Source organism: Kogia breviceps, chromosome 17 (genome assembly GCF_026419965.1).
Source record: "Kogia breviceps isolate mKogBre1 chromosome 17, mKogBre1 haplotype 1, whole genome shotgun sequence".
NCBI lineage: Eukaryota > Metazoa > Chordata > Mammalia > Artiodactyla > Physeteridae > Kogia > Kogia breviceps.
In genome coordinates this window covers 32964804-33036508 of record NC_081326.1, presented here as the reverse complement: position 1 = coordinate 33036508, position 71705 = coordinate 32964804, and positions in this window count along the sequence as shown.

Here is a 71705-nt window from a genome sequence, read left to right as displayed (position 1 = left end):
CTGACACAGAACAGCAATTTAGGGCTCACGGAGCTGTTGCACTCTTTCACTTAGGCAAGGCAAGTCAAGCTCTTCCTTCGAGGCTAGTGCTCACATTGATATTCACATTTGCTATAGAGCAGAGCAGGATGAGCTTGCAACTAGGAAGTGCAAGCCAATGTTTCTTTCCACAAAACTAACTCATGGTCTACGCTGAGTCATGCTGGCATATACTGAAAGAGCTGCCCTTACAATGCTTTTCAGGTTGCTTTTATGCCTTTTGAACGGAGCTTTCAAAATTGGCAAAAAAGCCTTTGGGATCACACTCCTGTTTCCCAGTTGACTTCCAACCTTAGTACAGGCTGAGTCTAGCATGTCAAAAGAGACAGAACCCACTGGGCCCTTCGCTGATTCACGTTTTTCTATTCCCCGCTATTCTGTGTATAGCGAACTGCCTAAAGGAAGGACGATGGAGGATGTCCAAGAGGCCTCTGCATCTTCCTTACGCCTGTCGTTTTCCACCACGAACTGTGCTTCTGTGGAATTTGGAATGCACGCTGAAAATCTCCTAGGGGAATTTATAACCTCACATAAGAGATGTTGGAAGGAAATAGAAACAGATTTCTTTGTTCTGTTGAGCGTACCTAGGGCAAGGGCGACCACATCCTTGGCGAGTTAGGGATTCTTGAAATGTGTTCCCGAAGCTGTTTAGAGGTCGGAAAATCAAACCATCCCAAGGAAAAGTGCCGTGTGCTGCACCTTACTCTGCAAACAAAGAGCGACTCTGAAAGGCCTGCGATGCTGGATTTTGCAAACAGGGCCCAGAGCACCGTGGGGGTACAGAGTGTTCTGAAACCGAAACGGTTGCTGACACGAGGTGGCAAGGAGAACGGTAAAGCCTCTTCCCCGTAAACTGACACAGAACAGCAATTTAGGGCTCACGGAGCTGTTGCACTCTTTCACTTAGGCAAGGCAAGTCAAGCTCTTCCTTCGAGGCTAGTGCTCACATTGAGCTTCACATTTGCTATAGAGCAGAGCAGGATGAGCTTGCAACTAGGAAGTGCAAGCACAATGCTTCTTTCCACAAAACTAACTCATGGTCTACGCTGAGTCATGCTGGCATATACTGCAAGAGCTGCCCTTACAATGCTTTTCAGGTTGCTTTCACGCCTTTTGAACGGAGCTTTCAAAATTGGCAAAAAAGCCTTTGGGAACACACTCCTGTTTCCCGGTTGACTTCCAGCCTTAGTACAGGCTGAGTCTAGCATGTCAAAAGAGACAAAACCCACTGGGCCCTTCGCTGATTCACGTTTTTCTATACGCGCTATTCTGGGTATAGCGAACTGCCTAAAGGAAGGACGCTGGAGGATGTCCAAGAGGCCTCTGCATCTTCCGTTCGCCTGTCGTTTTACACCACGAACTGTGCTTCTGTGGAATTTGGAACGCACGCTGATACTCTCCTAGGGGAATTTCCTACCTCACATGAGAGGTGTTGGAAGCAAATAGAAACAGAGTACTTTGTTCTGTTGAGCTTACCTAGGGCAAGGGCGACCACGTCCTTGGCGAGTTCGGGATTCTTGAACTGTGTTCCCGAAGCTGTTTAGAGGTCAGAAAATCAAACCGTCCCAAGGAAAAGTGCCGTGTGCTGCACCTTTCTCTGCAAACACAGAGCAACTCTGAAAGGCCTGCGATGCTGGATTTTGCATACAGGGCCCAGAGCACCGTGGGAGTACAGAGTGCTCTGAAACCGAAACGGTTGCTGACTCGAGGTGGCAAGGAGAACGGTAAAGCCTCTTCCCCGTCAACTGACACAGAACAGCAATTTAGGGCTCACGGAGCTGTTGCACTCTTTCACTTAGGCAAGGCAAGTCAAGCTCTTCCTTCGAGGCTAGTGCTCACATTGAGCTTCACATTTGCTATAGAGCAGAGCAGGATGAGCTTGCAACTAGGAAGTGCAAGCACAATGCTTCTTTCCACAAAACTATCTCATGGTCTACGCTGAGTCATGCTGGCATATACTGAAAGAGCTGCCCTTACAATGCTTTTCAGGTTGCTTTCACGCCTTTTGAACGGAGCTTTCAAAATTTGCAAAAAAGCTTTGGGGATCACACTCCTGTTTCCCGGTTGACTACCAGCCTTAGTACAGGCTGAGTCTAGCATGTCAAAAGAGACAAAACCCACTGGGCCCTTCGCTGATTCAGGTTTTTCTATTCCCCGCTCTTCTGGGTATAGCGAACTGCCTAAAGGAAGGACGCTGGAGGATGTCCAAGAGGCCTCTGCATCTTCCGTACGCCTGTCGTTTTACACCACAAACTGTGCTTCTGTGGAATTTGGAACGCACGCTGATACTCTCCTAGGGGAATTTCCTACCTCACATGAGAGGTGTTGGAAGCAAATAGAAACAGAGTGCTTTGTTCTGTTGAGCTTACCTCGGGCAAGGGCGACCACGTCCTTGGCGAGTTAGGGATTCTTGAACTGTGTTCCCGAAGCTGTTTAGAGGTCGGAAAATCAAACCGTCCCAAGGAAAAGTGCCGTGTGCTGCACCTTTCTCTGCAAACACAGAGCGACTCTGAAAGACCTGCGATGCTGGATTTTGCATACAGGGCCCAGAGCACCGTGGGGGTACAGAGTGTTCTGAAACCGAAACGGTTGCTGACACGAGGTGGCAAGGAGAACGGTAAAGCCTCTTCCCCGTAAACTGACACAGAACAGCAATTTAGGGCTCACGGAGCTGTTGCACTCTTTCACTTAGGCAAGGCAAGTCAAGCTCTTCCTTCGAGGCTAGTGCTCACATTGAGCATCACATTTGCTATAGAGCAGAGCAGGATGAGCTTGCAACTAGGAAGTGCAAGCACAATGCTTCTTTCCACAAAACTAACTCATGGTCTACGCTGAGTCATGCTGGCATATACTGAAAGAGCTGCCCTTACAATGCTTTTCAGGTTGCTTTCACGCCTTATGAATGGAGCTTTCAAAATTGGCAAAAAAGCCTTTGGGATCACACTGCCGTTTCGCTCTTGACTTCCAGCGTTAGTACAGGCTGAGTCTAGCAAGTCCAAAGAGACACAATTAACCCAGTGGGCCCTTCGCTGATTCACGTTTTTCTATACCCGCTATTCTGGGTATAGCGAACTGCCTAAAGGAAGGACGCTGGAGGATGTCCAAGAGGCCTCTGCATCTTCCTTACGCCTGTCGTTTTCCACCACGAACGGTGCTTCTGTGGAATTTGGAACGCACGCCAATAATCTGCTAGGGGAATTTCTTACCTCACATAAGAGGTGTTGGAAGGAAATAGAAACAGAGTTCTTTGTTCTGTTGAGCTTACCTAGGGCAAGGGCGACCACGTCCTTGGCGAGTTAGGGATTCTTGAACTGTGTTCCCGAAGCTGTTTAGAGGTCGGAAAATCAAACCGTCCCAAGGAAAAGTGCCGTGTGCTGAACCTTTCTCTGCAAACACAGAGCGACTCTGAAAGGCCTGTGATGCTGGATTTTGCATACAGGGCCCAGAGCACCGTGGGGGTACAGAGTGTTCTGAAACCGAAACGGTTGCTGACACGACGTGGCAAGGAGAACGGTAAAGCCTCTTCCCCGTCAACTGACACAGAACAGCAATTTAGGGCTCACGGAGCTGTTGCACTCTTTCACTTAGGCAAGGCAAGTCAAGCTCTTCCTTCGAGGCTAGTGCTCACATTGAGCTTCACATTTGCTATAGAGCAGAGCAGGATGAGCTTGCAACTAGGAAGTGCAAGCACAATGCTTCTTTCCACAAAACTAACTCATGGTCTACGCTGAGTCATGCTGGCATATACTGAAAGAGCTGCCCTTACAATGCTTTTCAGGTTGATTTCATGCCTTTTGAACGGAGCTTTTAAAATTGGCAAAAAAGCCTTTGGGATCACACTCCTGTTTCCCAGTTGACTTCCAGCCTTAGTACAGGCTGAGTCTAGCATGTCAAAAGAGACAGAACCCACTGGGCTCTTCGCTGATTCACGTTTTTCTATTCCCCGCTATTCTGGGTATGGCGAACTGGCTAAAGGAAAGACGCTGGAGGATGTCCAAGAGGCCTCTGCATCTTCCTTACGCCTGTCGTTTTCCACCACGAACTGTGCTTCTGTGGAATTTGGAAAGCACGCTGAAAATCTCCTAGGGGAATTTCTTACCTCACATAAGAGATGTTGGAAGGAAATAGAAACAGATTTCTTTGTTCTTTTGAGCGTACCTAGGGCAAGGGCGACCACATCCTTGGCGAGTTAGGGATTCTTGAACTGTGTTCCCGAAGCTGTTTAGAGGTCTGAAAATCAAACCATCCCAAGGAAAAGTGCCGTGTGCTGCACCTTTCTCTGCAAACACAGAGCGACTCTGAAAGGCCTGCGATGCTGGATTTTGCATACAGGGCCCAGAGCCCCGTGGGGGTACAGAGTGTTCTGAAACCGAAACGGTTGCTGACACGAGGTGGCAAGGAGAACGGTAAAGCCTCTTCCCCGTAAACTGACACAGAACAGCAATTTAGGGCTCACGGAGCTGTTGCACTCTTTCACTTACGCAAGGCAAGTCAAGCTCTTCCTTCGAGGCTTGTGCTCACATTGAGCTTCACATTTGCTATAGAGCAGAGCAGGATGAGCTTGAAACTAGGAAGTGCAAGCACAATGCTTCTTTCCACAAAACTAACTCATGGTCTACGCTGAGTCATGCTGGCATATACTGCAAGAACTGCCCTTACAATGCTTTTCAGGTTGCTTTCACGCCTTTTGAACGGAGTTTTCAAAATTGGCAAAAACGCCTTTGGGATCACACTCCTGTTTCCCGGTTGACTTCCAGCCTTAGTACAGGCTTAGTCTAGCATGTCAAAAGAGACAAAACCCACTGGGCCCTTCGCTGATTCACGTTTTTCTATTCCCCGCTCTTCTGGTTATAGCGAACTGCCTAAAGGAAGGACGCTGGAGGATTTCCAAGAGGCCTCTGCATCTTCCGTATGCCTGTCGTTTTACACCACGAACTGTGCTTCTGTGGAATTTGGAACACACGCTGATACTCTCCTAGGGGAATTTCCTACCTCACATGAGAGGTGTTGGAAGGAAATAGAAACAGAGTACTTTGTTCTGTTGAGCTTACCTAGGGCAAGGGCGACCACGTCCTTGGCTTGTTCGGGATTCTTGAACTGTGTTCCCGAAGCTGTTTAGAGGTCAGAAAATCAAACCGTCCCAAGGAAAAGTGCCGTGTGCTGCACCTTACTCTGCAAACACAGAGCGACTCTGAAAGGCCTGCGATGCTGCATTTTGCATACAGGGCCCAGAGCACCGTGGGGGTACAGAGTGTTCTGAAACCGAAACGGTTGCTGACACGAGGTGGCAAGGAGAACGGTAAAGCCTCTTCCCCGTAAACTGACACAGAACAGCAATTTAGGGCTCATGGAGCTGTTGCACTCTTTCACTTAGGCAAGGCAAGTCAAGCTCTTCCTTCGAGGCTAGTGCTCACATTGAGCTTCACATTTGCTATAGAGCAGAGCAGGATGAGCTTGCAACTAGGAAGTGCAAGCACAATGCTTCTTTCCACAAAACTAACTCATGGTCTACGCTGAGTCATGCTGGCATATACTGAAAGAGCTGCCCTTACAATGCTTTTCAGGTTGCTTTCACGCCTTTTGAACGGAGCTTTCAAAATTGGCAAAAAAGCCTTGGGGATCACACTCCTGTTTCCCGGTTGACTTCCAGCCTTAGTACAGGCTGAGTCTAGCATGTCAAAAGAGACAAAACCCACTGGGCCCTTCGCTGATTCACGTTTTTCTATTCCCCGCTCTTCTGGGTATAGCGAACTGCCTAAAGGAAGGACGCTGGAGGATGTCCAAGAGGCCTCTGCATCTTCCGTACGCCTGTCGTTTTACACCACGAACTGTGCTACTGTGGAATTTGGAACGCACCCTGATAATCTCCTAGGGGAATTTCTTACCTCACATAAGAGGTTTTGGAAGGAAATAGAAAGAGAGTACTTTGTTCTGTTGAGCTTACCTAGGGCAAGGGCGACCACGTCCTTGGCGAGTTAGGGATTCTTGAACTGTGTTCCCGAAGCTGTTTAGAGGTCGGAAAATCAAACCGTCCCAAGGAAAAGTGCCGTGTGCTGCAACTTTCTCTGCAAACACAGAGCGACTCTGAAAGGCCTGCGATGCTGGATTTTGCATACAGGGCCCAGAGCACCGTGGGAGTACAGAGTGTTTTGAAAGCGAAACGGTTGCTGACACGAGGTGGCAAGGAGAACGGTAAAGCCTCTTCCCCGTCAACTGACACAGAACAGCAATTTAGGGCTCACGGAGCTGTTGCACTCTTTCACTTAGGCAAGGCAAGTCAAGCTCTTCCTTCGAGGCTAGTGCTCACATTGAGCTTCACATTTGCTATAGAGCAGAGCAGGATGAGCTTGCAACTAGGAAGTGCAAGCACAATGCTTCTTTCCACAAAACTAACTCATGGTCTACGCTGAGTCATGCTGGCATATACTGCAAGAGCTGCCCTTACAATGCTTTTCAGGTTGCTTTCACGCCTTATGAACGGAGCTTTCAAAATTGGCAAAAAAGCCTTTGGGATCACACTCCCGTTGCGCTGTTGACTTCGAGCCTTAGTACAGGCTGAGTCTAGCAAGTCCAAAGAGGCACAATTAACCCACTGGGCCCTTCGCTGATTCACGTTTTTCTATACCCGCTCTTCTGGGTATAGCGAACTGCCTAAAGGAAAGACGCTGGAGGATGTCCAAGAGGCCTCTGCATCTTCCCTACGCCTGTCGTTTTCCACCACGAACTGAGCTTCTGTGGAATTTGGAATGCACGCTGAAAATCTCCTAAGGGAATTTCTTACCTCACATAAGATGTGTTTGAAGGAAATAGAAACAGAGTGCTTTGTTCTGTTGAGCTTACCTAGGGCAAGGGCGACCACGTCTTTGGCGAGTTAGGGATTCTTGAACAGTGTTCCCGAAGCTGTTTAGAGGTCGGAAAATCAAACCGTCCCAAGGAAAAGTGCCGTGTGCTGCACCTTTCTCTGCAAACACAGAGCGACTCTGAAAGGCCTGCGATGCTGGATTTTGCATACAGGGCCCAGAGCACCGTGGGAGTACAGAGTGCTCTGAAACCGAAACGGTTGCTGACACGAGGTGGCAAGGAGAACGGTAAAGCCTCTTCCCCGTCAACTGACACAGAACAGCAATTTAGGGCTCACGGAGCTGTTGCACTCTTTCACTTAGGCAAGGCAAGTCAAGCTCTTCCTTCGAGGCTAGTGCTCACATTGAGCTTCACATTTGCTATAGAGCAGAGCAGGATGAGCTTGCAACTAGGAAGTGCAAGCACAATGCTTCTTTCCACAAAACTAACTCATGGTCTACGCTGAGTCATGCTGGCATATACTGAAAGAGCTGCCCTTACAATGCTTTTCAGGTTGCTTTCACGCCTTTTGAACGGAGCTTTCAAAATTGGCAAAAAAGCCTTTGGGATCACACTCCTGTTTCCCGGTTGACTCCCAGCCTTAGTACAGGCTGAGTCTAGCATGTCAAAAGCGACAGAACCCACTGGGCCTTTCGCTGATTCACGTTTTTCTATTCCCCGCTATTCTTGGTATAGCGAACTGCCTAAATGAAGGACGCTGGAGGATGTCCAAGAGGCCTCTGCATCATCCGTACGCCTGTCGTTTTACACCACGAACTGTGCTTCTGTGGAATTTGGAACGCACGCTGATAATCTCCTAGGGGAAATTCTTACCTCACATAAGAGGTGTTGGAAGGAAATAGAAACAGAGTGCTTTGTTCTGTTGAGCTAACCTAGGGCAAGGGCGACCACGTCCTTGGCTTGTTCGGGATTCTTGAACTGTGTTCCCGAAGCTGTTTAGAGGTCAGAAAATCAAACCGTCCCAAGGAAAAGTGCCGTGTGCTGCACCTTACTCTGCAAACACAGAGCGACTCTGAAAGGCCTGCGATGCTGGATTTTGCATACAGGTCCCAGAGCACCGTGGGGGTACAGAGTGTTCTGAAACCGAAACGGTTGCTGACACGAGGTGGCAAGGAGAACGGTAAAGCCTCTTCCCCGTAAACTGACACAGAACAGCAATTTAGGGCTCATGGAGCTGTTGCACTCTTTCACTTAGGCAAGGCAAGTCAAGCTCTTCCTTCGAGGCTAGTGCTCACATTGAGCTTCACATTTGCTATAGAGCAGAGCAGGATGAGCTTGCAACTAGGAAGTGCAAGCACAATGCTTCTTTCCACAAAACTAACTCATGGTCTACGCTGAGTCATGCTGGCATATACTGAAAGAGCTGCCCTTACAATGCTTTTCAGGTTGCTTTCACGCCTTTTGAACGGAGCTTTCAAAATTTGCAAAAAAGCCTTGGGGATCACACTCCTGTTTCCCGGTTGACTTCCAGCCTTAGTACAGGCTGAGTCTAGCATGTCAAAAGAGACAGAACCCACTGGGTCCTTCGCTGATTCACGTTTTTCTATTCCCCGCTATTCTGGGTATAGCGAACTGCCTAAAGGAAGGACGCTGGAGGATGTCTAAGAGGCCTCTGCATCTTCCTTACGCCTGTCGTTTTCCACCACGAACTGTGCTTCTGTGGAATTTGGAACGCACGCTAATAATCTGCTAGGGGAATTTCTTACCTCACATAAGAGGTGTTGGAAGGAAATAGAAACAGAGTGCTTTGTTCTGTTGAGCTTACCTAGGGCAAGGGCGACCACGTCCTTGGCGAGTTAGGGATTCTTGAACTGTGTTCCCGAAGCTGTTTAGAGGTCGGAAAATCAAACCGTCCCAAGGAAAAGTGCAGTGTGCTGCACGTTACTCTGCAAACACAGAGCGACTCTGAAAGGCCTGCGATGCTCGATTTTGCATAGAGGGCCCAGAGCACCGTGGGGGTACAGAGTGTTCTGAAACCGAAACGGTTGCTGACACGAGGTGGCAAGGAGAACGGTGAAGGCTCTTCCCCGTAAACTGACACAGAACAGCAATTTAGGGCTCACGGAGCTGTTGCACTCTTTCACTTAGGCAAGGCAAGTCAAGCTCTTCCTTCGAGGCTAGTGCTCACATTGAGCTTCACATTTGCTATAGAGCAGAGCAGGATGAGCTTGCAACTAGGAAGTGCAAGCACAATGATTCTTTCCAAAAACTAACTCATGGTCTACGCTGAGTCATTCTGGCATGTACTGAAAGGCCTGCCGTTACAAATGCTTTTCAGGTGCTTTGACGACTTTTGAACGGAGCTTTCAAAATTGGCAAAAAAGCCTTTGGGATCACACTTCTGTTTCCCGGTTGACTTCCAGCCTTAGTACAGGCTGAGTCTAGCATGTCAAAAGAGACACAATTAACCCACTGGGCCCTTCGCTGATTCACGTTTTTCTATACCCTCTATTGTGGGTATAGCGAACTGCCTAAAGGAAGGACGCTGGAGGATGTCCAAGAGGCCTCTGCATCTTCCTTACGCCTGTCGTTTTACACCATGAACTGTGCTTCTGTGGAATTTGGAACGCGCGCTGATAATCTCCTAGGGGAATTTCTTACCTCAAATAAGAGGTGTTGGAAGGAAATAGAAACAGAGTGCTTTGTTCTGTTGAGCTTACCTAGGGCAAGGGCGACCACGTCCTTGGCGAGTTAGGGATTCTTGAACTGTGTTCCCGAAGCTGTTTAGAGGTCGGAAAATCAAACCGTCCCAAGGAAAAGTGCCGTGTGCTGCACCTTTCTCTGCAAACACAGAGCGACTCTGAAAGGCCTGCGATGCTCGATTTTGCATACAGGGCCCAGAGCACCGTGGGGGTACAGAGTGTTCTGAAACCGAAACGGTTGTTGACACGAGGTGGCAAGGAGAACGGTGAAGCCTCTTCCCCGTAAACTGACACAGAACAGCAATTTAGGGCTCACGGAGCTGTTGCACTCTTTCACTTAGGCAAGGCAAGTCAAGCTCTTCCTTCGAGGCTAGTGCTCACATTGAGCTTCACATTTGCTATAGAGCAGAGCAGGATGAGCTTGCAACTAGGAAGTGCAAGCACAATGCTTCTTTCCACAAAACTAACTCATGGTCTACGCTGAGTCATGCTGGCATATACTGAAAGAGCTGCCCTTACAATGCTTTTCAGGTTGCTTTCACGCCTTATGAACGGAGCTTTCAAAATTGGCAAAAAAGTCTTTGGGATCACACTCCCGTTTCGCTGTTGACTTACAGCCTTAGTTCAGGCTGAGTCTAACAAGTCCAAAGAGGCACAATTAACCACTGTGCCCTTCGCTGATTCACGTTTTTCTATACCCGCTATTCTGGGTATAGCGAACTGCCTAAAGGAAGGACGCTGGAGGATGTCCAAGAGTCCTCTGCATCTTCTTTACGCCTGTCGTTTTACACCATGAACTGTGCTTCTGTGGAATTTGGAACGCGCGCTGATAATCTCCTAGGGGAATTTCTTACCTCACATAAGAGGTGTTGGAAGGAAATAGAAACAGATTTCTTTGTTCTGTTGAGCTTACCTAGGGCAAGGGCGACCACGTCCTTGGCGAGTTAGGGATTTCTGAACTGTGTTCCCGAAGCTGCTTAGAGGTCGGAAAATCAAACCGTCCCAAGGAAAAGTGCCGTGTGCTGCACCTTTCTCTGCAAACACAGAGCGACTCTGAAAGGCCTGCGATGCTCGATTTTGCATACAGGGCCCAGAGCACCGTGGGGGTACAGAGTCTTCTGAAACCGAAACGGTTGCTGACACGAGGTGGCAAGGAGAACGGTAAAGCCTCTTCCCCGTAAACTGACACAGAACAGCAATTTAGGGCTCACGGAGCTGTTGCATTCTTTCACTTAGGCAAGGCAAGTCAAGCTCTTCCTTCGAGGCTAGTGCTCACATTGAGCTTCACATTTGCTATAGAGCAGAGCAGGATGAGCTTGCAACTAGGAAGTGCAAGCACAATGCTTCTGTCCACAAAACTAACTCATGGTCTACGCTGAGTCATGCTGGCATATACTGAAAAAGCTGCCCTTACAATGCTTTTCAGGTTGCTTTCACGCCTTATGAACGGAGCTTTCAAAATTGACAAAAAATCCTTTGGGATCACACTCCCGATTCGCTGTTGACTTCCAGCCTTAGTACAGGCTGAGTCTAGCAAGTCCAAAGAGGCACAATTAACCACTGGGCCCTTCGCTGATTCACGTTTTTCTATCCCCGCTATTCTGGGTATAGCGAACGGCCTAAAGGAAGGATGCTCGAGGATATCCAAGAGGCCTCTGCATCTTCCATATGCCTGTCGTTTTACACCACGAACTGTGCTTCTGTGGAATTTGGAACGCTCGCTGATAATGTCCTAGGGGAATTTCTTACCTCAGATAAGAGGTGTTGGAAGGAAATAGAAACAGAGTGCTTTGTTCTGTTGAGCTTACCTAGGGCAAGGGCGACCACGTTCTTGGCGAGTTAGGGATTCTTGAACTGTGTTCCCGAAGCTGTTTAGAGGTCGGAACATCAAACCGTCCCAAGGAAAAGTGCCGTGTGCTGCACCTTTCTCTGCAAACACAGAGCGACTCTGAAAGGCCTGCGATGCTCGATTTTGCATACAGGGCCCAGAGCACCGTGGGGGTACAGAGTGTTCTGAAACCGAAACGTTTGCTGACACGAGGTGGCAAGGAGAACGGTAAAGCCTCTTCCCCGTAAACTGATACAGAACAGCAATTTAGGGCTCACGGAGCTGTTGCACTCTTTCACTTAGGCAAGGCAAGTCAAGCTCTTCCTTCGAGGCTAGTGCTCACATTGAGCTTCACATTTGCTATAGAGCAGAGCAGGATGAGCTTGCAACTAGGAAGTGCAAGCACAATGCTTCTTTCCACAAAACTAACTCATGGTCTACGCTGAGTCATGCTGGCATATACTGAAAGAGCTGCCCTTACAATGCTCTTCAGGTTGCTTTCACGCCTTTTGAACGGAGCTTTCAAACTTGGCAAAAAAGCCTTGGGGATCACACTCCTGTTTCCCGGTTGACTTCCAGCCTTAGTACAGGCTGAGTCTAGCAAGTCCAAATAGACACAATTAACCCACTGGGCCCTTCGCTGATTCACGTTTTTCTATACCCGCTATTCTTGGTATAGCGAACTGCCTAAAGGAAGGACCCTGGAGGATATCCAAGAGGCCTCTGCATCTTCCTTACGCATATCGTTTTACACCACGAACTGTGCTTCTGTCGAATTTGGAACGCACGCTGATAATCTCCTAGGGGAATTTCTTACCTCACATAAGAGGTGTTGGAAGGAAATAGAAACAGAGTGCTTTGTTCTGTTGAGCTTACCTAGGGCAAGGACGACCACGTCCTTGGCGAGTTAGGGTTTCTTGAACTGTGTTCCCGAAGCTGTTTAGAGGTCGGAAATTCAAACCGTCCCAAGGAAAAGTGCAGTGTGCTGCACCTTACTCTGCAAACACAGAGCGACTCTGAAAGGCCTGCGATGCTCGATTTTGTATACAGGGCCCATAGCACCGTGGGGGTACAGAATGTTCTGAAACCGAAACGGTTGCTGACACGAGGTGGCAAGGAGAACGGTAAAGCCTCTTCCCCGTAAACTGACACAGAACAGCAATTTAGGGCTCACGGAGCTGTTGCACTCTTTCACTTAGGCAAGGCAAGTCAAGCTCTTCCTTCGAGGCTAGTGCTCACATTGAGCTTCACATTTGCTATAAGAGCAGAGCAGGATGAGCTTGCAACTAGGAAGTGCAAGCACAAAGCTACTTTCCACAAAACTAACTCATGGTCTACGCTGAGTCATGCTGGCATATACTGAAAGAGCTGCCCTTACAATGCTTTTCAGGTTGCTTTCACGCCTTATGAACGGAGCTTTCAAAATTGGCAAAAAAGCCTTTGGGATCACACTCCCGTTTCGCTGTTGACTTCATGCCTTAGTACAGGCTGAGTCTAGCAAGTCCAGAGAGACACAATTTACCCACTGGGCCCTTCGCTGATTCACGTTTTTCTATACGCGCTATTCTGGGTATAGCGAACTGCCTAAAGGAAGGACGCTGGAGGATGTCCAAGAGGCCTCTGCATCTTCCCTACGCCTGTCGTTTTACACCATGAATTGTACTTCTGTGGAATTTGGAACGCACGCTTATAATCTCCTAGGGGAATTTCTTACCTCACATAAGAGGTGTTGGAATGAAATAGAAACAGAGTGCTTTGTTCTGTTGAGCTTACCTAGGGCAAGGGCGACCACGTCCTTGGCGAGTTAGGGATTTTTGAACTGTGTTCCCGAAGCTGTTTAGAGGTCGGAAAATCAAACCGTCCCAAGGAAAAGTGCCGTGTGCTGCACCTTTCTCTGCAAACACAGAGCGACTCTGAAAGGCCTGCGATGCTCGATTTTGCACACAGGGCCCAGAGCACCGTGGGGGTACAGAGTGTTCTGAAACCGAAACGGTTGCTGACACGAGGTGGCAAGGAGAATGGTAAAGCCTCTTCCCCGTAAACTGACACAGAACAGCAATTTAGGGCTCACGGAGCTGTTGCATTCTTTCACTTAGGCAAGGCATGTCAAGCTCTTCCTTCGAGGCTAGTGCTCACATTGAGCTTCACATTTGCTATAGAGCAGAGCAGGATGAGCTTGCAACTAGGAATTGCAAGCACAATGCTTCTGTCCACAAAACTAACTCATGGTCTACGCTGAGTCATGCTGGCATATACTGAAAAAGCTGCCCTTACAATGCTTTTCAGGTTGCTTTCACGCCTTATGAACGGAGCTTTCAAAATTGACAAAAAAGTCTTTGGGATCACACTCCCGATTCGCTGTTGACTTCCAGCCTTAGTACAGGCTGAGTCTAGCAAGTCTAAATAGACACAATTAACCCACTGGGCCCTTCGCTGATTCACGTTTTTCTATACGCGCTATTCTGGGTATAGCGAACTGCCTAAAGGAAGGACGCTGGAGGATGTCCAAGAGGCCTCTGCATCTTCCTTACGCCTGTCGTTTTACACCATGAACTGTGCTACTGTGGAATTTGGAACGCATGCTGATAATCTCCTAGGGGAATTTCTGACCTCACATAAGAGGTGTTGGAAGGAAATAGAAACAGAGTGCTTTGTTCTGTTGAGCTTACCTAGGGCAAGGGCGACCACGTCCTTGGCGAGTTAGGGATTCTTGAACTATGTTCCCGAAGCTGTTTAGAGGTAGGAAAATCAAACCGTCCCAAGGAAAAGTGCCGTGTGCTGCACCTTACTCTGCAAACACAGAGCCACTCTGAAAGACCTGCGATGCTCGATTTTGCATACAGGGCCCAGAGCACCGTGGGGGTACCGAGTGTTCTGAAACCGAAACGGTTGCTGACACGAGGTGGCAAGGAGACCGGTAAAGCCTCTTCCCCGTAAACTGACACAGAACAGCAACTTAGGGCTCACGGAGCTGTTGCACTCTTTCACTTAGGCAAGGCAAGTCAAGCTCTTCCTTCGAGGCTAGTGCTCACATTGAGCTTCACATTTGCTATAGAGCAGAGCAGGATGAGCTTGCAACTAGGAAGTGCAAGCACAATGCTTCTTTCCACAAAACTAACTCATGGTCTATGCTGAGTCATGCTGGCATATACTGAAAGAGCTGCCCTTACAATGCTTTTCAGGTTGCTTTCACGCCTTATGAACGGAGCTTTCAAAATTGGCAAAAAAGCCTTTGGGATCACAGTCGTGTTTCTCGGTTGACTTCCAGTCTTAGTACAGGCTGAGTCTAGCATGTCAAAAGAGACACAATTAACCCACTGGGCCCTTCGCTGATTCACGTTTTTCTATTCCCTGCTATTCTGGGTATAGCGAACTGCCTAAAGGAAGGACGCTGGAGGATGTCCAAGAGGCCTCTGCATCTTCCGTACGCCTGTCGTTTTACACCACGAACTGTGCTTCTGTGGAATTTGGAACGCACGCTGATACTCTCCTAGGGGAATTTCTTACCTCACATAAGAGGTGTTGGAAGGAAATAGAAACAGAGTACTTTTTTCTGTTGAGCTTACCTAGGGCAAGGGCGACCAGGTCCTTGGCGAGTTAGGGATTCTTGAACTGTGTTCCCGAAGCTGTTTAGAGATCAGAAAATCAAACCGTCCCAAGGAAAAGTGCAGTGTGCTGCACGTTACTCTGCAAACACAGAGCGACTCTGAAAGGCCTGCGATGCTCGATTTTGCATAGAGGGCCCAGAGCACCGTGGGGGTACAGAGTGTTCTGAAACCAAAACGGTTGCTGACACGAGGTGGCAAGGAGAACGGTGAAGGCTCTTCCCCGTAAACTGACACAGAACAGCAATTTAGGGCTCACGGAGCTGTTGCACTCTTTCACTTAGGCAAGGCAAGTCAAGCTCTTCCTTCGAGGCTAGTGCTCACATTGAGCTTCACATTTGCTATAGAGCAGCGCAGGATGAGTTTGCAACTAGGAAGTGCAAGCACAATGATTCTTTCCAAAAACTAACTCATGGTCTACGCTGAGTCATTCTGGCATGTACTGAAAGGCCTGCCGTTACAAATGCTTTTCAGGTGCTTTGACGACTTTTCAACGGAGCTTTCAAAATTGGCAAAAAAGCCTTTGGGATCACACTCCTGTTTCCCGGTTGACTTCCAGCCTTAGTACAGGCTGAGTCTAGCATGTCAAAAGAGACACAATTAACCCACTGGGCCCTTCGCTGATTCACGTTTTTCTATACCCTCTTTTGTGGGTATAGCGAACTGCCTAAAGGAAGGACGCTGGAGGATGTCCAAGAGGCCTCTGCATCTTCCTTACGCCTGTCGTTTTACACCATGAACTGTGCTTCTGTGGAATTTGGAACGCGCGCTGATAATCTCCTAGGGGAATTTCTTACCTCAAATAAGAGGTGTTGGAAGGAAATAGAAACAGAGTGCTTTGTTCTGTTGAGCTTACCTAGGGCAAGGGCGACCACGTCCTTGGCGAGTTAGGGATTCTTGAACTGTGTTCCCGAAGCTGTTTAGAGGTCGGAAAATCAAACCGTCCCAAGGAAAAGTGCCGTGTGCTGCACCTTTCTCTGCAAACACAGAGCGACTCAGAAAGGCCTGCGATGCTCGATTTTGCATACAGGGCCCAGAGCACCGTGGGGGTACAGAGTGTTCTGAAACCGAAACGGTTGCTGACACGAGGTGGCAAGGAGAACGGTAAAGCCTTTTCCCCGTAAACTGACACAGAACAGCAATTTAGGGCTCACAGAGCCGTTGCACTCTTTCACTTAGGCAAGGCAAGTCAAGCTCTTCCTTCGAGGCTAGTGCTCACATTGAGCTTCACATTTGCTATAGAGCAGAGCAGGATGAGCTTGCAACTAGGAAGTGCAAGCACAATGTTTCTTTCCACAAAACTAACTCATGGTCTACGCTGAGTCATGCTGGCATATACTGAAAGAGCTGCCCTTACAATGCTTTTCAGGTTGCTTTCACGCCTTATGAACGGAGCTTTCAAAATTGGCAAAAAAGCCTTTGGGATCACACTCCCGTTTCGCTGTTGACTTCCAGCCTTAGTGCAGGCTGAGTCTAACAAGTCCAAAGAGGCACAATTAACCACTGTGCCCTTCGCTGATTCACCTTTTTCTATACCCGCTATTCTGGGTATAGCGAACGGCCTAAAGCAAAGACGCTGGAGGATGTCCAAGAGTCCTCTGCATCTTCTTTACGCCTGTCGTTTTACACCATGAACTGTGCTTCTGTGGAATTTGGAACGCGCGCTGATAATCTCCTAGGGGAATTTCTGACCTCACATAAGAGGTGTTGGAAGGAAATAGAAACAGAGTGCTTTGTTCTGTTGAGCTTACCTAGGGCAAGGGCGACCACGTCCTTGGCGAGTTAGGGATTCTTGAACTGTGTTCCCGAAGCTGTTTAGAGGTCGGAAAATCAAACCGTCTCAAGGAAAAGTGCCGTGTGCTGCACCTTTCTCTGCAAACACAGCGCGACTCTGAAAGGCCTGCGATGCTCGATTTTGCATACAGGGCCCAGAGCACCGTGGGTGTACAGAGTGTTCTGAAACCGAAACGGTTGCTGACACGAGGTGGAAAGGAAAATGGTAAAGCCTCTTCCCCGTAAACTGACACAGAACAGCAATTTAGGGCTCACGGAGCTGTTGCATTCTTTCACTTAGGCAAGGCAACTCAAGCTCTTCCTTCGAGGCTAGTGCTCACATTGAGCTTCACATTTGCTATAGAGCAGAGCAGGATGAGCTTGCAACTAGGAATTGCAAGCACAATGCTTCTGTCCACAAAACTAACTCATTGTCTACGCTGAGTCATGCTGGCATATACTGCAAGAGCTGCCCTTACAATGCTTTTCAGGTTCCTTTCACGCCTTATGAACGGAGCTTTCAAAATTGACAAAAAAGCCTTTGGGATCACACTCCCGATTCGCTGTTGACTTCCAGCCTTACTACAGGCTGAGTCTAGCAAGTCCAAATAGACACAATTTACCAATTGGGCCCTTCGCTGATTCACGTTTTTCTATACCCGCTATTCTTGGTATAGCGAACTGCCTAAAGGAAGGACGCTGGAGGATATCCAAGAGGCCTCTGCATCTTCCTTACGCCTATCGTTTTACACCACGAACTGTGCTTCTGTCGAATTTGGAACGCACGCTGATAATCTCCTAGGGGAATTTCTTACCTCACATAAGAGGTGTTGGAAGGAAATAGAAACAGAGTGCTTTGTTCTGTTGAGCTTACCTAGGGCAAGGGCGACCACGTCCTTGGCGAGTTAGGGATTCTTGAACTGTGTTCCCGAAGCTGTTTAGAGGTCGGAACATCAAACCGTCCCAAGGAAAAGTGCCGTGTGCTGCACCTTTCTCTGCAAACACAGAGCGACTCTGAAAGGCCTGCGATTGCTGGATTTTGCAAACAGGGCCCAGAGCACCGTGGGGATACAGAGTGTTCTGAAACCGAAACGGTTGCTGACACGAGGTGGCAAGGAGAACGGTAAAGCCTCTTCCCCGTAAACTGACACAGAACAGCAATTTAGGGCTCACGGAGCTGTTGCACTCTTTCACTTAGGCAAGGCAAGTCAAGCTCTTCCTTCGAGTATAGTGCTCACATTGAGCTTCACATTTGCTATAAGCGCAGAGCAGGATGAGCTTGCAACTAGGAAGTGCAAGCGCAATGATTCTTTCCACAAAACTAACTCATGGTCCACGCTGAGTCATGCTGGCATATACTGCAAGAGCTGCCCTTACAATGCTTTTCAGGGTGCTTTCACACCTTATGAACGGAGGTTTCAAAATTGGCAAAAAAGCCTTTGGGATCACACTCCCGTTTCGCTGTTGACTTCCAGCCTTAGTACAGGCTGAGTCTAGCAAGTCGAAAGAGACACAATTAACCCACTGGGCCCTTGGCTGATTCACGTTTTTCTATTCGCGCTATTCTGGGTATAGCGAACTGCCTAAAGGAAGGACGCTGGAGGATGTCCAAGAGGCCTCTGCATCTTCCTTACGCCTGTCGTTTTACACCATGAACTGTGCTTCTGTGGAATTTGGAACGCACGCTGATAATCTCCTACGGGAATTTCTTACCTCACATAAGAGGTGTTGGAAGGAAATAGAAACAGAGTGCTTTGATCTGTTGAGCTTACCTAGGGCAAGGGCGACCACGTCCTTGGCGAGTTAGGGATTCTTGAACTGGGTTCCCGAAGCTGTTTAGAGGTCGGAAAATCAAACCGTCCCAAGGAAAAGTGCCGTGTGCTGCACCTTACTCTGCAAACACAGAGGGACACTGAAAGGCCTGCGATGCTCGATTTTGCATACAGGGCCCAGAGCACCGTGGGGGTACCGAGTGTTCTGAAACCGAAACGGTTGCTGACACGAGGTGGCAAGGAGAACGGTAAAGCCTCTTCCCCGTAAACTGACACAGAACAGCAATTTAGGGCTCACGGAGCTGTTGCACTCTTTCACTTAGGCAAGGCAAGTCAAGCTCTTCCTTCGAGGCTAGTGCTCACATTGAGCTTCACATTTGCTATAGAGCAGAGCAGGATGAGCTTGCAACTAGGAAGTGCAAGCACAATGCTTCTTTCCACAAAACTAACTCATGGTCTATGCTGAGTCATGCTGGCATATACTGAAAGAGCTGCCCTTACAATGCTTTTCAGGTTGCTTTCACGCCTTATGAACGGAGCTTTCAAAATTGGCAAAAAAGCCTTTGGGATCACAGTCGTGTTTCTCGGTTGACTTCCAGCCTTAGTACAGGCTGAGTCTAGCATGTCAAAAGAGACAAAATTAACCCACTGGGCCCTTCGCTGATTCACGTTTTTCTATTCCCTGCTATTCTGGGTATAGCGAACTGCCTAAAGGAAGGACGCTGGAGGATGTCCAAGAGGCCTCTGCATCTTCCGTACGCCTGTCGTTTTACACCACGAACTGTGCTTCTGTGGAATTTGGAACGCACGCTTATACTCTCCTAGGGGAATTTCTTACCTCACATAAGAGGTGTTGGAAGGAAATAGAAACAGAGTACTTTTTTCTGTTGAGCTTACCTAGGGCAAGGGCGACCAGGTCCTTGGCGAGTTAGGGATTCTTGAACTGTGTTCCCGAAGCTGTTTAGAGGTCGGAAAATTAAACCGTCCCAAGGAAAAGTGCAGTGTGCTGCACGTTACTCTGCAAACACAGAGCGACTCTGAAAGGCCTGCGATGCTCGATTTTGCATACAGGGCCCAGAGCACCGTGGGGGTACCGAGTGTTCTGAAACCGAAACGGTTGCTGACACGAGGTGGCAAGGAGAACGGTAAAGCCTCTTCCCCATAAACTGACACAGAACAGCAATTTAGGGCTCACGGAGCTTTTGCACTCTTTCACTTAGGCAAGGCAAGTCAAGATCTTCCTTCGAGGCTAGTGCTCACATTGAGCTTCACATTTGCTATAGAGCAGAGCAGGATGAGCTTGCAACTAGGAAGTGCAAGCACAATGATTCTTTCCAAAAACTAACTCATGGTCTATGCTGAGTCATGCTGGCATGTACTGAAAGGCCTGCCGTTACAAATGCTTTTCAGGTGCTTTGACGACTTTTCAACGGAGCTTTCAAAATTGGGAAAAAAGCCTTTGGGATCACACTCCTGTTTCCCGGTTGACTTCCAGCCTTAGTACAGGCTGAGTCTAGCATGTCAAAAGAGACACAATTAACCCACTGGGCCCTTCGCTGATTCACGTTTTTCTATACCCTCTATTGTGGGTATAGCGAACTGCCTAAAGGAAGGACGCTGGAGGATGTCCAAGAGGCCTCTGCATCTTCCTTACGCCTGTCGTTTTACACCATGAACTGTGCTTCTGTGGAATTTGGAACGCGCGCTGATAATCTCCTAGGGGAATTTCTTACCTCTAATAAGAGGTGTTGGAAGGAAATAGAAACAGAGTGCTTTGTTCTGTTGAGCTTACCTAGGGCAAGGGCGACCACGTCCTTGGCGAGTTAGGGATTCTTGAACTGTGTTCCCGAAGCTGTTTAGAGGTCGGAAAATCAAACCGTCCCAAGGAAAAGTGCCGTGTGCTGCACCTTTCTCTGCAAACACAGAGCGACTCTGAAAGGCCTGCGATGCTCGATTTTGCATACAGGGCCCAGAGCACCGTGGGGGTACAGAGTGTTCTGAAACCGAAACGGTTGCTGACACGAGGTGGCAAGGAGAACGGTAAAGCCTTTTCCCCGTAAACTGACACAGAACAGCAATTTAGGACTCACGGAGCCGTTGCACTCTTTCACTTAGGCAAGGCAAGTCAAGCTCTTCCTTCGAGGCTAGTGCTCACATTGAGCTTCACATTTGCTATAGAGCAGAGCAGGATGAGCTTGCAACTAGGAAGTGCAAGCACAATGCTTCTTTCCACAAAACTAACTCATGGTCTACGCTGAATCATGCCGGCATATACTGAAAGAGCTGCCCTTACAATGCTTTTCAGGTTGCTTTCACGCCTTATGATTGGAGCTTTCAAAATTGGCAAAAAAGCCTTTGGGATCACACTCCCGTTTCCCGGTTGACTTCCAGCCTTAGTACAGGCTGAGTCTAACAAGTCCAAAGAGGCACAATTAACCACTGGGCCCTTCGCTGATTCACGTTTTTCTATACCCTCTATTCTGGGTATAGCGAACGGCCTAAAGCAAAGACGCTGGAGGATGTCCAAGAGTCCTCTGCATCCTCTTTACGCCTGTCGTTTTACACCATGAACTGTGCTTCTGTGGAATTTGGAACGCGCGCTGATAATCTCCTAGGGGAATTTCTGACCTCACATAAGAGGTGTTGGAAGAAAATAGAAACAGAGTGCTTTGTTCTGTTGAGCTTACCTAGGGCAAGGGCGACCACGTCCTTGGCGAGTTAGGGATTCTTGAACTGTGTTCCCGAAGCTGGTTAGAGGTCGGAACATCAAACCGTCCCAAGGAAAAGTGCCGTGTGCTGCACCTTTCTCTGCAAACACAGAGCGACTCTGAAAGGCCTGCGATGCTCGATTTTGCATACAGGGCCCAGAGCACCGTGGGGGTACCGAGTGTTCTGAAACCGAAACGGTTGCTGACACGAGGTGGCAAGGAGCACGGTAAAGCCTCTTCCCCGTAAACTGACACAGAACAGCAATTTAGGGCTCACGGAGCTGTTGCACTCTTTCACTTAGGCAAGGCAAGTCAAGCTCTTCCTTCGAGGCTAGTGCTCACATTGAGCTTCACATTTGCTATAGAGCAGAGCAGGATGAGCTTGCAACTAGGAAGTGCAAGCACAATGCTTCTTTCCACAAAACTAACTCATGGTCTATGCTGAGTCATGCTGGCATATACTGAAAGAGCTGCCCTTACAATGCTTTTCAGGTTGCTTTCACGCCTTATGAACGGAGCTTTCAAAATTGGCAAAAATGCCTTTGGGATCACAGTCGTGTTTCTCGGTTGACTTCCAGCCTTAGTACAGGCTGAGTCTAGCATGTCAAAAGAGACACAATTAACCCACTGGGCCCTTCGCTGATTCACGTTTTTCTATTCCCTGCTATTCTGGGTATAGCGAACTGCCTAAAGGAAGGACGCTGGAGGATGTCCAAGAGGCCTCTGCATCTTCCGTACGCCTGTCGTTTTACACCACGAACTGTGCTTCTGTGGAATTTGGAACGCACGCTGATACTCTCCTAGGGGAATTTCTTACCTCACATAAGAGGTGTTGGAAGGAAATAGAAACAGAGTACTTTTTTCTGTTGAGCTTACCTAGGGCAAGGGCGACCACGTCCTTGGCGAGTTAGGGATTCTTGAACTGTGTTCCCGAAGCTGTTTAGAGGTCGGAAAATCAAACCATCCCAAGGAAAAGTGCAGTGTGCTGCACGTTACTCTGCAAACACAGAGCGACTCTGAAAGGCCTGCGATGCACTATTTTGCATAGAGGGCCCAGAGCACCGTGGGGGTACAGAGTGTTCTGAAACCGAAACGGTTGCTGACACGAGGTGGCAAGGAGAACGGTAAAGCCTCTTCCCCGTAAACTGACACAGAACAGCAATTTAGGGCTCACGGAGCTGTTGCACTCTTTCACTTAGGCAAGGCAAGTCAAGCTCTTCCTTCGAGGCTAGTGCTCACATTGAGCTTCACATTTGCTATAGAGCAGAGCAGGATGAGCTTGCAACTAGGAAGTGCAAGCACAATGATTCTTTCCAAAAACTAACTCATGGTCTACGCTGAGTCATGCTGGCATGTACTGAAAGGCCTGCCGTTACAAATGCTTTTCAGGTGCTTTGACGACTTTTGAACGGAGCTTTCAAAATTGGCAAAAAAGCCTTTGGGATCACAGTCGTGTTTCTCGGTTGAATTCCAGCCTTAGTACAGGCTGAGTCTAGCATGTCAAAAGAGACACAATTAACCTACTGGGCCCTTCGCTGATTCACGTTTTTCTATACCCTCTATTGTGGGTATAGCGAACTGCCTAAAGGAAGGACGCTGGAGGATGTCCAAGAGGCCTCTGCATCTTCCTTACGCCTGTCGTTTTACACCATGAACTGTGCTTCTGTGGAATTTGGAACGCGCGCTGATAATCTCCTAGGGGAATTTCTTACCTCAAATAAGAGGTGTTGGAAGGAAATAGAAACAGAGTGCTTTGTTCTGTTGAGCTTTCCTAGGGCAAGGGCGACCACGTCCTTGGCGAGTTAGGGATTCTTGAACTGTGTTCCCGAAGCTGTTTAGAGGTCGGAAAATCAAACCGTCCCAAGGAAAAGTGCCGTGTGCTACACCTTTCTCTGCAAACACAGAGCGACTCTGAAAGGCCTGCGATGCTCGATTTTGCATACAGGGCCCAGAGCACCGTGGGGGTACAGAGTGTTCTGAAACCGAAACGGTTGCTGACACGAGGTGGCAAGGAGAACGGTAAAGCCTCTTCCCCGTAAACTGACACAGAACAGCAATTTAGGGCTCACGGAGCCGTTGCACTCTTTCACTAAGGCAAGGCAAGTCAAGCTCTTCCTTCGAGGCTAGTGCTCACATTGAGCTTCACATTTGCTATAGAGCAGAGCAGGATGAGCTTGCAACTAGGAAGTGCAAGCACAATGCTTCTTTCCACAAAACTAACTCATGGTCTACGCTGAGTCATGCTGGCATATACTGAAAGAGCTGCCCTTACAATGCTTTTCAGGTTGCTTTCACGCCTTATGAACGAAGCTTTCAAAATTGGCAAAAAAGCCTTTGGGATCACACTCCCGTCTCGCTGTTGACTTCTAGCCTTAGTACAGGCTGAGTCTAACAAGAACAAAGAGGCACAATTAACCACTGGGCCCTTCGCTGATTCACTTTTTTCTATACCCGCTATTCTGGGTATAGCGAACGGCCTAAAGGAAGGACGCTGGAGGATGTCCAAGAGGCCTCTGCATCGTCCTTATGCCTATCGTTTTACACCACGAAAGGTGCTTCTGTGGAATTTGGGACGCGCGCTGATAATCTTCTAGGGGAATTTCTGACCTCACATAAGAGGTGTTGGAAGGAAATAGAAACAGAGTGCTTTGTTCTGTTGAGCTTACCTAGGGCAAGGGCGACCACGTCCTTGGCGAGTTAGGGATTCTTGAACTGTGTTCCCGAAGCTGTTTAGAGTTCGGAACATCAAACCGTCCCAAGGAAAAGTGCAGTGTGCTGCAACTTACTCTGCAAACACAGAGCGACTCTGAAAGGCCTGCGATGCTGGATTTTGCATACAGGGCCCAGAGCACCGTGGGGGTACAGAGTGTGCTGAAACCGAAACGGTTGCTGACACGAGGTGGCAAGGAGAACGGTAAAGCCTCTTCCCCGTAAACTGACACAGAACAGCAATTTAGGGCTCACGGAGCTGTTGCACTCTTTCATTTAAGCAAGGCAAGTCAAGCTCTTCCTTCGAGGCTAGTGCTCACATTGAGCTTCACATTTGCTATAGAGCAGAGCAGGATGAGCTTGCAACTAGGAAGTGCAAGCACAATGCTTCTTTCCACAAAACTTACTCATGGTCTACGCTGAGTCATGCTGGCATATACTGCAAGAGCTGCCCTTACAATGCTTTTCAGGTTGCTTTCACGCCTTTTGAACAGAGCTTTCAAAATTGGCAAAAAAGCCTTTGGGATCACACTCCTGTTTCCCGGTTGACTTCCAGCCTTAGTACAGGCTGAGTCTAGCATGTCAAAAGAGACAGAACCCACTGGGCCCTTCGCTGATTCACGTTTTTCTATTACCCGCTATTCTGGGTATAGCGAACTGCCTAAAGGAAGGACGCTGGAGGATGTCCAAGAGGCCTCTGCATCTTCCTTACGCCTGTCGTTTTCCACCACGAACTGTGCTTCTGTGGAATTTGGAACGCACGCTAATAATCTGCTAGGGGAATTTCTTACCTCACATAAGAGGTGTTGGAAGGAAATAGAAACAGAGTGCTTTGTTCTGTTGAGCTTACCTAGGGCAAGGGCGACCACGTCCTTGGCGAGTTAGGGATTCTTGAACTGTGTTCCCGAAGCTGGTTAGAGGTCGGAACATCAAACCGTCCCAAGGAAAAGTGCCGTGTGCTGCACCTTTCTCTGCAAACACAGAGCGACTCTGAAAGGCCTGCGATGCTGGATTTTGCATACAGGGCCCAGAGCACCGTGGGGGTACAGAGTGTGCTGAAACCGAAACGGTTGCTGACACGAGGTGGCAAGGAGAACGGTAAAGCCTCTTCCCCGTAAACTGACACAGAACAGCAATTTAGGGCTCACGGAGCTGTTGCACTCTTTCATTTAAGCAAGGCAAGTCAAGCTCTTCCTTCGAGGCTAGTGCTCACATTGAGCTTCACATTTGCTATAGAGCAGAGCAGGATGAGCTTGCAACTAGGAAGTGCAAGCACAATGCTTCTTTCCACAAAACTTACTCATGGTCTACGCTGAGTCATGCTGGCATATACTGCAAGAGCTGCCCTTACAATGCTTTTCAGGTTGCTTTCACGCCTTTTGAACAGAGCTTTCAAAATTGGCAAAAAAGCCTTTGGGATCACACTCCTGTTTCCCGGTTGACTTCCAGCCTTAGTACAGGCTGAGTCTAGCATGTCAAAAGAGACAGAACCCACTGGGCCCTTCGCTGATTCACGTTTTTCTATTACCCGCTATTCTGGGTATAGCGAACTGCCTAAAGGAAGGACGCTGGAGGATGTCCAAGAGGCCTCTGCATCTTCCTTACGCCTGTCGTTTTCCACCACGAACTGTGCTTCTGTGGAATTTGGAACGCACGCTAATAATCTGCTAGGGGAATTTCTTACCTCACATAAGAGGTGTTGGAAGGAAATAGAAACAGAGTGCTTTGTTCTGTTGAGCTTACCTAGGGCAAGGGCGACCACGTCCTTGGCGAGTTAGGGATTCTTGAACTGTGTTCCCGAAGCTGGTTAGAGGTCGGAACATCAAACCGTCCCAAGGAAAAGTGCCGTGTGCTGCACCTTTCTCTGCAAACACAGAGCGACTCTGAAAGGCCTGCGATGCTGGATTTTGCATACAGGGCCCAGAGCACCGTGGGGGTACAGAGTGTTCTGAAACCGAAACGGTTGTTGACACGAGGTGGCAAGGAGAACGGTAAAGCCTCTTCCCCGTAAACTGACACAGAACAGCAATTTAGGGCTCACGGAGCTGTTGCACTCTTTCACTTAGGCAAGGCAAGTCAAGCTCTTCCTCCGAGGCTATTGCTCACATTGAGCTTCACATTTGCTATAGAGCAGAGCAGGATGACCTTGCAACTAGGAAGTGCAAGCACAATGCTTCTTTCCACAAAACTAACTCATGGTCTACGCTGAGTCATGCTGGCATATACTGAAAGAGCTGCCCTTACAATGCTTTTCAGGTTGCTTTCACGCCTTTTGAACGGAGCTTTCAAAATTGGCAAAAAAGCCTTGCGGATCACACTCCTGTTTCCCGGTTGACTTCCAGCCTTAGGACAGGCTGAGTCTAGCATATCAAAAGAGACAGAACCACTGGGCCCTTCGCTGATTCACGTTTTTTTATTCCCCGCTATTCTGGGTATAGCGAACTGCCTAAAGGAAGGACGCTGGAGGATGTCCAAGAGGCCTCTGCATCTTCCTTACGCCTGTCGTTTTCAACCACGAACTGTGCTTCTGTGGAATTTGGAACGCACGCTAATAATCTGCTACGGGAATTTCTTACCTCACATAAGAGGTGTTGGAAGGAAATAGAAACAGAATGCTTTGTTCTGTTGAGCTTACTTAGGGCAAGGGCTACCACGTCCTTGGCGAGTTAGGGATTCCTGAACTGTGTTCCCGAAGCTGTTTAGAGGTCGGAAAATCAAACCGTCCCAAGGAAAAGTGCCGTGTGCTGCACCTTTCTCTGCAAACACAGAGCAACTCTGAAAGACCTGCGATGCTGGATTTTGCATACAGGGCCCAGAGCACTGTGGGGGTACAGAGTGTTCTGAAACCGAAACGGTTCCTGACACGAGGTGGCAAGGAGAACGGTAAAGCCTCTTCCCCGTCAACTGACACAGAACAGCAATTTAGGGCTCACGGAGCTGTTGCACTCTTTCACTTAGGCAAGGCAAGTCAAGCTCTTCCTTCTAGGCTAGTGCTCACATTGAGCTTCACATTTCCTATAGAGCAGAGCAGGATGAGCTTGCAACTAGGAAGTGCATACACAATGCTTCTTTCCACAAAACTAACTCATGGTCTACGCTGAGTCATGCTGGCAATTACTGAAAGAGCTGCCCTTACAATGCTTTTCAGGTTGCTTTCACGCCTTATGAATGGAGCTTTCAAAATTGGCAAAAAAGCCTTTGGGATCACACTCCCGTTTCGCTGTTGACTTCCAGCCTTAGTACAGGCTGAATCTAGCAAGTTCAAAGAGACACAATTAACCCACTGGGCCCTTCGCTGATTCACGTTTTTCTATACCCGCTATTCTGGGTATCGCGAACTGCCTAAAGGAAGGACGCTGGAGAATGTCCAAGAGGCCTCTGCATCTTCCTTACGCCTGTCTTTTTACACCGCGAACTGTGCTTCTGTGGAATTTGGAACGCACGCTAATAATCTGCTACGGGAATTTCTTACCTCACATAAGAGGTGTTGGAAGGAAATAGAAACAGAGTTCTTTGTTCTGTTGAGCTTACCTAGGGCAAGGGCGACCACGTCCTTGGCGAGTTAGGGATTCTTGAACTGTGTTCCCGAAGCTGTTTAGAGGTCGGAAAATCAAACCGTCCCAAGGAAAAGTGCAGTGTGCTGCACCTTACTCTGCAAACACAGAGTGACTCTGAAAGGCCTGTGATGCTCGATTTTGCATACAGGGCCCAGAGCACCGTGGGGGTACAGATTGTTCTGAAACCGAAACGGTTGCTGACACGAGGTGGCAAGGAGAACGATAAAGCCTCTTCCCCGTAAACTGACACAGAACAGCAATTTAGGGCTCACGGAGCTGTTGCACTCTTTCACTTAGGCAAGGCAAGTCAAGCTCTTCCTTCGAGGCTAGTGCTCACATTGACCTTCACATTTGCTATAGAGCAGAGCAGGATGAGCTTGCAACTAGGAAGTGCAAGCACAATGCTTCTTTCCACAAAACTAACTAATGGTCTACGCTGAGTCATGCTGGCATATACTGAAAGAGCTGCCCTTACAATGCTTTTCAGGTTGCTTTCACGCCTTTTGAACGGAGCTTTCAAAATTGGCAAAAAAGCCTTTGGGATCACACTCCTGTTGACCGGTTGACTTCTAGCCTTAGTACAGGCTGAGTCTAGCATGTCAAAACAGACAGAACCCACTGGGCCCTTCGCTGATTCACGTTTTTCTATTCTCCGCTATTCTGGGTATAGCGAACTGCCTAAAGGAAGGACGCTGGAGGATGTCCAAGAGGCCTCTGCATCTTCCTTAAGCCTGTCGTTTTCCACCACGAACTGTGCTTCTGTGGAATTTGGAACGGACGCTGATAATCTGCTAGGGGAATTTCTTACCTCACATAAGAGGTGTTGGAAGGAAATAGAAACAGAGTTCTTTGTTCTGTTGAGCTTACCTAGGGCAAGGGCGACCACGTCCTTGGCGAGTTAGGGATTCTTGAACTGTGTTCCCGAAGCTGTTTAGAGGTTGGAAAATCAAACCGTCCCAAGGAAAAGTACCGTGTGCTGCACATTTCTCTGCAAACACAGAGCGACTCGTAACGGCCTGCGATGCTCGATTTTGCATACAGGGCCCAGAGCACCGTGGGGGTACAGAGTGTTCTGAAACCGAAACGGTTGCTGACACGAAGTGGCAAGGAGAACGGTAAAGCCTCTTCCCCGTCAACTGACACAGAACAGCAATTTAGGGCTCACGGAGCTGTTGCACTCTTTCACTTAGGCAAGGCAAGTCAAGCTTTTCCTTCGAGGCTAGTGCTCACATTGAGCTTCACATTTGCTATAGAGCAGAGCAGGATGAGCTTGCAACTAGGAAGTGCAAGCACAATGCTTCTTTCCACAAAACTAACTCATGGTCTACGCTGAGTCATGCTGGCATATACTGAAAGAGCTGCCCTTACAATGCTTTTCAGGTTGCTATCACGCCTTATGAACGGAGCTTTCAAAATTGGCAAAAAAGCCTTTGGGATCACACTCCCGTTTCGCTGTTGACTTCGAGCCTTAGTACAGGCTGAGTCTAGCAAGTCCAAAGAGGCACAATTAACCCACTGGGCCCTTCGCTGATTCACGTTTTTCTATACCCGCTATTCTGGGTAAAGCGAACTGCCTAAAGGAAAGACGCTGGAGGATGTCCAAGAGGCCTCTGCATCTTCCTTACGCCTGTCGTTTCACACCATGAACTGTGCTTCTGTGGAATTTGGAATGCACGCTGAAAATCTCCTAGGGGAATTTCTTACCTCACATAAGAGGTGTTGGAAGGAAATAGAAACAGAGTGGTTTGTTCTGTTGAGCTTACCTAGGGCAAGGGCGACCACGTCCTTGGCGAGTTAGGGATTTGTGAACTGTGTTCCCGAAGCTGTTTAGAGGTCGGAAAATCAAACCGTCCCAAGGAAAAGTGCCGTGTGCTGCACCTTTCTCTGCAAACACAGAGCGACTCTGAAAGGCCTGCGATGCTGGATTTTGCATACAGGGCCCAGAGCACCGTGGGGGTACAGAGTGTTCTGAAACCGAAACGGTTGCTGACACGAGGTGGCAAGGAGAACGGTAAAGCCTCTTCCCCGTAAACTGACACAGAACAGCAATTTAGGGCCCACGGAGCTGTTGCACTCTTTCACTGAGCCAAGGCAAGTCAAGCTCTTCCTTCGAGGCTAGTGCTCACATTGAGCTTCACATTTGCTATAGAGCAGAGCAGGATGACCTTGCAACTAGGAATTGCAAGCAAAATGCTTCTTTCCACAAAACTAACTCATGGTCTACGCTGAGTCATGCTGGCATATACTGAAAGAGATGCCCCTACAATGTTTTTCAGGTTGCTTTCACGCCTTTTGAACGGAGCTTTCAAAATTGGCAAAAAAGCCTTTGGAAACACACTCCTGTTTCCCGGTTGACTTCCAGCCTTAGTACAGGCTGAGTCTAGCATGTCAAAAGAGACAGAACCCACTGGGCCCTGCGCTGATTCACGTTTTTCTATTCCCCGCTATTCTGGGTATAGCGAACTGCCTAAAGGAAGGACGCTGGAGGATGTCCAAGAGGCCTCTGCATCTTCCTTACGCCTGTCGTTTTCCACCTCGAACTGTGCTTCTGTGGAATTTGGAACGCACGCTGATAATCTGCTAGGGGAATTTCTTACCTCACATAAGAGGTGTTGGAAGGAAATAGAAACAGAGTTCTTTGTTCTGTTGAGCTTACCTAGGGCAAGAGCGACCACGTCCTTGGCGAGTTAGGGATTCTTGAACTGTGTTCCCGAAGCTGTTTAGAGGTCGGAAAATCAAACCGTCCCAAGGAAAAGTGCCGTGTGCTGAACCTTTCTCTGCAAACACAGAGCGACTCTGAAAGGCCTGCGATGCTCGATTTTGCATACAGGGCCCAGAGCACCGTGGGGGTACAGAGTGTTCTGAAACCGAAACGGTTGCTGACACGACGTGGCAAGGAGAACGGTAAAGCCTCTTCCCCGTAAACTGACACAGAACAGCAATTTAGGGCTCACGGAGCTGTTGCACTCTTTCACTTAGGCAAGGCAAGTCAAGCTCTTCCTTCGAGGCTAGTGCTCACATTGAGCTTCACATTTGCTATAGAGCAGAGCAGGATGAGCTTGCAACTAGGAAGTGCAAGCACAATGCTTCTTTCCACAAAACTAACTCATGGTCTACGCTGAGTCATGCTGGCATATACTGAAAGAGCTGCCCTTACAATGCTTTTCAGGTTGCTTTCACGCCTTATGAACAGAGCTTTCAAAATTGGCAAAAAAGCCTTTGGGATCACACTCCCGTTTCGCTGTTGACTTCGAGCCTTAGTACAGGCTGAGTCTAGCAAGTCCAAAGAGGCACAATTAACCCACTGGGCCCTTCGCTGATTCACGTTTTTCTATACGCGCTATTCTGGGTATAGCGAACTGCCTAAAGCAAAGACGCTGGAGGATGTCCAAGAGGCCTCTGCATCTTCTTTACGCCTGTCGTTTTACACCAGGAACTGTGCTTCTGTGGAATTTGGAACGCACGCTGAAAATCTCCTAGGGGAATTTCTTACCTCACATAAGAGGTGTTGGAAGGAAATAGATACAGAGTTCTTTGTTCTGTTGAGCTTACCTAGGGCAAGGGCGACCACGTCCTTGGCGAGTTAGGGATTCTTGAACTGTGTTCCCGAAGCTGTTTAGAGGTCGGAAAATCAAACCGTCCCAAGGAAAAGTGCCGTGTGCTGCACCTTTCTCTGCAAACACAGAGCGACTCTGAAAGACCTGCGATGCTCGATTTTGCATACAGGGCCCAGAGCACCGTGGCGGTACAGAGTGTTCTGAAACCGAAACGGTTGCTGACATGAGGTGGCAAGGAGAACGGTAAAGCCTCTTCCCCGTAAACTGACACAGAACAGCAATTTAGGGCTCACGGAGCTGTTGAACTCTTTCACTTGGGCAAGGCAAGTCAATCTCTTCCTTCCAGGCTAGTGCTCACATTGAGCTTCACATTTGCTATAGAGCAGAGCAGGATGAGCTTGCAACTAGGAAGTGCAAGCACAATGCTTCTTTCCACAAAACTAACTCATGGTCTACTCTGAGTCATGCTGGGATATACTGAAAGAGCTGCCCTTACAATGCTTTTCAGGTTGCTTTCACGCCTTATGAACAGAGCTTTCAAAATTGGCAAAAAAGCCTTTGGGATCACACTCCCGTTACGCTGTTGACTTCGAGCCTTAGAACAGGCTGAGTCTAGCACGTCCAAAGAGGCACAATTAACCCACTGGGCCCTGCGCTGATTCACGTTTTTATATACGCGCTATTCTGGGTATAGCGAACTGCCTAAAGGAAGGACGCTGGAGGATGTCCAAGAGGCCTCTGCATCTTCCGTACGTCTGTCGTTTTACACCACGAACTGTGCTTCAGTGGAATTTGGAACGCACGCTGATACACTCCTAGGGGAATTTCTTACCTCACATAAGAGGTGTTGGAAGGAAATAGAAACAGAGTGCTTTGTTCTGTTGAGCTTACCTAGGGCAAGGGCGACCACGTCCTTGGCGAGTTAGGGATTCTTGAACTGTGTTCCCGAAGCTGTTTAGAGGTCGGAAAATCAAACCGTCCCAAGGAAAAGTGCCGTGTGCTGCACCTTTCTCTGCAAACACAGAGCGACTCTGAAAGGCCTGCGATGCTGGATTTTGCATACAGGGCCCAGAGCACCGTGGGGGTACAGAGTGTTCTGAAACCGAAACGGTTGCTGACACGAGGTGGCAAGGAGAACGGTAAAGCCTCTTCCCCGTAAACTGACACAGAACAGCAATTTAGGGCTCACGGAGCTGTTGCACTCTTTCACTGAGGCAAGGCAAGTCAAGCTCTTCCTTCGAGGCTTGTGCTCACATTGAGCTTCACATTTGCTATAGAGCAGAGCAGGATGACCTTGTAACTAGGAAGTGCAAGCACAATGCTTCTTTCCACAAAACTAACTCATGGTCTACGCTGAGTCATGCTGGCATATACTGAAAGAGATGCCCCTACAATGCTTTTCAGGTTGCTTTCACGCCTTTTGAACGGAGCTTTCAAAATTGGCAAAAAAGCCTTTGGGATCACACTCCTGTTTCCCGGTTGACTTCCAGCCTTAGTACAGGCTGAGTCTAGCATGTCAAAAGAGACAGAACTCACTGGGCCCTTCGCTGATTCACGTTTTTCTATTCCCCGCTATTCTGGGTAAAGCGAACTGCCTAAAGGAAGGACGCTGGAGGATGTCCAAGAGGCCTCTGCATCTTCCTTACGCCTGTCGTTTTACACCATGAACTGTGCTTCTGTGGAATTTGGAATGCACGCTGAAAATCTCCTAGGGGAATTTCTTACCTCACATAAGAGGTGTTGGAAGGAAATAGAAACAGAGTGCTTTGTTCTGTTGAGCTTACCTAGGGCAAGGGCGACCACGTCCTTGGCGAGTTAGGGATTCTTGAACTGTGTTCCCGAAGCTGTTTAGAGGTCGGAAAATCAAACCGTCCCAAGGAAAAGTGCCGTGTGCTGCACCTTTCTCTGCAAACACAGAGCGACTCTGAAAGACCTGCGATGCTGGATTTTGCATACAGGGCCCAGAGCACCGTGGGGGTACAGAGTGTTCTGAAACCGAAACGGTTGCTGACACGAGGTGGCAAGGAGAACGGTAAAGCCTCCTCCCCGTAAACTGACACAGAACAGCAATTTAGGGCTAACGGAGCTGTTGCACTCTTTCACTTAAGCAAGGCAAGTCAAGCTCTTCCTTCGAGGCTAGTGCTCACATTGAGCTTCACATTTGCTATAGAGCAGAGCAGGATGAGCTTGCAACTAGGAAGTGCAAGCACAATGCTTCTTTCCACAAAACTAACTCATGGTCTACGCTGAGTCATGCTGGCATATACTGAAAGAGCTGCCCTTAAAATGCTTTTCAGGTTCCTTTCACGCCTTATGAACGGAGCTTTCAAAATTGGCAAAAAAGCCTTTGGGATCACACTCCCGTTTCGCTGTTGACTTCGAGCCTTAGTACAGGCTGAGTCTAGCAAGTCCAAAGAGGCACAATTAACCCACTGGGCCCTTCTCTGATTCACGTTTTTCTATACGCGCTATTCTGGGTATAGCGAACTGCCTAAAGCAAAGACGCTGGAGGATGTCCAAGAGGCCTCTGCATCTTCTTTACGCCTTTCGTTTTACACCATGAACTGTGCTTCTGTGGAATTTGGAATGCTCGCTGAAAATCTCCTAGGGGAATTTCTTACCTCACATAAGAGGTGTTGGAAGGAAATAGAAACAGAGTACTTTGTTCTGTTGAGCTTACCTAGGGCAAGGGCGACAACGTCCTTGGCGAGTTAGGGATTCTTGAACTATGTTCCCGAATCTGTTTAGAGGTTCGAAAATCAAACCGTCCCAAGGAAAAGTGCCGTGTGCTGCACCTTTCCCTTCAAACACAGAGCGACTCTGAAAGGCCTGCGATGCTCGATTTTGCATACAGGGCCCAGAGCACCGTGGGGGTACAGAGTGTTCTGAAACCGAAACGGTTGCTGACACGAGGTGGCAAGGAGAACGGTAAAGCCTCTTCCCCGTAAACTGACACAGAACAGCAATTTAGGGCTCACGGAGCTGTTGCACTCTTTCCCTTAGGCAAGGCAAGTCAAGCTCTTCCTTCGAGGCTAGTGCTCACATTGAGCTTCACATTTGCTATAGAGCAGAGCAGGATGAGCTTGCAAGTAGGAAGTGAAGCACAATACTTCTTTCCACAAAACTAACTCATGGTCGACGCTGAGTCATGCTGGCATATACTGAAAGAGCTGCCCTTACAATGCTTTTCAGGTTGCTTTCACGCCTTTTGAACGGAGCTTTCAAAATTGGCAAAAAAGCCTTGGGGATCACACTCCTGTTTGCCGGTTGACTTCCAGCCTTAGTACAGGCTGAGTCTAGCATGTCAAAAGAGACAGAAACCACTGGGCCTTTCGCTGATTCACGTTTTTCTATTCCCCGCTATTCTGGGTATAGTGAATTGCCTAAAGGAAGGACGCTGGAGGATGTCCAAGAGGCCTCTGCATCTTCCTTACGCCTGTCATTTTCCGCCACGAACTGTGCTTCTGTGGAATTTGGAACGCACGCTGATACACTCCTAGGGGAATTTCTTACCTCACATAAGAGGCGTTGGAAGGAAATAGAAACAGAGTATTTTGTTCTGTTGAGCTTACCTAGGTCAAGGGCGACCACGTCCTTGGCGAGTTAGGGATTCTTGAACTGTGTTCCCGAAGCTTTTTAGAGGTCGAAAAATCAAACCGTCCCAAGGAAAAGTGCCGTGTGCTGCACCTTTCTCTGCCAACACAGAGCGACTCTGAAAGGCCTGCGATGCTGCATTTTGCATACAGGGCCCAGAGCACCGTGGGGGTACAGAGTGTTCTGAAACCGAAACGGTTGCTCACACGAGGTCGCAAGGAGAACGGTAAAGCCTCTTCCCCGTAAACTGACACAGAACAGCAATTTAGGGCTCACGGAGCTGTTGCACTCTTTCACTTAGGCAAGGCAAGTCAAGCTCTTCCTCCGAGGCTAGTGCTCATATTGAGCTTCACATTTGCTATAGAGCAGAGCAGGATGAGCTTGCAACTAGGAAGTGCAAGCACAATGCTTCTTTCCACAAAAGTAACTCATGGACTACGCTGAATCATGCTGGCATATACTGAAAGAGCTGCCCTTACAATGCTTTTCAGGTTGCTTTCACGCCTTATGAACGGAGCTTTCAAAATTGGCAAAAAAGCCTTTGGGATCACACTCCCGTTTCGCTGTTGACTTCGAGCCTTAGTACAGGCTGAGTCTAGCAAGTCCAAAGAGGCACAATTAACCCACTGGGCCCTTCGCTGATTCACGTTTTTCTATACCCGCTATTCTGGGTATAGCGAACTGCCTAAAGGAAGGACGCTGGAGGATGTCCAAGAGGCCTCTGCATCTTCCGTACGCCTGTCGTTTTTAACCATGAACTGTGCTTCTGTGGAATTTGGAATGCACGCTGAAAATCTCCTAGGGGAATTTCTTACCGCACATAAGAGGTGTTGGAAGGAAATAGAAACAGAGTGCTTTGTTCTGTTGAGCTAACCTACTGCAAGGGCGACCACGTCCTTGGCGAGTTAGGGATTCTTGAACTGTGTTCCCGAAGCTGTTTAGAGGTCGGAAAATCAAACCGTACCTAGGAAAAGTGCCGTGTGCTGCACCTTTCTCTGCAAACACAGAGCGACTCTTAACGGCCTGCGATGCTCGATTTTGCATACAGGGCCCAGAGCACGTGGGGGTACAGAGTGTTCTGAAACCGAAACGGTTGCTGACACGAGGTGGCAAAGAGAATGGTAAAGCCTCTTCCCCGTAAACTGACACAGAACAGCAATTTAGGGCTCACGGAGCTGTTGCACTCTTTCACTTAGGCAAGGCAAGTCAAGCTCTTCCTTCGAGGCTAGTGCTCACATTGAGCTTCACATTTGCTATAGAGCAGAGCAGGATGAGCTTGCAACTAGGAAGTGCAAGCACAATGCTTCTTTCCACAAAGCTAACTCATGGTCTACGCTGAGTCATGCTGGCATATACTGAAAGAGCTGCCCTTAAAATGCTTTTCAGGTTCCTTTCACGCCTTATGAACGGAGCTTTCAAAATTGGCAAAAAAGCCTTTGGGATCACACTCCCGTTTCGCTGTTGACTTCGAGCCTTAGTACAGGCTGAGTCTAGCAAGTCCAAAGAGGCACAATTAACCCACTGGGCCCTTCTCTGATTCACGTTTTTCTATACGCGCTATTCTGGGTATAGCGAACTGCCTAAAGAAAAGACGCTGGAGGATGTCCAAGAGGCCTCTGCATCTTCTTTACGCCTTTCGTTTTACACCATGAACTGTGCTTCTGTGGAATTTGGAATGCTCGCTGAAAATCTCCTAGGGGAATTTCTTACCTCACATAAGAGGTGTTGGAAGGAAATAGAAACAGAGTACTTTGTTCTGTTGAGCTTACCTAGGGCAAGGGCGACAACGTCCTTGGCGAGTTAGGGATTCTTGAACTATGTTCCCGAATCTGTTTAGAGGTTCGAAAATCAAACCGTCCCAAGGAAAAGTGCCGTGTGCTGCACCTTTCCCTTCAAACACAGAGCGACTCTGAAAGGCCTGCGATGCTCGATTTTGCATACAGGGCCCAGAGCACCGTGGGGGTACAGAGTGTTCTGAAACCGAAACGGTTGCTGACACGAGGTGGCAAGGAGAACGGTAAAGCCTCTTCCCCGTAAACTGACACAGAACAGCAATTTAGGGCTCACGGAGCTGTTGCACTCTTTCCCTTAGGCAAGGCAAGTCAAGCTCTTCCTTCGAGGCTAGTGCTCACATTGAGCTTCACATTTGCTATAGAGCAGAGCAGGATGAGCTTGCAAGTAGGAAGTGAAGCACAATACTTCTTTCCACAAAACTAACTCATGGTCGACGCTGAGTCATGCTGGCATATACTGAAAGAGCTGCCCTTACAATGCTTTTCAGGTTGCTTTCACGCCTTTTGAACGGAGCTTTCAAAATTTGCAAAAAAGCCTTGGGGATCACACTCCTGTTTCCCGGTTGACTTCCAGCCTTAGTACAGGCTGAGTCTAGCATGTCAAAAGAGACAGAAACCACTGGGCCTTTCGCTGATTCACGTTTTTCTATTCCCCGCTATTCTGGGTATAGTGAATTGCCTAAAGGAAGGACGCTGGAGGATGTCCAAGAGGCCTCTGCATCTTCCTTACGCCTGTCATTTTCCGCCACGAACTGTGCTTCTGTGGAATTTGGAACGCACGCTGATACACTCCTAGGGGAATTTCTTACCTCACATAAGAGGCGTTGGAAGGAAATAGAAACAGAGTATTTTGTTCTGTTGAGCTTACCTAGGTCAAGGGCGACCACGTCCTTGGCGAGTTAGGGATTCTTGAACTGTGTTCCCGAAGCTTTTTAGAGGTCGAAAAATCAAACCGTCCCAAGGAAAAGTGCCGTGTGCTGCACCTTTCTCTGCCAACACAGAGCGACTCTGAAAGGCCTGCGATGCTGCATTTTGCATACAGGGCCCAGAGCACCGTGGGGGTACAGAGTGTTCTGAAACCGAAACGGTTGCTCACACGAGGTCGCAAGGAGAACGGTAAAGCCTCTTCCCCGTAAACTGACACAGAACAGCAATTTAGGGCTCACGGAGCTGTTGCACTCTTTCACTTAGGCAAGGCAAGTCAAGCTCTTCCTCCGAGGCTAGTGCTCATATTGAGCTTCACATTTGCTATAGAGCAGAGCAGGATGAGCTTGCAACTAGGAAGTGCAAGCACAATGCTTCTTTCCACAAAAGTAACTCATGGACTACGCTGAATCATGCTGGCATATACTGAAAGAGCTGCCCTTACAATGCTTTTCAGGTTGCTTTCACGCCTTATGAACGGAGCTTTCAAAATTGGCAAAAAAGCCTTTGGGATCACACTCCCGTTTCGCTGTTGACTTCGAGCCTTAGTACAGGCTGAGTCTAGCAAGTCCAAAGAGGCACAATTAACCCACTGGGCCCTTCGCTGATTCACGTTTTTCTATACCCGCTATTCTGGGTATAGCGAACTGCCTAAAGGAAGGACGCTGGAGGATGTCCAAGAGGCCTCTGCATCTTCCGTACGCCTGTCGTTTTTAACCATGAACTGTGCTTCTGTGGAATTTGGAATGCACGCTGAAAATCTCCTAGGGGAATTTCTTACCGCACATAAGAGGTGTTGGAAGGAAATAGAAACAGAGTGCTTTGTTCTGTTGAGCTAACCTACTGCAAGGGCGACCACGTCCTTGGCGAGTTAGGGATTCTTGAACTGTGTTCCCGAAGCTGTTTAGAGGTCGGAAAATCAAACCGTACCTAGGAAAAGTGCCGTGTGCTGCACCTTTCTCTGCAAACACAGAGCGACTCTTAACGGCCTGCGATGCTCGATTTTGCATACAGGGCCCAGAGCACGTGGGGGTACAGAGTGTTCTGAAACCGAAACGGTTGCTGACACGAGGTGGCAAAGAGAATGGTAAAGCCTCTTCCCCGTAAACTGACACAGAACAGCAATTTAGGGCTCACGGAGCTGTTGCATTCTTTCACTTAGGCAAGGCAAGTCAAGCTCTTCCTTCGAGGCTAGTGCTCACATTGAGCTTCACATTTGCTATAGAGCAGAGCAGGATGAGCTTGCAACTAGGAAGTGCAAGCACAATGCTTCTTTCCACAAAGCTAACTCATGGTCTACGCTGAGTCATGCTGGCATATACTGAAAGAGCTGCCCTTACAATTCTTTTCAGGTTGCTTTCACGCCTTATGAACGGAGCTTTCAAAATTGGCAAAAAAGCCTTTGGGATCACACTCCCGTTTCGCTGTTGATTTCGAGCCTTAGTACAGGCTGAGTCTAGCAAGTCCAAAGAGGCACAATTAACCCACTGGGCCCTTCGCTGATTCACGTTTTTCAATACCCGCTATTCTGGGTATAGCGAACTGCCTAAAGGAAGGACGCTGGAGGATGTCCAAGAGGCCTCTGCATCTTCCTTACGCCTGTCGTTTTACACCATGAACTGTGCTTCTGTGGAATTTGGAATGCACGCTGAAAATCTCCTAGGGGAATTTCTTACCTCACATAAGAGGTGTTGGAAGGAAATAGAAACAGAGTGCTTTGTTCTGTTGAGCTTACCTAGGTCAAGGGCGACCACGTCCTTGGCGAGTTAGGGATTCTTGAACTGTGCTCCCGAAGCTGTTTAGAGGTCGGAAAATCAAACCGTCCCAAGGAAAATTGCCATGTGCTGAACCTTTCTCTGCAAACACAGAGCGACTCTGAAAGGCCTGCGATGCTGGATTTTGCATACAGGGCCCAGAGCACCGTGGGGGTACAGAGTGTTCTGAAACCGAAACGGTTGCTGACACGAGGTGGCAAGGAGAACGGTAAAGCCTCTTCCCCGTAAACTGACACAGAACAGCAATTTAGGGCTCACGGAGCTGTTGCACTCTTTCACTTAGGCAAGGCAAGTCAAGCTCTTCCTTCGAGGCTAGTGCTCACATTGAGCTTCACATTTGCTATAGAGCAGAGCAGGATGAGCTTGCAACTAGGAAGTGCAAGCACAATGCTTCTTTCCACAAAACTAACTCATGGTCTACGCTGAGTCATGCTGGCATATACTGAAAGAGCTGCCCTTACAATGCTTTTCAGGTTGCTTTCACGCCTTTTGAACGGAGCTTTCAAAATTGGCAAAAAAGCCTTTGGGATCACACTCCTGTTTCCCGGTTGACTTCCAGCCTTAGTACAGGCTGAGACTAGCATGTCAAAAGAGACACAACCCACTGGGCCCTTCGGTGATTCACGTTTTTCTATTCCCCGCTCTTCTAGGTATAGCGAACTGCCTAAAGGAAGGACGCTGGACGTTGTCCAAGAGGCCTCTGCATCTTCCTGAGGCCTGTCGTTTTCCACCACAAACTGTGCTTCTGTGGAATTTGGAACACACGCTGATAATCTGCTACGGGAATTTCTTACCTCACATAAGAGGTGTTGGAAGGAAATAGAAACAGAGTCCTTTGGTCTGTTGAGCTTACCTAGGGCAAGGGCGACCACGTCCTTGGCGAGTTAGGGATTCTTGAACTGTGTTCCCGAAGCTGTTTAGAGGTCGGAAAATCAAACCGTCCCAAGGAAAAGTGCCGTGTGCTGCACCTTTCTCTGCAAACACAGAGCGACTCTGAAAGGCCTGCGATGCTGGATTTTGCATACAGGGCCCAGAGCACCGTGGGGGTACAGAGTGTTCTGAAACCGAAACGGTTGCTGACACGAGGTGGCAAGGAGAACGGTAAAGCCTCTTCCCCATAAACTGACACACTACAGCAATTTAGGGCTCACGGAGCTGTTGCACTCTTTCACTTAAACAAGGAAAGTCAAGCTCTTCCTTCAAGGCTAGTGCTCACATTGAGCTTCACATTTGCTATAGAGCAGAGCAGGATGAGCTTGCAACTAGGAAGTGCAAGCACAATGCTTCTTTCCACAAAACTAACTCATGGTCTACGCTGAGTCATGCTGGCATATACTGAAAGAGCTGCCCTTACAATGCTTTTCAGGTTGCTTTCACGCCTTTTGAACGGAGCTTTCAAAATTGGCAAAAAAGCCTTTGGGAACACACTCCTGTTTCCCTGTTGACTTCCAGCCTTAGTACAGGCTGAGACTAGCATTTCAAAAGGGACACAACCCACTGGGCCCTTCGCTGATTCACGTTTTTCTATTCCCCGCTCTTCTGGGTATAGCGAACTGCCTAAAGGAAAGACGCTGGAGGATGTCCAAGAGGCCTCTGCATCTTCCGTACGCCTGTCGTTTTCCACCACGAACTGTGCTTCTGTGTAATTTGGAACACACGCTGATAATCTGCTAGGGGAATTTCTTACCTCACATAAGAGGTGTTGGAAGGAAATAGAAACAGAGTTCTTTGTTCTGTTGAGCTTAACTAGGGCAAGGGCGACGACGTCCTTGGCGAGTTAGGGATTCTTGAACTGTGTTCCCGAAGCTGTTTAGAGGTCGGAAAATCAAACTGTCCCAAGGAAAAGTGCCGTGTGCTGCACCTTTCTCTGCCAACACAGAGCGACTCTGAAAGGCCTGCGATGCTGCATTTTGCATACAGGGCCCAGAGCACCGTGGGGGTACAGAGTGTTCTGAAACCGAAACGGTTGCTGACACGAGGTGGCAAGGAGAACGGTAAAGCCTCTTCCACGTCAACTGACACAGAACAGCAATTTAGGGCTCACGGAGCTGTTGCACTCTTTCACTTAGGCAAGGCAAGTCAAGCTCTTCCTTCGAGGCTAGTGCTCACATTGAGCTTCACATTTGCTATAGAGCAGAGCAGGATGAGCTTGCAACTAGGAAGTGCAAGCACAATGCTTCTTTCCACAAAACTAACTCATGGTCTACGTTGAGTCATGCTGGCATATACTGAAAGAGCTGCCCTTACAATGCTTTTCAGGTTGCTTTCACGCCTTATGAACGGAGCTTTCAAAATTGACAAAAAAGCCTTGGGGATCACACTCCTGTTTCCCGGTTGACTTCCAGCCTTAGTACAGGCTGAGACTAGCATGTCAAAAGAGACACAACCCACTGGGCCCTTCGCTGATTCACGTTTTTCTATTCCCCGCTCTTCTGGGTATAGCGAACTACCTAAAGGAAGGACGATGGAGGATGTCCAAGAGGCCTCTGCATCTTCCTTACGCCTGTCGTTTTCCACCACGAACTGTGCTTCTGTGGAATTTGGAACGCATGATGATAATCTGCTAGGGGAATTTCTTACCTCACATAAGAGGTGTTGGAAGGAAATAGAAACAGAGTTCTTTGTTCTGTTGAGCTTACCTAGGGCAAGGGCGACCACGTCCTTGGCGAGTTAGGGATTCTTGAAGTGTTTTCCCGAACCTGTTTAGCGGTCAGAAAATCAAACCGTCCCAAGGAAAAGTGCCGTGTGCTGCACCTTTCTCTGCAAACACAGAGCGACTCTGAAAGGCCTGCGATGCTGGATTTTGCATACAGGGCCCAGAGCACCGTGGGGGTACAGAGTGTTCTGAAACCGAAACGGTTGCTGACACGAGGTCGCAAGGAGAACGGTAAAGCCTCTTCCCCGTAAACTGACACAGAACAGCAATTTAGGGCTCACGGAGCTGTTGCACTCTTTCACTTAGGCAAGGCAAGTCAAGCTCTTCCTTCGAGGCTAGTGCTCACATTGAGCTTCACATTTGCTATAGAGCAGAGCAGGATGAGCTTGCAACTAGGAAGTGCAAGCACAATGCTTCTTTCCACAAAACTAACTCATGGTCTACGCTGAGTCATGCTGGCATATACTGAAAGAGCTGCCCTTACAATGCTTTTCAGGTTGCTTTCACGCCTTATGAACGGAGATTTCAAAATTGGCAAAAAAGCCTTTGGGATCACACTCCCGTTTCGCTGTTGACTTCGAGCCTTAGTACAGGCTGAGTCTAGCAAGTCCAAAGAGGCACAATTAACCCACTGGGCCCTTCGCTGATTCACGTTTTTCTATACCCGCTATTCTGGGTATAGCGAACTGCCTAAAGGAAAGACGCTGGAGGATGTCCAGGAGGCCTCTGCATCTTCCTTACGCCTGTCGTTTTACACCATGAACTGTGCTTCTGTGGAATTTGGAATGCACGCTGAAAATCTCCTAGGGGAATTTCTTACCTCACATAAGAGGTGTTGGAAGGAAATCGAAACAGAGTGCTTTGTTCTGTTGAGCTTACCTAGGGCAAGGGCGACCACGTCCTTGGCGAGTTACGGATTCTTGAACTGTGTTCCCGAAGCTGTTTAGAGGTCGGAAAATCAAACCGTCCCTAGGAAAAGTGCCGTGTGCTGCACCTTTATCTGCAAACACAGAGCGACTCTGAAAGGCCTGCGATGCTGGATTTTGCATACAGAGCCCAGAGCACCGTGGGGGTACAGAGTGTTCTGAAACCGAAACGGTTGCTGACTCGAGGTGGCAAGGGGAACGGTAAAGCCTGTTCCCCGTCAATTGACACAGAACAGCAATTTAGGGCTCACGGAGCTGTTGCACTCTTTCCCTTAGGCAAGGCAAGTCAAGCTCTTCCTGCGAGGCTAGTGCTCACATTGAGCTTCACATTTGCTATAGAGCAGAGCAGGATGAGCTTGCAACTAGGAAGTGCAAGCACAATGCTTCTTTCCACAAAACTAACTCATGGTCTACGCTGAGTCATGCTGGCATATACTGAAAGAGCTGCCCTTACAATGCTTTTCAGGTTGCTTTCACGACTTTTGAACGGAGCTTTCAAAATTGGCAAAAAAGCCTTGGGGATCACACTCCTGTTTCCCGGTTGACTTCCAGCCTTTTACAGGCTGAGACTAGCATGTCAAAAGAGACACAACCCACTGGGCCCTTCGCTGATTCACGTTTTTCTATTCCCCGCTCTTCTGGGTATAGCGAACTGCCTAAAGGAAGGACGCTGGAGGATGTCCAAGAGGCCTCTGCATCTTCCTTACGCCTGCGTTTTCCACCACGAACTGTGCTTCTGTGGAATTTGGAACACACGCTGATAATCTGCTAGGGGAATTTCTTACCTAACATAAGAGGTGTTGGAAGGAAATAGAAACAGAGTTCTTTGTTCTGTTGAGCTTACCTAGGGCAAGGGCGACGACGTCCTTGGCGAGTTAGGGATTCTTGAACTGTGTTCCCGAAGCTGTTTAGAGGTCCGAAAATCAAACCGTCCCAAGGAAAAGTGCCGTGTGCTGCACCTTTCTCTGCCAACACAGAGCGACTCTGAAAGGCCTGCGATGCTGCATTTTGCATACAGGGCCCAGAGCACCGTGGGGGTACAGAGTGTTCTGAAACCGAAACGGTTGCTCACACGAGGTCGCAAGGAGAACGGTAAAGCCTCTTCCCCGTAAACTGACACAGAACAGCAATTTAGGGCTCACGGAGCTGTTGCACTCTTTCACTTAGGCAAGGCAAGTCAAGCTCTTCCTTCGAGGCTAGTGCTCACATTGAGCTTCACATTTGCTATAGAGCAGAGCAGGATGAGCTTGCAACTAGGAAGTGCAAGCACAATGCTTCTTTCCACAAAACTAACTCATGGTCTACGCTGAGTCATGCTGGCATATACTGAAAGAGCTGCCCTTACAATGCTTTTCAGGTTGCTTTCACGCCTTATGAACGGAGCTTTCAAAATTGGCAAAAAAGCCTTTGGGATCACACTCCCGTTTCGCTGTTGACTTCGAGCCTTAGTACAGGCTGAGTCTAGCAAGTCCAAAGAGGCACAATTAACCCACTGGGCCCTTCGCTGATTCACGTTTTTCTATACCCGCTATTCTGGGTATAGCGAACTGCCTAAAGGAAAGACGCTGGAGGATGTCCAAGAGGCCTCTGCATCTACCTTACGCCTGTCGTTTTACACCATGAACTGTGCTTCTGTGGAATTTGGAATGCACGCTGAAAATCTCCTAGGGGAATTTCTTACCTCACATAAGAGGTGTTGGAAGGAAATAGAAACAGAGTGCTTTGTTCTGTTGAGCTTACCTAGGGCAAGGGCGACCACGTCCTTGGCGAGTTAGGGATTCTTGAACTGTGTTCCCGAAGCTGTTTAGAGGTCGGAAAATCAAACCGTCCCTAGGAAAAGTGCCGTGTGCTGCACCTTTATCTGCAAACACAGAGCGACTCTGAAAGGCCTGCGATGCTGGATTTTGCATACAGGGCCCAGAGCACCGTGGGGGTACAGAGTGTTCTGAAACCGAAACGGTTGCTGACTCGAGGTGGCAAGGGGAACGGTAAAGCCTCTTCCCCGTCAACTGACACAGAACAGCAATTTAGGGCTCACGGAGCTGTTGCACTCTTTCACTTAGGCAAGGCAAGTCAAGCTCTTCCTTCGAGGCTAGTGCTCACATTGAGCTTCACATTTGCTATAGAGCAGAGCAGGATGAGCTTGCAACTAGGAATTGCAAGCACAATGCTTCTGTCCACAAAACTAACTCATGGTCTATGCTGAGTCATGCTGGCATATACTGAAAGAGCTGCCCTTACAATGCTTTTCAGGTTGCTTTCACGCCTTTTGAACGGAGCTTTCAAAATTGGCAAAAAAGCCTTGGGGATCACACTCCTGTTTCCCGGTTGACTTCCAGCCTTTTACAGGCTGAGACTAGCATGTCAAAAGAGACACAACCCACTGGGCCCTTCGCTGATTCACGTTTTTCTATTCCCCGCTCTTCTGGGTATAGCGAACTGCCTAAAGGAAGGACGCTGGAGGATGTCCAAGAGGCCTCTGCATCTTCCTTACGCCTGTCGTTTTCCACCACGAAGTGTGCTTCTGTGGAATTTGGAACACACGCTGATAATCTGCTAGGGGAATTTCTTACCTCACATAAGAGGTGTTGGAAGGAAATAGAAACAGAGTTCTTTGTTCTGTTGAGCTTACCTAGGGCAAGGGCGACGACGTCCTTGGCGAGTTAGGGATTCTTGAACTGTGTTCCCGAAGCTGTTTAGAGGACGGAAAATCAAACCGTCCCAAGGAAAAGTGCCGTGTGCTGCACCTTTCTCTGCCAACACAGAGCGACTCTGAAAGGCCTGCGATGCTGCATTTTGCATACAGGGCCCAGAGCACCGTGGGGGTACAGAGTGTTCTGAAACCGAAACGGTTGCTGACACGAGGTCGCAAGGAGAACGGTAAAGCCTCTTCCCCGTAAACTGACACAGAACAGCAATTTAGGGCTCACGGAGCTGTTGCACTCTTTCACTTAGGCAAGGCAAGTCAAGCTCTTCCTTCGAGGCTAGTGCTCACATTGAGCTTCACATTTGCTATAGAGCAGAGCAGGATGAGCTTGCAACTAGGAAGTGCAAGCACAATGCTTCTTTCCACAAAACTAACTCATGGTCTACGCTGAGTCATGCTGGCATATACTGAAAGAGCTGCCCTTACAATGCTTTTCAGGTTGCTTTCACGCCTTATGAACGGAGATTTCAAAATTGGCAAAAAAGCCTTTGGGATCACACTCCCGTTTCGCTGTTGACTTCGAGCCTTAGTACAGGCTGAGTCTAGCAAGTCCAAAGAGGCACAATTAACCCACTGGGCCCTTCGCTGATTCACGTTTTTCTATACCCGCTATTCTGGGTATAGCGAACTGCCTAAAGGAAAGACGCTCTAGGATGTCCAGGAGGCCTCTGCATCTTCCTTACGCCTGTCGTTTTACACCATGAACTGTGCTTCTGTGGAATTTGGAATGCACGCTGAAAATCTCCTAGGGGAATTTCTTACCTCACATAAGAGGTGTTGGAAGGAAATCGAAACAGAGTGCTTTGTTCTGTTGAGCTTACCTAGGGCAAGGGCGACCACGTCCTTGGCGAGTTACGGATTCTTGAACTGTGTTCCCGAAGCTGTTTAGAGGTCGGAAAATCAAACCGTCCCTAGGAAAAGTGCCGTGTGCTGCACCTTTATCTGCAAACACAGAGCGACTCTGAAAGGCCTGCGATGCTGGATTTTGCATACAGGGCCCAGAGCACCGTGGGGGTACAGAGTGTTCTGAAACCGAAACGGTTGCTGACTCGAGGTGGCAAGGGGAACGGTAAAGCCTCTTCCCCGTCAACTGACACAGAACAGCAATTTAGGGCTCACGGAGCTGTTGCACTCTTTCCCTTAGGCAAGGCAAGTCAAGCTCTTCCTGCGAGGCTAGTGCTCACATTGAGCTTCACATTTGCTATAGAGCAGAGCAGGATGAGCTTGCAACTAGGAAGTGCAAGCACAATGCTTCTTTCCACAAAACTAACTCATGGTCTACGCTGAGTCATGCTGGCATATACTGAAAGAGCTGCCCTTACAATGCTTTTCAGGTTGCTTTCACGCCTTTTGAACGGAGCTTTCAAAATTGGCAAAAAAGCCTTGGGGATCACACTCCTGTTTCCCGGTTGACTTCCAGCCTTTTACAGGCTGAGACTAGCATGTCAAAAGAGACACAACCCACTGGGCCCTTCGCTGATTCACGTTTTTCTATTCCCCGCTCTTCTGGGTATAGCGAACTGCCTAAAGGAAGGACGCTGGAGGATGTCCAAGAGGCCTCTGCATCTTCCTTACGCCTGTCGTTTTCCACCACGAACTGTGCTTCTGTGGAATTTGGAACACACGCTGATAATCTGCTAGGGGAATTTCTTACCTCACATAAGAGGTGTTGGAAGGAAATAGAAACAGAGTTCTTTGTTCTGTTGAGCTTACCTAGGGCAAGGGCGACGACGTCCTTGGCGAGTTAGGGATTCTTGAACTGTGTTCCCGAAGCTGTTTAGAGGTCGGAAAATCAAACCGTCCCAAGGAAAAGTGCCGTGTGCTGCACCTTTCTCTGCCAACACAGAGCGACTCTGAAAGGCCTACGATGCTGCATTTTGCATACAGGGCCCAGAGCACCGTGGGGGTACAGAGTGTTCTGAAACCGAAACGGTTGCTCACACGAGGTCGCAAGGAGAACGGTAAAGCCTCTTCCCCGTAAACTGACACAGAACAGCAATTTAGGGCTCACGGAGCTGTTGCACTCTTTCACTTAGGCAAGGCAAGTCAAGCTCTTCCTTCGAGGCTAGTGCTCACATTGAGCTTCACATTTGCTATAGAGCAGAGCAGGATGAGCTTGCAACTAGGAAGTGCAAGCACAATGCTTCTTTCCACAAAACTAACTCATGGTCTACGTTGAGTCATGCTGGCATATACTGAAAGAGCTGCCCTTACAATGCTTTTCAGGTTGCTTTCACGCCTTATGAACGGAGCTTTCAAAATTGACAAAAAAGCCTTGGGGATCACACTCCTGTTTCCCGGTTGACTTCCAGCCTTAGTACAGGCTGAGACTAGCATGTCAAAAGAGACACAACCCACTGGGCCCTTCGCTGATTCACGTTTTTCTATTCCCCGCTCTTCTGGGTATAGCGAACTACCTAAAGGAAGGACGATGGAGGATGTCCAAGAGGCCTCTGCATCTTCCTTACGCCTGTCGTTTTCCACCACGAACTGTGCTTCTGTGGAATTTGGAACGCATGATGATAATCTGCTAGGGGAATTTCTTACCTCACATAAGAGGTGTTGGAAGGAAATAGAAACAGAGTTCTTTGTTCTGTTGAGCTTACCTAGGGCAAGGGCGACCACGTCCTTGGCGAGTTAGGGATTCTTGAAGTGTTTTCCCGAACCTGTTTAGCGGTCAGAAAATCAAACCGTCCCAAGGAAAAGTGCCGTGTGCTGCACCTTTCTCTGCAAACACAGAGCGACTCTGAAAGGCCTGCGATGCTGGATTTTGCATACAGGGCCCAGAGCACCGTGGGGGTACAGAGTGTTCTGAAACCGAAACGGTTGCTGACACGAGGTCGCAAGGAGAACGGTAAAGCCTCTTCCCCGTAAACTGACACAGAACAGCAATTTAGGGCTCACGGAGCTGTTGCACTCTTTCACTTAGGCAAGGCAAGTCAAGCTCTTCCTTCGAGGCTAGTGCTCACATTGAGCTTCACATTTGCTATAGAGCAGAGCAGGATGAGCTTGCAACTAGGAAGTGCAAGCACAATGCTTCTTTCCACAAAACTAACTCATGGTCTACGCTGAGTCATGCTGGCATATACTGAAAGAGCTGCCCTTACAATGCTTTTCAGGTTGCTTTCACGCCTTATGAACGGAGATTTCAAAATTGGCAAAAAAGCCTTTGGGATCACACTCCCGTTTCGCTGTTGACTTCGAGCCTTAGTACAGGCTGAGTCTAGCAAGTCCAAAGAGGCACAATTAACCCACTGGGCCCTTCGCTGATTCACGTTTTTCTATACCCGCTATTCTGGGTATAGCGAACTGCCTAAAGGAAAGACGCTGGAGGATGTCCAGGAGGCCTCTGCATCTTCCTTACGCCTGTCGTTTTACACCATGAACTGTGCTTCTGTGGAATTTGGAATGCACGCTGAAAATCTCCTAGGGGAATTTCTTACCTCACATAAGAGGTGTTGGAAGGAAATCGAAACAGAGTGCTTTGTTCTGTTGAGCTTACCTAGGGCAAGGGCGACCACGTCCTTGGCGAGTTACGGATTCTTGAACTGTGTTCCCGAAGCTGTTTAGAGGTCGGAAAATCAAACCGTCCCTAGGAAAAGTGCCGTGTGCTGCACCTTTATCTGCAAACACAGAGCGACTCTGAAAGGCCTGCGATGCTGGATTTTGCATACAGAGCCCAGAGCACCGTGGGGGTACAGAGTGTTCTGAAACCGAAACGGTTGCTGACTCGAGGTGGCAAGGGGAACGGTAAAGCCTGTTCCCCGTCAATTGACACAGAACAGCAATTTAGGGCTCACGGAGCTGTTGCACTCTTTCCCTTAGGCAAGGCAAGTCAAGCTCTTCCTGCGAGGCTAGTGCTCACATTGAGCTTCACATTTGCTATAGAGCAGAGCAGGATGAGCTTGCAACTAGGAAGTGCAAGCACAATGCTTCTTTCCACAAAACTAACTCATGGTCTACGCTGAGTCATGCTGGCATATACTGAAAGAGCTGCCCTTACAATGCTTTTCAGGTTGCTTTCACGACTTTTGAACGGAGCTTTCAAAATTGGCAAAAAAGCCTTGGGGATCACACTCCTGTTTCCCGGTTTACTTCCAGCCTTTTACAGGCTGAGACTAGCATGTCAAAAGAGACACAACCCACTGGGCCCTTCGCTGATTCACGTTTTTCTATTCCCCGCTCTTCTGGGTATAGCGAACTGCCTAAAGGAAGGACGCTGGAGGATGTCCAAGAGGCCTCTGCATCTTAATTACGCCTGCGTTTTCCACCACGAACTGTGCTTCTGTGGAATTTGGAACACACGCTGATAATCTGCTAGGGGAATTTCTTACCTAACATAAGAGGTGTTGGAAGGAAATAGAAACAGAGTTCTTTGTTCTGTTGAGCTTACCTAGGGCAAGGGCGACGACGTCCTTGGCGAGTTAGGGATTCTTGAACTGTGTTCCCGAAGCTGTTTAGAGGTCCGAAAATCAAACCGTCCCAAGGAAAAGTGCCGTGTGCTGCACCTTTCTCTGCCAACACAGAGCGACTCTGAAAGGCCTGCGATGCTGCATTTTGCATACAGGGCCCAGAGCACCGTGGGGGTACAGAGTGTTCTGAAACCGAAACGGTTGCTCACACGAGGTCGCAAGGAGAACGGTAAAGCCTCTTCCCCGTAAACTGACACAGAACAGCAATTTAGGGCTCACGGAGCTGTTGCACTCTTTCACTTAGGCAAGGCAAGTCAAGCTCTTCCTTCGAGGCTAGTGCTCACATTGAGCTTCACATTTGCTATAGAGCAGAGCAGGATGAGCTTGCAACTAGGAAGTGCAAGCACAATGCTTCTTTCCACAAAACTAACTCATGGTCTACGCTGAGTCATGCTGGCATATACTGAAAGAGCTGCCCTTACAATGCTTTTCAGGTTGCTTTCACGCCTTATGAACGGAGCTTTCAAAATTGGCAAAAAAGCCTTTGGGATCACACTCCCGTTTCGCTGTTGACTTCGAGCCTTAGTACAGGCTGAGTCTAGCAAGTCCAAAGAGGCACAATTAACCCACTGGGCCCTTCGCTGATTCACGTTTTTCTATACCCGCTATTCTGGGTATAGCGAACTGCCTAAAGGAAAGACGCTGGAGGATGTCCAAGAGGCCTCTGCATCTACCTTACGCCTGTCGTTTTACACCATGAACTGTGCTTCTGTGGAATTTGGAACGCACGCTGAAAATCTCCTAGGGGAATTTCTTACCTCACATAAGAGGTGTTGGAAGGAAATAGAAACAGAGTGCTTTGTTCTGTTGAGCTTACCTAGGGCAAGGGCGACCACGTCCTTGGCGAGTTAGGGATTCTTGAACTGTGTTCCCGAAGCTGTTTAGAGGTCGGAAAATCAAACCGTCCCTAGGAAAAGTGCCGTGTGCTGCACCTTTATCTGCAAACACAGAGCGACTCTGAAAGGCCTGCGATGCTGGATTTTGCATACAGGGCCCAGAGCACCGTGGGGGTACAGAGTGTTCTGAAACCGAAACGGTTGCTGACTCGAGGTGGCAAGGGGAACGGTAAAGCCTCTTCCCCGTCAACTGACACAGAACAGCAATTTAGGGCTCACGGAGCTGTTGCACTCTTTCCCTTAGGCAAGGCAAGTCAAGCTCTTCCTGCGAGGCTAGTGCTCACATTGAGCTTCACATTTGCTATAGAGCAGAGCAGGATGAGCTTGCAACTAGGAAGTGCAAGCACAATGCTTCTTTCCACAAAACTAACTCATGGTCTACGCTGAGTCATGCTGGCATATACTGAAAGAGCTGCCCTTACAATGCTTTTCAGGTTGCTTTCACGACTTTTGAACGGAGCTTTCAAAATTGGCAAAAAAGCCTTGGGGATCACACTCCTGTTTCCCGGTTTACTTCCAGCCTTTTACAGGCTGAGACTAGCATGTCAAAAGAGACACAACCCACTGGGCCCTTCGCTGATTCACGTTTTTCTATTCCCCGCTCTTCTGGGTATAGCGAACTGCCTAAAGGAAGGACGCTGGAGGATGTCCAAGAGGCCTCTGCATCTTCCTTACGCCTGCGTTTTCCACCACGAACTGTGCTTCTGTGGAATTTGGAACACACGCTGATAATCTGCTAGGGGAATTTCTTACCTCACATAAGAGGTGTTGGAAGGAAATAGAAACAGAGTTCTTTGTTCTGTTGAGCTTACCTAGGGCAAGGGCGACGACGTCCTTGGCGAGTTAGGGATTCTTGAACTGTGTTCCCGAAGCTGTTTAGAGGTCCGAAAATCAAACCGTCCCAAGGAAAAGTGCCGTGTGCTGCACCTTTCTCTGCCAACACAGAGCGACTCTGAAAGGCCTGCGATGCTGCATTTTGCATACAGGGCCCAGAGCACCGTGGGGGTACAGAGTGTTCTGAAACCGAAACGGTTGCTCACACGAGGTCGCAAGGAGAACGGTAAAGCCTCTTCCCCGTAAACTGACACAGAACAGCAATTTAGGGCTCACGGAGCTGTTGCACTCTTTCACTTAGGCAAGGCAAGTCAAGCTCTTCCTTCGAGGCTAGTGCTCACATTGAGCTTCACATTTGCTATAGAGCAGAGCAGGATGAGCTTGCAACTAGGAAGTGCAAGCACAATGCTTCTTTCCACAAAACTAACTCATGGTCTACGCTGAGTCATGCTGGCATATACTGAAAGAGCTGCCCTTACAATGCTTTTCAGGTTGCTTTCACGCCTTATGAACGGAGATTTCAAAATTGGCAAAAAAGCCTTTGGGATCACACTCCCGTTTCGCTGTTGACTTCGAGCCTTAGTACAGGCTGAGTCTAGCAAGTCCAAAGAGGCACAATTAACCCACTGGGCCCTTCGCTGATTCACGTTTTTCTATACCCGCTATTCTGGGTATAGCGAACTGCCTAAAGGAAAGACGCTCTAGGATGTCCAGGAGGCCTCTGCATCTTCCTTACGCCTGTCGTTTTACACCATGAACTGTGCTTCTGTGGAATTTGGAATGCACGCTGAAAATCTCCTAGGGGAATTTCTTACCTCACATAAGAGGTGTTGGAAGGAAATCGAAACAGAGTGCTTTGTTCTGTTGAGCTTACCTAGGGCAAGGGCGACCACGTCCTTGGCGAGTTACGGATTCTTGAACTGTGTTCCCGAAGCTGTTTAGAGGTCGGAAAATCAAACCGTCCCTAGGAAAAGTGCCGTGTGCTGCACCTTTATCTGCAAACACAGAGCGACTCTGAAAGGCCTGCGATGCTGGATTTTGCATACAGGGCCCAGAGCACCGTGGGGGTACAGAGTGTTCTGAAACCGAAACGGTTGCTGACTCGAGGTGGCAAGGGGAACGGTAAAGCCTCTTCCCCGTCAACTGACACAGAACAGCAATTTAGGGCTCACGGAGCTGTTGCACTCTTTCCCTTAGGCAAGGCAAGTCAAGCTCTTCCTGCGAGGCTAGTGCTCACATTGAGCTTCACATTTGCTATAGAGCAGAGCAGGATGAGCTTGCAACTAGGAAGTGCAAGCACAATGCTTCTTTCCACAAAACTAACTCATGGTCTACGCTGAGTCATGCTGGCATATACTGAAAGAGCTGCCCTTACAATGCTTTTCAGGTTGCTTTCACGCCTTTTGAACGGAGCTTTCAAAATTGGCAAAAAAGCCTTGGGGATCACACTCCTGTTTCCCGGTTGACTTCCAGCCTTTTACAGGCTGAGACTAGCATGTCAAAAGAGACACAACCCACTGGGCCCTTCGCTGATTCACGTTTTTCTATTCCCCGCTCTTCTGGGTATAGCGAACTGCCTAAAGGAAGGACGCTGGAGGATGTCCAAGAGGCCTCTGCATCTTCCTTACGCCTGTCGTTTTCCACCACGAACTGTGCTTCTGTGGAATTTGGAACACACGCTGATAATCTGCTAGGGGAATTTCTTACCTCACATAAGAGGTGTTGGAAGGAAATAGAAACAGAGTTCTTTGTTCTGTTGAGCTTACCTAGGGCAAGGGCGACGACGTCCTTGGCGAGTTAGGGATTCTTGAACTGTGTTCCCGAAGCTGTTTAGAGGTCGGAAAATCAAACCGTCCCAAGGAAAAGTGCCGTGTGCTGCACCTTTCTCTGCCAACACAGAGCGACTCTGAAAGGCCTACGATGCTGCATTTTGCATACAGGGCCCAGAGCACCGTGGGGGTACAGAGTGTTCTGAAACCGAAACGGTTGCTCACACGAGGTCGCAAGGAGAACGGTAAAGCCTCTTCCCCGTAAACTGACACAGAACAGCAATTTAGGGCTCACGGAGCTGTTGCACTCTTTCACTTAGGCAAGGTAAGTCAAGCTCTTCCTTCGAGGCTAGTGCTCACATTGAGCTTCACATTTGCTATAGAGCAGAGCAGGATGAGCTTGCAACTAGGAAGTGCAAGCACAATGCTTCTTTCCACAAAACTAACTCATGGTCTACGCTGAGTCATGCTGGCATATACTGAAAGAGCTGCCCTTACAATGCTTTTCAGGTTGCTTTCACGCCTTATGAACGGAGATTTCAAAATTGGCAAAAAAGCCTTTGGGATCACACTCCCGTTTCGCTGTTGACTTCGAGCCTTAGTACAGGCTGAGTCTAGCAAGTCCAAAGAGGCACAATTCACCCACTGGGCCCTTCGCTGATTCACGTTTTTCTATACCCGCTATTCTGGGTATAGCGAACTGCCTAAAGGAAAGACGCTGGAGGATGTCCAGGAGGCCTCTGCATCTTCCTTACGCCTGTCGTTTTACACCATGAACTGTGCTTCTGTGGAATTTGGAATGCACGCTGAAAATCTCCTAGGGGAATTTCTTACCTCACATAAGAGGTGTTGGAAGGAAATCGAAACAGAGTGCTTTGTTCTGTTGAGCTTACCTAGGGCAAGGGCGACCACGTCCTTGGCGAGTTACGGATTCTTGAACTGTGTTCCCGAAGCTGTTTAGAGGTCGGAAAATCAAACCGTCCCTAGGAAAAGTGCCGTGTGCTGCACCTTTATCTGCAAACACAGAGCGACTCTGAAAGGCCTGCGATGCTGGATTTTGCATACAGGGCCCAGAGCACCGTGGGGGTACAGAGTGTTCTGAAACCGAAACGGTTGCTGACTCGAGGTGGCAAGGGGAACGGTAAAGCCTCTTCCCCGTCAACTGACACAGAACAGCAATTTAAGGCTCACGGAGCTGTTGCACTCTTTCACTTAGGCAAGGCAAGTCAAGCTCTTCCTTCGAGGCTAGTGCTCACATTGAGCTTCACATTTGCTATAGAGCAGAGCAGGATGAGCTTGCAACTGGGAAGTGCAAGCACAATGCTTCTTTCCACAAAACTAACTCATGGTCTATGCTGAGTCATGCTGGCATATACTGAAAGAGCTGCCCTTACAATGCTTTTCAGGTTGCTTTCACGCCTTTTGAACGGAGCTTTCAAAATTGGCAAAAAAGCCTTGGGGATCACACTCCTGTTTCCCGGTTGACTTCCAGCCTTTTACAGGCTGAGACTAGCATGTCAAAAGAGACACAACCCACTGGGCCCTTCGCTGATTCACGTTTTTCTATTCCCCGCTCTTCTGGGTATAGCGAACTGCCTAAAGGAAGGACGCTGGAGGATGTCCAAGAGGCCTCTGCATCTTCCTTACGCCTGTCGTTTTCCACCACGAACTGTGCTTCTGTGGAATTTGGAACACACGCTGATAATCTGCTAGGGGAATTTCTTACCTCACATAAGAGGTGTTGGAAGGAAATAGAAACAGAGTTCTTTGTTCTGTTGAGCTTACCTAGGGCAAGGGCGACGACGTCCTTGGCGAGTTAGGGATTCTTGAACTGTGTTCCCGAAGCTGTTTAGAGGTCGGAAAATCAAACCGTCCCAAGGAAAAGTGCCGTGTGCTGCACCTTTCTCTGCCAACACAGAGCGACTCTGAAAGGCCTGCGATGCTGCATTTTGCATACAGGGCCCAGAGCACCGTGGGGGTACAGAGTGTTCTGAAACCGAAACGGTTGCTCACACGAGGTCGCAAGGAGAACGGTAAAGCCTCTTCCCCGTAAACTGACACAGAACAGCAATTTAGGGCTCACGGAGCTGTTGCACTCTTTCACTTAGGCAAGGCAAGTCAATCTCTTCCTTCGAGGCTAGTGCTCACATTGAGCTTCACATTTGCTATAGAGCAGAGCAGGATGAGCTTGCAACTAGGAAGTGCAAGCACAATGCTTCTTTCCACAAAACTAACTCATGGTCTACGCTGAGTCATGCTGGCATATACTGAAAGAGCTGCCCTTACAATGCTTTTCAGGTTGCTTTCACGCCTTATGAACGGAGCTTTCAAAATTGGCAAAAAAGCCTTTGGGATCACACTCCCGTTTCGCTGTTGACTTCGAGCCTTAGTACAGGCTGAGTCTAGCAAGTCCAAAGAGGCACAATTAACCCACTGGGCCCTTCGCTGATTCACGTTTTTCTATACCCGCTATTCTGGGTATAGCGAACTGCCTAAAGGAAAGACGCTGGAGGATGTCCAGGAGGCCTCTGCATCTTCCTTACGCCTGTCGTTTTACACCATGAACTGTGCTTCTGTGGAATTTGGAATGCACGCTGAAAATCTCCTAGGGGAATTTCTTACCTCACATAAGAGGTGTTGGAAGGAAATCGAAACAGAGTGCTTTGTTCTGTTGAGCTTACCTAGGGCAAGGGCGACCACGTCCTTGGCGAGTTACGGATTCTTGAACTGTGTTCCCGAAGCTGTTTAGAGGTCGGAAAATCAAACCGTCCCTAGGAAAAGTGCCGTGTGCTGCACCTTTATCTGCAAACACAGAGCAACTCTGAAAGGCCTGCGATGCTGGATTTTGCATACAGGGCCCAGAGCACCGTGGGGGTACAGAGTGTTCTGAAACCGAAACGGTTGCTGACTCGAGGTGGCAAGGGGAACGGTAAAGCCTCTTCCCCGTCAACTGACACAGAACAGCAATTTAGGGCTCACGGAGCTGTTGCACTCTTTCCCTTAGGCAAGGCAAGTCAAGCTCTTCCTGCGAGGCTAGTGCTCACATTGAGCTTCACATTTGCTATAGAGCAGAGCAGGATGAGCTTGCAACTAGGAAGTGCAAGCACAATGCTTCTTTCCACAAAACTAACTCATGGTCTACGCTGAGTCATGCTGGCATATACTGAAAGAGCTGCCCTTACAATGCTTTTCAGGTTGCTTTCACGCCTTTTGAACGGAGCTTTCAAAATTGGCAAAAAAGCCTTGGGGATCACACTCCTGTTTCCCGGTTGACTTCCAGCCTTTTACAGGCTGAGACTAGCATGTCAAAAGAGACACAACCCACTGGGCCCTTCGCTGATTCACGTTTTTCTATTCCCCGCTCTTCTGGGTATAGCGAACTGCCTAAAGGAAGGACGCTGGAGGATGTCCAAGAGGCCTCTGCATCTTCCTTACGCCTGTCGTTTTCCACCACGAACTGTGCTTCTGTGGAATTTGGAACACACGCTGATAATCTGCTAGGGGAATTTCTTACCTCACATAAGAGGTGTTGGAAGGAAATAGAAACAGAGTTCTTTGTTCTGTTGAGCTTACCTAGGGCAAGGGCGACGACGTCCTTGGCGAGTTAGGGATTCTTGAACTGTGTTCCCGAAGCTGTTTAGAGGTCGGAAAATCAAACCGTCCCAAGGAAAAGTGCCGTGTGCTGCACCTTTCTCTGCCAACACAGAGCGACTCTGAAAGGCCTACGATGCTGCATTTTGCATACAGGGCCCAGAGCACCGTGGGGGTACAGAGTGTTCTGAAACCGAAACGGTTGCTCACACGAGGTCGCAAGGAGAACGGTAAAGCCTCTTCCCCGTAAACTGACACAGAACAGCAATTTAGGGCTCACGGAGCTGTTGCACTCTTTCACTTAGGCAAGGCAAGTCAAGCTCTTCCTTCGAGGCTAGTGCTCACATTGAGCTTCACATTTGCTATAGAGCAGAGCAGGATGAGCTTGCAACTAGGAAGTGCAAGCACAATGCTTCTTTCCACAAAACTAACTCATGGTCTACGCTGAGTCATGCTGGCATATACTGAAAGAGCTGCCCTTACAATGCTTTTCAGGTTGCTTTCACGCCTTATGAACGGAGATTTCAAAATTGGCAAAAAAGCCTTTGGGATCACACTCCCGTTTCGCTGTTGACTTCGAGCCTTAGTACAGGCTGAGTCTAGCAAGTCCAAAGAGGCACAATTAACCCACTGGGCCCTTCGCTGATTCACGTTTTTCTATACCCGCTATTCTGGGTATAGCGAACTGCCTAAAGGAAAGACGCTGGAGGATGTCCAGGAGGCCTCTGCATCTTCCTTACGCCTGTCGTTTTACACCATGAACTGTGCTTCTGTGGAATTTGGAATGCACGCTGAAAATCTCCTAGGGGAATTTCTTACCTCACATAAGAGGTGTTGGAAGGAAATCGAAACAGAGTGCTTTGTTCTGTTGAGCTTACCTAGGGCAAGGGCGACCACGTCCTTGGCGAGTTACGGATTCTTGAACTGTGTTCCCGAAGCTGTTTAGAGGTCGGAAAATCAAACCGTCCCTAGGAAAAGTGCCGTGTGCTGCACCTTTATCTGCAAACACAGAGCGACTCTGAAAGGCCTGCGATGCTGGATTTTGCATACAGGGCCCAGAGCACCGTGGGGGTACAGAGTGTTCTGAAACCGAAACGGTTGCTGACTCGAGGTGGCAAGGGGAACGGTAAAGCCTCTTCCCCGTCAACTGACACAGAACAGCAATTTAGGGCTCACGGAGCTGTTGCACTCTTTCCCTTAGGCAAGGCAAGTCAAGCTCTTCCTGCGAGGCTAGTGCTCACATTGAGCTTCACATTTGCTATAGAGCAGAGCAGGATGAGCTTGCAACTAGGAAGTGCAAGCACAATGCTTCTTTCCACAAAACTAACTCATGGTCTACGCTGAGTCATGCTGGCATATACTGAAAGAGCTGCCCTTACAATGCTTTTCAGGTTGCTTTCACGCCTTTTGAACGGAGCTTTCAAAATTGGCAAAAAAGCCTTGGGGATCACACTCCTGTTTCCCGGTTGACTTCCAGCCTTTTACAGGCTGAGACTAGCATGTCAAAAGAGACACAACCCACTGGGCCCTTCGCTGATTCACGTTTTTCTATTCCCCGCTCTTCTGGGTATAGCGAACTGCCTAAAGGAAGGACGCTGGAGGATGTCCAAGAGGCCTCTGCATCTTCCTTACGCCTGTCGTTTTCCACCACGAACTGTGCTTCTGTGGAATTTGGAACACACGCTGATAATCTGCTAGGGGAATTTCTTACCTCACATAAGAGGTGTTGGAAGGAAATAGAAACAGAGTTCTTTGTTCTGTTGAGCTTACCTAGGGCAAGGGCGACGACGTCCTTGGCGAGTTAGGGATTCTTGAACTGTGTTCCCGAAGCTGTTTAGAGGTCGGAAAATCAAACCGTCCCAAGGAAAAGTGCCGTGTGCTGCACCTTTCTCTGCCAACACAGAGCGACTCTGAAAGGCCTGCGATGCTGCATTTTGCATACAGGGCCCAGAGCACCGTGGGGGTACAGAGTGTTCTGAAACCGAAACGGTTGCTGACACGAGGTCGCAAGGAGAACGGTAAAGCCTCTTCCCCGTAAACTGACACAGAACAGCAATTTAGGGCTCACGGAGCTGTTGCACTCTTTCACTTAGGCAAGGCAAGTCAAGCTCTTCCTTCGAGGCTAGTGCTCACATTGAGCTTCACATTTGCTATAGAGCAGAGCAGGATGAGCTTGCAACTAGGAAGTGCAAGCACAATGCTTCTTTCCACAAAACTAACTCATGGTCTACGCTGAGTCATGCTGGCATATACTGAAAGAGCTGCCCTTACAATGCTTTTCAGGTTGCTTTCACGCCTTATGAACGGAGCTTTCAAAATTGGCAAAAAAGCCTTTGGGATCACACTCCCGTTTCGCTGTTGACTTCGAGCCTTAGTACAGGCTTAGTCTAGCAAGTCCAAAGAGGCACAATTAACCCACTGGGCCCTTCGCTGATTCACGTTTTTCTATACCCGCTATTCTGGGTATAGCGAACTGCCTAAAGGAAAGACGCTGGAGGATGTCCAAGAGGCCTCTGCATCTTCCTTACGCCTGTCGTTTTACACCATGAACTGTGCTTCTGTGGAATTTGGAATGCACGCTGAAAATCTCCTAGGGGAATTTCTTACCTCACATAAGAGGTGTTGGAAGGAAATAGAAACAGAGTGCTTTGTTCTGTTGAGCTTACCTAGGGCAAGGGCGACCACGTCCTTGGCGAGTTAGGGATTCTTGAACTGTGTTCCCGAAGCTGTTTAGAGGTCGGAAAATCAAACCGTCCCTAGGAAAAGTGCCGTGTGCTGCACCTTTATCTGCAAACACAGAGCGACTCTGAAAGGCCTGCGATGCTGGATTTTGCATACAGGGCCCAGAGCACCGTGGGGGTACAGAGTGTTCTGAAACCGAAACGGTTGCTGACACGAGGTGGCAAGGAGAACGGTAAAGCCTCTTCCCCATAAACTGACACACTACAGCAATTTAGGGCTCACGGAGCTGTTGCACTCTTTCACTTAAACAAGGAAAGTCAAGCTCTTCCTTCAAGGCTAGTGCTCACATTGAGCTTCACATTTGCTATAGAGCAGAGCAGGATGAGCTTGCAACTAGGAAGTGCAAGCACAATGCTTCTTTCCACAAAACTAACTCATGGTCTACGCTGAGTCATGCTGGCATATACTGAAAGAGCTGACCTTACAATGCTTTTCAGGTTCCTTTCACGCCTTTTGAACGGAGCTTTCAAAATTGGCATAAAAGCCTTTGGGATCACACTCCCGTTTCGCTGTTGACTTCGAGCCTTAGTACAGGCTGAGTCTAGCAAGTCCAAAGAGGCACAATTAACCCACTGGGCCCTTCGCTGATTCACGTTTTTCTATACGCGCTATTCTGGGTATAGCGAACTGCCTAAAGGAAAGACGCTGGAGGATGTCCAAGAGGCCTCTGCATCTTCTTTACGCCTTACGTTTTACACCATGAACTGTGCTTCTGTGGAATTTAGAATGCACGCTGAAAATCTCCTAGGGGAATTTCTTACCTCACATAAGAGGTGTTGGAAGGAAATAGAAACAGAGTGCTTTGTTCTGTTGAGCTTACCTAGGGCAAGGGCGACCATGTCCTTGGCGAGTTAGGGATTCTTGAACTATGTTCCCGAAGCTGTTTAGAGGTCGGAAAATCAAACCGTCCGAAGGAAAAGTTCCGTGTGCTGCACCTTTCTCTGCAAACACAGAGCGACTCTGAAAGGCCTGCGATGCTGGATTTTGCATACAGGGCCCAGAGCCCCGTGGGGGTACAGAGTGTTCTGAAACCGAAACGGTTGCTGACACGAGGTGGCAAGGAGAACGGTAAAGCCTCTTCCCCGTAAACTGACACAGAACAGCAATTTAGGGCTCACGGAGCTGTTGCACTCTTTCACTTAGGCAAGGCAAGTCAAGCTCTTCCTTCGAGGGTAGTGCTCACATTGAGCTTCACATTTGCTATAGAGCAGAGCAGGATGAGCTTGCAACTAGGAAGTGCAAGCACAATGCTTCTTTCCACAAAACTAACTCATGGTCTACGCTGAGTCATGCTGGCATATACTGAAAGAGCTGCCCTTACAATGCTTTTCAGGTTGCTTTCACGCCTTTTGAACGGAGCTTTCAAAATTGACAAAAAAGCCTTGGGGATCACACTCCTGTTTCCCGGTTGACTTCCAGCCTTAGTACAGGCTGAGACTAGCATGTCAAAAGAGACACAACCCACTGGGCCCTTCGCTGATTCACGTTTTTCTATTCCCCGCCCTTCTGGGTATAGCGAACTGCCTAAAGGAAGGACGCTGGAGGATGTCCAAGAGGCCTCTGCATCTTCCTTACGCCTGTCGTTTTCCACCACGAACTGTGCTTCTGTGGAATTTGGAACACACGCTGATAATCTGCTAGGGGAATTTCTTACCTCACATAAGAGGTGTTGGAAGGAAATAGAAACAGAGTTCTTTGTTCTGTTGAGCTTACCTAGGGCAAGGGCGACGACGTCCTTGGCGAGTTAGGGATTCTTGAACTGTGTTCCCGAAGCTGTTTAGAGGTCGGAAAATCAAACCGTCCCAAGGAAAAGTGCCGTGTGCTGCACCTTTCTCTGCCAACACAGAGCGACTCTGAAAGGCCTGCGATGCTGCATTTTGCATACAGGGCCCAGAGCACCGTGGGGGTACAGAGTGTTCTGAAACCGAAACGGTTGCTGACACGAGGTCGCAAGGAGAACGGTAAAGCCTCTTCCCCGTAAACTGACACAGAACAGCAATTTAGGGCTCACGGAGCTGTTGCACTCTTTCACTTAGGCAAGGCAAGTCAAGCTCTTCCTTCGAGGCTAGTGCTCACATTGAGCTTCACATTTGCTATAGAGCAGAGCAGGATGAGCTTGCAACTAGGAAGTGCAAGCACAATGCTTCTTTCCACAAAACTAACTCATGGTCTACGCTGAGTCATGCTGGCATATACTGAAAGAGCTGCCCTTACAATGCTTTTCAGGTTGCTTTCACGCCTTATGAACGGAGCTTTCAAAATTGGCAAAAAAGCCTTTGGGATCACACTCCCGTTTCGCTGTTGACTTCGAGCCTTAGTACAGGCTTAGTCTAGCAAGTCCAAAGAGGCACAATTAACCCACTGGGCCCTTCGCTGATTCACGTTTTTCTATACCCGCTATTCTGGGTATAGCGAACTGCCTAAAGGAAAGACGCTGGAGGATGTCCAAGAGGCCTCTGCATCTTCCTTACGCCTGTCGTTTTACACCATGAACTGTGCTTCTGTGGAATTTGGAATGCACGCTGAAAATCTCCTAGGGGAATTTCTTACCTCACATAAGAGGTGTTGGAAGGAAATAGAAACAGAGTGCTTTGTTCTGTTGAGCTTACCTAGGGCAAGGGCGACCACGTCCTTGGCGAGTTAGGGATTCTTGAACTGTGTTCCCGAAGCTGTTTAGAGGTCGGAAAATCAAACCGTCCCTAGGAAAAGTGCCGTGTGCTGCACCTTTATCTGCAAACACAGAGCGACTCTGAAAGGCCTGCGATGCTGGATTTTGCATACAGGGCCCAGAGCACCGTGGGGGTACAGAGTGTTCTGAAACCGAAACGGTTGCTGACACGAGGTCGCAAGGAGAACGGTAAAGCCTCTTCCCCATAAACTGACACACTACAGCAATTTAGGGCTCACGGAGCTGTTGCACTCTTTCACTTAAACAAGGAAAGTCAAGCTCTTCCTTCAAGGCTAGTGCTCACATTGAGCTTCACATTTGCTATAGAGCAGAGCAGGATGAGCTTGCAACTAGGAAGTGCAAGCACAATGCTTCTTTCCACAAAACTAACTCATGGTCTACGCTGAGTCATGCTGGCATATACTGAAAGAGCTGACCTTACAATGCTTTTCAGGTTCCTTTCACGCCTTTTGAACGGAGCTTTCAAAATTGGCATAAAAGCCTTTGGGATCACACTCCCGTTTCGCTGTTGACTTCGAGCCTTAGTACAGGCTGAGTCTAGCAAGTCCAAAGAGGCACAATTAACCCACTGGGCCCTTCGCTGATTCACGTTTTTCTATACGCGCTATTCTGGGTATAGCGAACTGCCTAAAGGAAAGACGCTGGAGGATGTCCAAGAGGCCTCTGCATCTTCTTTACGCCTTACGTTTTACACCATGAACTGTGCTTCTGTGGAATTTAGAATGCACGCTGAAAATCTCCTAGGGGAATTTCTTACCTCACATAAGAGGTGTTGGAAGGAAATAGAAACAGAGTGCTTTGTTCTGTTGAGCTTACCTAGGGCAAGGGCGACCATGTCCTTGGCGAGTTAGGGATTCTTGAACTATGTTCCTGAAGCTGTTTAGAGGTCGGAAAATCAAACCGTCCGAAGGAAAAGTTCCGTGTGCTGCACCTTTCTCTGCAAACACAGAGCGACTCTGAAAGGCCTGCGATGCTGGATTTTGCATACAGGGCCCAGAGCCCCGTGGGGGTACAGAGTGTTCTGAAACCTAAACGGTTGCTGACACGAGGTGGCAAGGAGAACGGTAAAGCCTCTTCCCCGTAAACTGACACAGAACAGCAATTTAGGGCTCACGGAGCTGTTGCACTCTTTCACTTAGGCAAGGCAAGTCAAGCTCTTCCTTCGAGGGTAGTGCTCACATTGAGCTTCACATTTGCTATAGAGCAGAGCAGGATGAGCTTGCAACTAGGAAGTGCAAGCACAATGCTTCTTTCCACAAAACTAACTCATGGTCTACGCTGAGTCATGCTGGCATATACTGAAAGAGCTGCCCTTACAATGCTTTTCAGGTTGCTTTCACGCCTTTTGAACGGAGCTTTCAAAATTGACAAAAAAGCCTTGGGGATCACACTCCTGTTTCCCGGTTGACTTCCAGCCTTAGTACAGGCTGAGACTAGCATGTCAAAAGAGACACAACCCACTGGGCCCTTCGCTGATTCACGTTTTTCTATTCCCCGCTCTTCTGGGTATAGCGAACTGCCTAAAGGAAGGACGCTGGAGGATGTCCAAGAGGCCTCTGCATCTTCCTTACGCCTGTCGTTTTCCACCACGAACTGTGCTTCTGTGGAATTTGGAACACACGCTGATAATCTGCTAGGGGAATTTCTTACCTCACATAAGAGGTGTTGGAAGGAAATAGAAACAGAGTTCTTTGTTCTGTTGAGCTTACCTAGGGCAAGGGCGACGACGTCCTTGGCGAGTTAGGGATTCTTGAACTGTGTTCCCGAAGCTGTTTAGAGGTCGGAAAATCAAACCGTCCCAAGGAAAAGTGCCGTGTGCTGCACCTTTCTCTGCCAACACAGAGCGACTCTGAAAGGCCTGCGATGCTGGATTTTGCATACAGGGCCCAGAGCACCGTGGGGGTACAGAGTGTTCTGAAACCGAAACGGTTGCTGACACGAGGTGGCAAGGAGAACGGTAAAGCCTCTTCCACGTCAACTGACACAGAACAGCAATTTAGGGCTCACGGAGCTGTTGCACTCTTTCACTTAGGCAAGGCAAGTCAAGCTCTTCCTTCGAGGCTAGTGCTCACATTGAGCTTCACATTTGCTATAGAGCAGAGCAGGATGAGCTTGCAACTAGGAAGTGCAAGCACAATGCTTCTTTCCACAAAACTAACTCATGGTCTACGCTGAGTCATGCTGGCATATACTGAAAGAGCTGCCCTTACAATGCTTTTCAGGTTGCTTTCACGCCTTATGAACGGAGCTTTCAAAATTGGCAAAAAAGCCTTGGGGATCACACTCCTGTTTCCCGGTTGACTTCCAGCCTTAGTACAGGCTGAGACTAGCATGTCAAAAGAGACACAACCCACTGGGCCCTTCGCTGATTCACGTTTTTCTCTTCCCCGCTCTTCTGGGTATAGCGAACCGCCTAATGGAAGGACGATGGAGGATGTCCAAGAGGCCTCTGCATCTTCCTTATGCCTGTCGTTTTCCACCACGAACTGTGCTTCTGTGGAATTTGGAACACACGCTGATAAAGAGCTGCCCTTACAATGCTTTTCAGGTTGCTTTCACGCCTTATGAACGGAGCTTTCAAAATTGGCAAAAAAGCCTTTGGGATCACACTCCCGTTTCGCTGTTGACTTCGAGCCTTAGTACAGGCTGAGTCTAGCAAGTCCAAAGAGGCACAATTAACCCACTGGGCCCTTCGCTGATTCACGTTTTTCTATACCCGCTATTCTGGGTATAGCGAACTGCCTAAAGGAAAGACGCTGGAGGATGTCCAAGAGGCCTCTGCATCTTCCTTACGCCTGTCGTTTTACACCATGAACTGTGCTTCTGTGGAATTTGGAATGCACGCTGAAAATCTCCTAGGGGAATTTCTTACCTCACATAAGAGGTGTTGGAAGGAAATAGAAACAGAGTGCTTTGTTCTGTTGAGCTTACCTAGGGCAAGGGCGACCACGTCCTTGGCGAGTTAGGGATTCTTGAACTGTGTTCCCGAAGCTGTTTAGAGGTCGGAAAATCAAACCATCCCTAGGAAAAGTGCCGTGTGCTGCACCTTTATCTGCAAACACAGAGCGACTCTGAAAGGCCTGCGATGCTGGATTTTGCATACAGGGCCCAGAGCACCGTGGGGGTACAGAGTGTTCTGAAACCGAAACGGTTGCTGACTCGAGGTGGCAAGGGGAACGGTAAAGCCTCTTCCCCGTCAACTGACACAGAACAGCAATTTAGGGCTCACGGAGCTGTTGCACTCTTTCCCTTAGGCAAGGCAAGTCAAGCTCTTCCTGCGAGGCTAGTGCTCACATTGAGCTTCACATTTGCTATAGAGCAGAGCAGGATGAGCTTGCAACTAGGAAGTGCAAGCACAATGCTTCTTTCCACAAAACTAACTCATGGTCTACGCTGAGTCATGCTGGCATATACTGAAAGAGCTGCCCTTACAATGCTTTTCAGGTTGCTTTCACGCCTTTTGAACGGAGCTTTCAAAATTGGCAAAAAAGCCTTGGGGATCACACTCCTGTTTCCCGGTTGACTTCCAGCCTTTTACAGGCTGAGACTAGCATGTCAAAAGAGACACAACCCACTGGGCCCTTCGCTGATTCACGTTTTTCTATTCCCCGCTCTTCTGGGTATAGCGAACTGCCTAAAGGAAGGACGCTGGAGGATGTCCAAGAGGCCTCTGCATCTTCCTTACGCCTGTCGTTTTCCACCACGAACTGTGCTTCTGTGGAATTTGGAATGCACGCTGAAAATCTCCTAGGGGAATTTCTTACCTCACATAGAGGTGTTGGAAGGAAATAGAAACAGAGTGCTTTGTTCTGTTGAGCTTACCTAGGGCAAGGGCGACCACGTCCTTGGCGAGTTAGGGATTCCTGAACTGTGTTCCCGAAGCTGTTTAGAGGTCGGAAAATCAAACCGTCCCTAAGAAAAGTGCCATGTGCTGCACCTTTCTCTGCAAACACAGAGCGACTCTGAAAGGCCTGCGAAGCTGGATTTTGCATACAGGGCCCAGGGCACCGTGGGGGTACAGAGTGTTCTGAAACCGAAACGGTTGCTGACACGTAGTGGCAAGCAGAACGGTAAAGCCTCTTCCCCGTCAACTGACACAGAACAGCAATTTAGGGCTCACGGAGCTTTTGCACTCTTTCACTTAGGCAAGGCAAGTCAAGCTCTTCCTTCGAGGCTAGTGCTCACATTGAGCTTCACATTTGCTATAGAGCAGAACAGGATGAGCTTGCAACTAGGAAGTGCAAGCACAATGCTTCTTTCCACAAAACTAACTCATGGTCTACGCTGAGTCATGCTGGCATATACTGAAAGAGCTGCCCTTACAATGCTTTTCAGGTTGCTTTCACGCCTTTTGAACGGAGCTTTCAAAATTGGCAAAAAAGCCTTTGGGAACACACTCCTGTTTCCCTGTTGACTTCCAGCCTTAGTACAGGCTGAGACTAGCATGTCAAAAGAGACAAAACCCACTGGGCCCTTCGCTGATTCACGTTTTTATATTCCCCGCTCTTCTGGGTATAGCGAACTGCCTAAAGGAAGGACGCTGGAGGATGTCCAAGAGGCCTCTGCATCTTCCGTACGCCTGTCGTTTTACACCACGAACTGTGCTTCTGTGGAATTTGGAACGCACGCTGATACTCTCCTAGGGGAATTTCCTACCTCACATAAGAGGTGTTGGAAGGAAATAGAAACAGAGTACTTTGTTCTGTTGAGCTTACCTAGGGAAAGGGCGACAACGTCCTTGGCGAGTTAGGGATTCTTGAACTGTGTTCCCGAAGCTGTTTAGAGGTCAGAAAATCAAACCGTCCCAAGGAAAAGTGCAGTGTGCTGCACCTTTCTCTTCAAACACAGAGCGACTCTGAAAGGCCTGCGATGCTCGATTTTGCATACAGGGCCCAGAGCACCGTGGGGGTACAGAGTGTGCTGAAACCGAAACGGTTGCTGACACGAGGTGGCAAGGAGAACGGTAAAGCCTCTTCCCCGTAATCTGACACAGAACAGCAATTTAGGGCTCACGGAGCTGTTGCACTCTTTCACTTAGGCAAGGCAAGTCAAGCTCTTCCTTCGAGGCTAGTGCTCACATTGAGCTTCACATTTGCTATAGAGCAGAGCAGGATGAGCTTGCAACTAGGAAGTGCAAGCACAATGCTTCTTTCCACAAAACTAACTCATGGTCTATGCTGAGTCATGCTGGCATATACTGAAAGAGCTGACCTTACAATGCTTTTCAGGTTCCTTTCACGCCTTATTAACGGAGCTTTCAAAATTGGCAAAAAAGCCTTTGGGATCACACTCCCGTTTCGCTGTTGACTTTGAGCCTTAGTACAGGCTGAGTCTAGCAAGTCCAAAGAGGCACAATTAACCCACTGGGCCCTTCGCTGTTTCACGTTTTTCTATACCCGCTATTCTTGGTATAGCGAACTGCCTAAAGGAAGGACGCTGGAGGATGTCCAAGAGGCCTCTGCATCTTCCTTAGGCCTGTCGTTTTACACCATGAACTGTGCTTCTGTGGAATTTGGAATGCACGCTGAAAATCTCCTAGGGGAATTTCTTAGCTCACATAGAGGTGTTGGAAGGAAATAGAAACAGAGTGCTTTGTTCTGTTGAGCTTACTTCGGGCAAGGGCGACCACGTCCTTGGCGAGTTAGGGATTCCTGAACTGTGTTCCCGAAGCTGTTTAGAGGTCGGAAAATCAAACCGTCCCTAGGAAAAGTGCCGTGTGTTGCACCTTTATCTGCAAACACAGAGCGACTCTGAAAGGGCTGCGATGCTGGATTTTGCATACAGGGCCCAGAGCACCGTGGGGGTACAGAGTGTTCTGAAACCGAAACGGTTGCTGACACGAGGTGGCAAGGGGAACGGTAAAGCCTCTTCCCTGTCAACTGACACAGAACAGCAATTTAGGGCTCACGGAGCTGTTGCACTCTTTCCCTTAGGCAAGGCAAGTCAAGCTCTTCCTGCGAGGCTAGTGCTCACATTGAGCTTCACATTTGCTATAGAGCAGAGCAGGATGAGCTTGCAACTAGGAAGTGCAAGCACAATGCTTCTTTCCACAAAAGTAACTCATGGTGTACGCTGAGTCATGCTGGCATATACTGAAAGAGCTGCCCTTACAATGCTTTTCAGGTTGCTTTCACGCCTTTTAAACGGAGCTTTCATAATTGGCAAAAAAGCTTTGGGAACACACTCCTGTTTCCCTGTTGACTTCCAGCCTTAGTACAGGCTGAGACTAGCATGTCAAAAGAGACACAACCCACTGGGCCCTTCGCTAATTCACGGTTTTCTATTCCCCGCTCTTCTGGGTATAGCGAACTGCCTAAGGGAAGGACGCTGGAGGATGTCCAAAAGGCCTCTGCATCTTCCGTACGCCTGTCGTTTTACACCACGAACTGTGCTTCTGTGGAATTTGGAACGCACGCTGATACTCTCCTAGGGGAATTTCCTACCTCACATAAGAGGTGTTGGAAGCAAATAGAAACAGAGTACTTTGTTCTGTTGAGCTTACCCAGGGAAAGGGCGACAACGTCCTTGGCGAGTTAGGGATTCTTGAACTGTGTTCCCGAAGCTGTTTAGAGGTCAGAAAATCAAACCCTCCCAAGGAAAAGTGCAGTGTGCTGCACGTTTCTCTTCAAACACAGAGCGACTCTGAAAGGCCTGCGATGCTCGATTTTGCATACAGGGCCCAGAGCACCGTGGGGGTACAGAGTGTTCTGAAACCGAAACGGTTGCTGACACGAGGTGGCAAGGAGAACGGTAAAGCCTCTTCCCCGTCAACTGACACAGAACAGCAATTTAGGGTTCACGGAGCTGTTGCACTCTTTCACTTAGGCAAGGCAAGTTAAGCTCTTCCTTCGAGGCTAGTGCTCACATTGAGCTTCACATTTGCTATAGAGCAGAGCAGGATGAGCTTGCAACTAGGAAGTGCAAGCACAATGCTTCTTTCCACAAAACTAACTCATGGTCTACGCTGAGTCATGCTGGCATATACTGCAAGAGCTGCCTTTACAATGCTTTTCAGGTTACTTTCACGCCTTTTGAACGGAGCTTTCAAAATTGGCAAAAAAGCCTTGGGGATCACACTCCTGTTTCCCGGTTGACTTACAGCCTTAGTACAGGCTGATTCCAGCATGTCAAAAGAGACAGAACCCACTTGGCCTTTCGATGATTCACGTTTCTCTATTCCCCGCTATTCTGGGTATAGCGAACTGCCTAAAGGAAGGACGCTGGAGGATGTCCAAGAGACCTCTGCATCTTCCTTACGCCTGTCATTTTCCACCACGAACTGTGCTTCTGTGGAATTTGGAACGCACGCTGATACACTCCTAGGGGAATTTCTTACCTCACATAAGAGGTGTTGGAAGGAAATAGAAACAGATTACTTCGTTCTGTTGAGCTTACCTAGGGAAAGGGTGACCACGTCCTTGGCGAGTTAGGGATTCTTGAACTGTGTTCCCGAAGCTGTTTAGAGGTCGGAAAATCAAACCGTCCCAAGGAAAAGTGCCGTGTGCTGCACCTTTCTCTTCAAACACAGAGCGACTCTGAAAGGCCTGCGATGCTGGATTTTGCATACAGGGCCCAGAGCACCGTGGGGGTACAGAGTGTGCTGAAACCGAAACGGTTGCTGACACGAGGTGGCAAGGAGAACGGTAAACCCTCTTCCCCGTAATCTGACACAGAACAGCAATTTAGGGCTCACGGAGCTGTTGCACTCTTTCACTTAGGCAAGGCAAGTCAAGCTCTTCCTTCGAGGCTAGTGCTCGCATTGAGCTTCACATTTGCTATAGAGCAGAGCAGGATGAGCTTGCAACTAGGAAGTGCAAGCACAATGCTTCTTTCCACAAAACTAACTCATGGTCTAAGCTGAGTCATGCTGGCATATACTGAAAGAGCTGCCCTTACAATGCTTTTCAGGTTGCTTTCACGCCTTATGAACGGAGCTTTCAAAATTGGCAAAAAAGCCTTTGGGATCACACTCCCGTTTCGCTGTTGACTTCGAGCCTTAGTGCAGGCTGAGTCTAGCAAGTCCAAAGAGGCACAATTAACCCACTGGGCCCTTCGTTGATTCACGTTTTTCTATACCCGCTATTCTGGGTATAGCGAACTGCCTAAAGGAAAGACGCTGGAGCATGTCCAAGAGGCCTCTGCATCTTCCTTACGCCTGTCGTTTTACACCATGAACTGTGCTTCTGTGGAATTTGGAATGCACGCTGAAAATCTCCTAGGGGAATTTCTTAACTCACATAGAGGTGTTGGAAGGAAATAGAAACAGAGTGCTTTGTTCTGTTGAGCTTACCTAGGGCAAGGGCGACCACGTCCTTGGCGAGTTAGGGATTCCTGAACTGTGTTCTCGAAGCTGTTTAGAGGTCGGAAAATCAAACCGTCCCAAGGAAAATTGCAGTGTGCTGCACCTTTCCCTTCAAACACAGTGCGACTCTGAAAGGCCTGCGATGCTCGATTTTGCATACAGGGCCCAGAGCACCGTTGGGGTACAGAGTGTTCTGAAACCGAAACGGTTGCTGACACGAGGTGGCAAGGAGAACGGTAAATCCTCTTCCCCGTAAACTGACACAGAACAGCAATTTAGGGCTCACGGAGCTGTTGCACTCTTTCACTTAGGCAAGGCAAGTCAAGCTCTTCCTTCGAGGCTAGTGCTCACATTGAGCTTCACATTTGCTATAGAGCAGAGCAGGATGAGCTTGCAACTAGGAAGTGCAAGCACAATGCTTCTTTCCACAAAAGTAACTCATGGTCTACGCTGAGTCATGCTGGCATATACTGAAAGAGCTGCCCTTACAATGCTTTTCAGGTTGCTTTCACGCCTTTTGAACGGAGCTTTCAAAATTGGCAAAAAAGCCTTTGGGAACACACTCCTGTTTCCCTGTTGACTTCCAGCCTTAGTACAGGCTGAGTCTAGCAAGTCCAAAGAGGCACAATTAACCCACTGGGCCCTTCGCTGATTCACGTTTTTCTATACCCGCTATTCTGGGTATAGCGAACTGCCTAAAGGAAAGACGCTGGAGGATGTCCAAGAGGCCTCTGCATCTTCTTTACGCCTTTCGTTTTACACCATGAACTGTGCTTATGTGGAATTTGGAATGCACGCTGAAAATCTCCTAGGGGAATTTCTTACCTCACATAAGAGGTGTTGGAAGGAAATAGAAACAGAGTGCTTTGTTCTGTTGAGCTTACCTAGGGCAAGGCCGACCATGTCCTTGGCGAGTTAGGGATTCTTGAAATGTGTTCCCGAAGCTGTTTAGAGGTCGGAAAATCAAACCGTCCCAAGGAAAAG